The 72,089-nt window shown below is 45.5% G+C and overlaps 2 protein-coding genes and 1 pseudogene across 2 annotated transcripts; 1 reads left to right on the forward strand and 2 right to left on the reverse strand.

Moving 5' to 3' along the window:
• Positions 1–4,625: 4,625 nt before the first annotated feature.
• Positions 4,626–28,173, reverse strand: LOC142576282 (glutathione S-transferase 1-like). The gene is made up of 5 exons (XM_075686336.1): positions 27,907–28,173; positions 10,188–10,246; positions 9,571–9,712; positions 6,724–6,894; positions 4,626–5,190 (listed from the first exon to the last, which is right to left on the reverse strand). Exons 1-5 carry the CDS (start codon positions 28,045–28,047, stop codon positions 5,053–5,055), a joined length of 651 nt encoding a protein of 216 aa, XP_075542451.1. The 5' UTR covers positions 28,048–28,173; the 3' UTR covers positions 4,626–5,052.
• On the forward strand, positions 21,158–23,377 carry LOC142576281 (uncharacterized; annotated as a pseudogene).
• A 30,300-nt stretch (positions 28,174–58,473) lies between the features above and the next one.
• LOC142574177 (glutathione S-transferase 1-1-like) lies at positions 58,474–66,034 on the reverse strand. The gene is made up of 5 exons (XM_075683327.1): positions 65,859–66,034; positions 65,255–65,313; positions 61,734–61,875; positions 60,330–60,500; positions 58,474–58,633 (listed from the first exon to the last, which is right to left on the reverse strand). Exons 1-5 carry the CDS (start codon positions 65,997–65,999, stop codon positions 58,496–58,498), a joined length of 651 nt encoding a protein of 216 aa, XP_075539442.1. The 5' UTR covers positions 66,000–66,034; the 3' UTR covers positions 58,474–58,495.
• Between the last annotated feature and the right edge of the window lie 6,055 nt (positions 66,035–72,089).

The raw sequence follows: 72,089 nt of genomic DNA on the forward strand, positions 1-72,089 counted from the left end.
AGTCAGGAGCTGTGCCAGAAGAGCTGAGATTTTTCACAAGTATTTAGTTTTTTTTTCTTGGCGAATTGCTTACGACGTAGCCTTAGCGGTCAACTAAAATCTTATCAGCAAATTTTTCAATCATGCCTATGTACCTCTATTCGTTTGAGTTTTCTTGACCTTTTAATGAAACTATCCACATCAAGGAAAAAAAACGAGTATCAAAGTTATTCTCATCGAGCAACGCTGCGACACATGCTCTGGGAATGTGCTGGAAACAACGCTAATCAAACCAGCTCCGTTCGCGCCGCGTTCATAATCGCGTCCGTTGCCAGAGTGTGGGAAGGATCAAGCTCGCTTCTTCCCGATGCTACCCCGGATGCGGGAGCCGCCGGGGACCTTCTCCGTAGGCGTCGCCGCCGCTGGGAGGCGGCTGTCAAAAGTTCAGAGCTGGCAGACCAGCTCTGGGCTGTCCGGCAAGCCGAAGATGCCGCTCGAGTCCAAGGACTTCGAGCCGTCACCTGAGGCCACCACAGCAAGAACTGCCGGACTATTCTTTAATAAAGTTTCGTCTTCTTCTTCGAGATATTAAACGTTAACTTTTCATTTGTCTTCAGTGAAGAAGCCATTATAGAGTAGGTTGGAGATACAAATGTACAAACATACAGATAATGAACGAGAGGAAAGGAAACCGAGGGCGCGTTTTTTATTCCTCCATTTTCTTGTGCGTGATTGAAGACTGTGCGTTTTATCCCCGCCTTCTTTCATCGTGCGTGCCAGATTGAGCCATGATCGCCGGCTTCCTTCGCGTGATTTCTTTCGCTCGCACACATAGCGTACGACGCGCGGCGACGCTGTTATCGCCCTTCAACTTTATACAGAACATCACGGTGACGGCAACGCCGAGAGTGACGGAAATATGCGGCTGGAGCGTCCATGTAATTGCTATCGCATTAAATCATCTTCCAATAGCGTTCTTGCATTGAATTCGGTAACCGAAAAGGCACCGCCATGTTGCTACTCCTCGCAGAAGCACATGCGCAGACGGCGAGATGCGAGTGAGACGAGACACGTAATCAACGTGATACCGAGAAATCTTTTGTATGGTTGCGCCATCTAATTTAGGTGCCTGGAAATGCATTTGTTCACGCACCGTAACTTTTGCGTCGAACTTTTATAAATAGCCACCGGATAGTTTTCAAATATATATATGGAAATAACTTTATGCATTGTCCATTGGTATGTGCTGCGTGTAAGTGATTGTTCTTGCATCATGTTTTCATTATGATGTGTACTTTTGAAGTTAGTATTTTCCAGTGACATATCCTTACAATGTAGCTAGTGAAACATGGTTTAGTTTTCTTAAAAGGTGCTTTGAATGACATGCTGTTTGTCGTCGCAGAGGTGCTTCTTTTTGTTTGTGTGGGTACTGCCATTGTTCTCTATTGCATTCTCAGATACTGCGTGCGATGTCCTTCTTTTCATTTTTCTGTTCTTTGCTTTTTTTCACTTCTTTTCTTAATTTATGATTATTTGTTTTTGTTTTTTATGTGTATCGTCCACTTCTGCCTAAAGCCTGCCCATCAGACTAGACGTACCTTTGAAATATCTTAAGTATAATGAAAAATAAAATAAGTATATTGAGCGTTACAAAAAGGGAGGCAGCAACTTAGCGGCCCCTCCGCGGTTGCCAATTATTTCGCCCAGTTTTTCCTCTAGGGTCTGTATAGTAATTTTTTGCCAATGGCAAGATATAAAATGCAAATTAGTGCGCAGTGAATCCAGGAGCACACGCCAAGTGGCTCATACCCCATGGCAGATGCCTAGTCGTTCCAGTGCGCACATACCCAAAGGCCCTAGACGCACATTCCCAGTACTCCCAGGAGAACATACAAAGTGGCCTCAGTATGTATAGACCATGCCAACAAAACAAGAAAATACTTGTGAAAACTCTAAACTCTTCTGGCACAGCTCCTGACTGAGCGTCTCTGAAAAACCACACAGCTTTTCTTCTACACATTTCTTCACTAAAGGAAAAACAAAGAAGTTGTTTCGCACAAATAAATTCACCGACGAATACGATACTCTCAACTGCGAAATTTGAGTGCAGTTCCACGCATGTTTTTATTTCGCAGTATATTGGCTGGCGCGGAAAATCTGTCTTGTGCGTGATGTTGCAAACGCAGCGATGTGTGACGCAACTGAACTCGCTAGTCGGGAGATAACGACAGGCAGCGCGTGAGTGATGCGTCGGTGCTATTCAAAGCAGCCACTGTAGACAGACATCCGCTCATGCAGCTCTTTGTTTCCATAGATGGTATCGGGCGACGTGCTCACTGGACGTCATTGGTGAATAGTTAAGGTCGCGCTCCTGTGACGCCATCTCGTAGAGGTGGTCGACAGTACTGCGGGGCACTACGTGTTATTTTCACGCGGCCTTCCGCGTTCGCATGCATGTTTCGCTCTGCTCGTTCGCTGGGTTACGCCGAGGGACAAAGCCGACGCTCGCCACAGGAACGAGCACGTCTGAGCGGCGCTCTAAAGTGTACGTAGATTTCAGTTTACCTTTAGGTAGGCTCCTTCTTGGCGAAGTTCTGCTTCATCGCACTCAGCTCAGTCTGCAGGAGGTTTGAGAGCGAGCGGAAGAGCAGGCAGGGTGAGGATTGTAGAGGGCGATGGTCATAGCCATGGTGGTGACAAAGCATGTACACGCACCTTGTGCGGCTTTACCAGAGGTTAGGCTTCACCAAACCATATTGCAGGCTAGCATTTCTCGAGTGGGAGTGGAAATGACACAGGCCCACTGTTTGTGTCTGGCAGTAGCGGTAAAATTTTTCCATGCTGTCATGCACAGCCGACCAAAACAACCCCCGGCGCCGGAAATCATTCTGGATCTTTTCTAGAATGTCTTTTTCACGCTCGAAATGACATTTCAGCACCAACACTGCCAACTCGGGCTGTATTTCGCGGCAACGCCCGTGCATCGGGAGTCACATAACGCAAGAAGCCCCATCCCAGCACAAAGTTTCCAGGAAGTTTTGATGGCGAGCGGTCTCGTCGCGACATCTCGCGGAAGCCGCGGAATCTATCGATCGCATGGATTTTAATTCCGAAACTTTATGGGTATGAAGTTGTCAAAAACTTTTCATGTGAAAGATGCATCGACATTTCCAAAGTTGTGCTTTACATTTTCATTTTTGGAATTTTGTGGGTTTATTGTTGTCAACATTTGACAGCAAAGGTGCATTGACTTTTCTAAAGTCGTACATCTGACCTTGCAACGAGACAAGCTAAATCAACACAGTACCAAACAAGTTAACAAAGCACGCAGCGAGATCCGATGAGACGAAGCGTTGTGTTGGTTTGTTTGTGCCGTCATGCCACAGAAAAGAATTTACACATATTTTTCACCTATGCCACAGCATCCATGTCTAGGCATTAAAGCCACGAAAAAATAACTACGTTCTTATTTATTTTTCTACTTAGACTTTTATTCGAGAGGACACATTGAGCCTCTGCAATTTTCTTGTTCTCACTACCCGCGGGCTGCCGGAGTCAGCCAAAGCGCACGAGTTTTTCTCGTGTTGCCCTGACCACCGGGCGGTGCACTTCAGTGCGCGTTCGTTTTTCTCTGGCTGAGTGGATTCTCGCCTGGCAGAGCTTTGGACGCTTTCTGGCTAGCGGAAGAGAAAAAAGAAACATTGTTCGTGCTCCGGCATCACGGTGGGGGCTCAACAGATTGCAACGGATTGATTGAGTGCAATCTCTCCGGAAAGTCTTGTCTGGCCGGTGTAGGATACGAAACAGTATGCGTATACTCCTCTGTGGATCAATAGTCTCGCGATTTCTTCAATATTCCTTCGGCAGCCAGATTAGGTGCCCAAAGTACGCGTCGGATTGTAGCCAACATGCTTTTCCTTGCGTTTTCTTTTTATTTCAGTACCCGCGCCCCACCAAAGAAGAAAAAGACTGTAGTTTTGAAATCGAAGAAGCGGTTCAGTGATGACATGTTTACTTTGAAAGAACAGTCGCGTGTAATAGAAATTTTTGATGTCTACTTTAGATGATGAGGCGGATACTATTCCTGTGGTAAGACAAGCCTATCTGTGCCCAAATTCAGTGGCAAACGTTCAACCCAGGTGACACGTAGCGTTCAGTCAAGGATTTCTGTGATGCTCTCACGCAAAGATGGGAATAGTGCTGAAGTAGCAGTAGATATCTATCACGGTCACGGATTGGTCATCAAGGCGCCAACATGTAGAAGTCACCCGTAAGCGTCGAAATTACATCTCGCTGCTCCATGCGGATGCGTGATCTTCTTGCATCTACATGACTGCGCTCAATCTTTCAACGTGACTCGGTGTTTTGACGCGCTGGACTTGTATTGAAGACTCGGCAAAGAACATTGTGCTTGTGTGTGCTTTTCTTTCTACGTCCTTGTTCAGTCGCACTTAGTTTATCAAGGTAAGCAAGTTGCCTCGTCTTTCGCCGGGAGTAGTTTGTTCGTTTCACTGTCGGCCAACACAGCCAAGTGACGTTCCTGTCTAGAAAATAGCGAAAATGCTTCTCGCTGACTGAATCTGCAAGGTTTCCAGGATTCTCTGTGCCTGAAAAGCACACGCGCAAGCACGCACAATGGGAACAAATGCAAGGCAAGCCGCTGGTGTTATCGAATATATTTGATTGGCACGAGCAAACCCACATAGGCAGGATAGCACTCCTATCAAACAAAAGATATGACAGACAAAAGCTACAACAACAAGCACCAAGTAGAAAACATATGTGTAACGAAGTTTGAGAACGGTGCCATTGTGCCTAATTATGTCATTTTCACGGGCCAAGTAAATTTTATTCAAAGTTGTATGCCCTGTTTTATTCGTTTTTCCACGGTTGGATATTTCTTTGCGTTGTTCATGCACAGTAATCCAAGCCGCCTAGCTTAAGTTTTAATGGTTCCACAGATCCAGGCACTGTAGTGCTTTTCAGGCTCATTCATGAAAATGATGCGTGGCAGAGCAGAGCGAGAGCCCGTCTTGTCGTCGCTATAGGCGCTTCAGTGCCGCCACCACGCAGCTACATGACGTGAACCCAACGATTTCTCAAGATGGCGATCCCTGGCTGGTTGATCTCATCGAAGTATGGAAGCACTGCTTTGAGGCGGTTGTAGTAGGAGTTCAGTTTGGGATACTTGGCAGCCTCAAGGAAAGGTACCTGTAAATAACAGGGCACCAACGTCTAAACCTTTGAGATCATGCCTAGTGATGCAAAAGATAACACTTATTTCAATAGAAATCCTGCCATGTTCAGGCTACTATTTAGCGCGTTGCAAGAACGTCGATGCTCCCAATCACATTTTGGTACAGGAAGCGCGCGGCTGTTTTAAAAGAAAAAGTAGCGACAAAATTCCTATTCCAGCTCATTCGGCGCCTCCAAACCTAGAGCGCTATGTCTGCCTGCGGGTTGAACTTGTTCTGCATTTGAAGCAATGCTCCATCTACAACAAATGTTCGCCCCAAAATATGTCTTCCATAAGAACAAGTTGAAATCAATAACTGTTACACAATGTTACTTACACTATTCAGCCAATAAGGCCTGGACGTTGCTAAAACACGCACTGGAAACTGTGATTTTGATTGAGTAGTTTCACCAACAGTAACAATTCGAGCTTTTTATCGAAAATAGCCTACGTGCAATCCACATCTTAAGTTTGAGGTAAAGGGAGCGACTAAGTAAGGGCGTAGTGAGCAGTAGGGAAAGGCAGTGTGTAAACGCACACATGTCCCGTCGGATCATTTCAGCCTTGTGACTAATGGGAGCACCACTTTGTCAGATGGGGAGTTTTCTTCGTTTTCGTTACGTCGCATATAGATGGATGAAGTGGCGGCGGACATAAATTCCTTTATTTAACAATTGTGGATATCTAATGAGAGAATGGAATAGAAACATAATGAACTAGCTTTACTTTATGGCGCCCAAGCTGGTGCACCATCTCGTCTGTCATGCTACTGCAAGAAAGAGGATGACGGTAGATATTCGTACCGGTACGGGCGCTCAAATAAATTTAGAACCACTAAACTTTTGCTATTGTACATAATGACCGTAGTCATCGTTAAACGTATCGTACGTTGGCTCAATATGGAATAGAGCACTAGTGCCGGGAGTGTCACAAGCTGCCTTTCCCTCTTGCCTTCAGAGCACCTTTTCTTTTTTTTTGTATAACCATGCACAAAACGCCAAAAAGCGGGCATCAGCGAAAGTGTTGTGCTTCGAAACATTCCAGCTTCCCTCGGCATTCCTTGATGGTATTAATCTTCGAAGCGTTGCTATGACAATGACAATGGTTCTCACGGTCCTGCGCCGTGGAAGTAGCAATTTTGTTTATCGCATCTATTACTTGGAAAAGAAGTACAAAATGCATGCAGAGAAGACTGGGACGATCTACACCCGTGAGCAGAAGTATACAGACCATGCGTTGCGCAATAAAGCTCATTTTCTGCAATGTTAGTTAATGGAACTTAAAATTAGAGGATGGAGTCCAAGCTTGGTATTACAAATTTTCTAGTGGGCTCTTCAGTTTCCGTTTATGGATGTTAATTACGGAGAAATTCAGTTTTTTTCTGCGACACTTTGGTCCGTATACTTACGCTCACGGGTGTACATTCTTAGGTTATCTTACTCACCGCTCACTGACAGCACGGTGGTTTACAGCTCTCAGGCACACCCAACCAATAAACTGCTGCTTACCTCAAGGATACGGCTAAGGTAAGCCATGACGCAGAGGTCAGCGAGGCTAAGCCTGTCGCCCAGAACGTAGTTGCCGTCTGCCAACACCTGCTCGAAGCCTTTGATAACGTTCTCCTCAAACTCTTCCACGTCCTTGTCCGTGGGGATCTTCAATTCGTAGATTCGAGGCCGCTGCGGTGTAGCAGAGATAGCTGCTTCAGGGTGGCCATATTTGAAGTAACCTAATATAGGCGATTAAACACCCATATAAAGCGTTCGCATCCGGTGTCTTTGTCTCCCATGTTTTTTTTTCTATGGTACTGATAATACGTGGTTGACCACGAAGTGAGTCCTTATCTGTAATTCTGCCACCAAATACAAAGAAAAAGTATGGACTTAAATACATTGACTTTTTTTTAATTTCAGCTACTGAGACAGCTGGTCACCAGGTTTTATTGCTTTCAGAGCGCGGCTTTTCAGCGGCGTTTCCTCCAGCGAACAAGGGCGTGCCACGGCGTCATAGCTCGACGTAACCGAGCGAACGAGCTCAGCGAATGACGAAAGTGAACGCGTAGCGCAGCGGGCGATGAAAGACGCTAGGCGAAAAGCGGGGAAGAAGGGGCCTCGGAACCATGAAGCGGAAAGCGGAAGAGGGTATGGCCAAAGCTTGAGAAGAAAAGGGTAGTGTGGCGACCATCGCTACCAGATGTCGCCACAGTAGCGCGCGAAGTTTTGGGAGGTCTGTCGGCGTCGGCTGCTATGAATAGCACCCACGCGTAACCCACGCGCTCGCTCGCGCGATCTCAAGGTTAGCGAGGCCGCCGCGCCATTTGTAACGTGTCGCACGAGACAGATTGTCCGCGCCAGCCAACATACCGCGAAATGAAAGCCCGTATATAGAGCTGCGCTCACACTTCATATTGGGGGTATCGTAATTGTCGGTGAATTCCATGTTCAGTTCTTCCACACTTTATCGAAGCAACAGAACCATATTTCATACGTTCCAAATACATTTATTTCCGAGTAAAGGCAGGACGGCTACAGCAGCATGTTGATTACGAAGTGATATCAACAATGCCTATGAAAGCTGTACTTGGATGACGACGAAACAACCATGATGACGTTAACTAATTCTTCACTGAGTTTGTGTCAGAAAAAGGGATGTTATTAAAGAGCTACAGGACTATTTTTCAAAATTACGTAATTATATTTTTTCAATAAATGCTACATTTTATAGCATAATTGCTCGGATATCATTGAAAATATCGGTATGCGATAGAGTGCTTTTGTAAGATTGGAACTCGGCATTATTTTGTGTGTTCTTTGAAACGGAAGAAGTATAAGAATTCTTTGGACTATTCTAGCGTTCGTAATGATTGGCGAAGAACTTTGTGTATGTTTTTGCAGCTGAAATGCAAGTGTGAATGTCGGAGTTCCTGCAGTTGCCTCACATGGCTATAAGCACCAGCAATGTGTATTTCATACATGTATAATTTTGTATGTGAATTGAGGCGCGTAGAATACTCTGAGTGTTCGTTCATTTTCCCCGTAGAGAACGCACATTTTCTTCTCCATTCGAGAGCTACACGTGCTGTAGTCAGGCTAAGAGAAGCATCCTCAATGTAGTGCTGTCTTGCTTTTTCTTCCTTGCCCTTGTATTTGGATTAGAAAGTATTAAATATTATGGTATGGTGATGATGGTAATAATGATAAATATGACAGATTCAAGCCCGATAATATTCCTGCGGTGATGGCATTACGTCTCCATGAATGTACAACATGGGAACCACGATGATGATGTTGACGATGACAATAATCAATGGCACCTCCTTTCGAACGGGGCTGTGAAAATACTCGCGTAGCCTCCTTGATTGTGTTGGGTATGCTATAGTTGTTTTTCTTTCTAGCATTTTAGCTTACATCTCCTAAATCTTTCTTTTCTCCGTCAAAAGTTCTCCATCTACCTAGTACGGTTACCTATACCTGTAACGGCCCGGTATTAATCTATTCCGAGCATTTTTTTCACCAATACTGTAGACAGATCTTGCTTAAAACTCCGTTTTGGTCGGCGTTCTGTTTGTCTTCATATTATGCCGTATCTTGCCTCTCTCAATTCCTGACTAGCTGATTTTGCTGTCCACAATAAATACGAGCGCTCCAGGAAAGTTAACACTACCTATGGGTTTCACCGGTTGAATTGCTTCGCATTCCATTAGGGTGTGCTGAGTGGCCTCTGGATTTTTGCTGCAGAATTCAGATACTTCAACTTGTTGCGAATATTTACTCTGGTATGTTTTTGACCTTTTGCAATCGGACTGAACTTCAAGTATCATGGCACTACCTTTTCTGTAATCGTACATATTTTTTTCTAATTTATTTCTTCCGAATCTTGTACATATCCATGTGCATTTTTGTTTCCATTCTTTGCACCCAATCGTTCCCTCTCTTACTCTTCAACTGCAATCACGGATGGATAGATGGATGAATGTTATGAGCGTCCCCTTTGGAATGGTGTGGTGGGTTGCGCCACGAAGCTATTGCTTTTATACTGCCCAATGTCCTACCTATCTTAAAAAAGAAAGTGCGGTATTGAAAGCGTGATCTGCCGGATCATTAAACAGCTGTAGTTTCTTCTTTTTGTTTTTCTACACTAGGTGCTGTGGTGGCGTTGCGCATTCGGTGATACGCACTCTTGCAGAAGACCGGGTAATCAGCCGCCAGTAATAGATAAATAAATAAAAATAGCAGACGCTCATCATGAACAGCCGACCCAGCAAACCCACTTCCCAATTCTTACAAAGCCAGCGTTAGCCCTTGCTCTGGTTACATTCGGTTGAAGGACAGCATTCGTGTATTCATTGAACTCACCATGAATTTTAAGAAGTGCGGGTGAATAGTGCTCACGATCGTGGCAAGTGCTTGGTCGATGGTCGCACGAGCCTTGATATCGTTCGGGTAAAGTTCGGAATCAGGTGCGTTCTTCCTCAGCAAATAGTAGCAAATGGCCAAACTGCACAAAAAGAACGGTCACACATTCACCCTCAATGAAATGTGAACGTAGATGAGGTCGCGCTTGCAAAATATTATAGCTGGCCATGCAAGTATCTCGCTAAATACATACAGTCTACAATCAGCCCGGGCGTTCAGCATCCGCTCTTGTGAGAACGACTGTACGTGTCTTTCGCTCTGGACCCGGCGTAATTTGGTCAAACAGAATAGTCGATGTTACTGGGCGTTAAGGACGGCTTTCATGAAACCTGCATAGTTTGTAAGCTGCGCCACCAATGTTGGCTGCTCCGATCGATTTGCCAGTACACGCGGTTGTGTAAAACTAGCTACGTTGGAATGAAGCACAGTTATGGTTAAAAACATACCAGTGTACAGTCAACCACCGGTGTTTCATGCATGGACACCGCGAAACATCAACCTCCTGCTCCTAAATTCTGCGAAGGCGCCCAGAATGAAGATTATGTTGTTCAGCTTACCTTTCATATAAAATGAAGCCATCATCAGAAAGCGCAGGAAGCTTTTGGAACGGATTTATCTGTATCGAAAGAAAGGGATACATTTCAAAGTTATTCAATAACTACCTAGTCCACAAAAGAGAGATATATTCTCAAGTGAGCTATGCTCTTTTTTGAGCATATCAATCGCAAGCCCATATGCTTTTATCGTAAATGTTGTCACACATATTTTTTGGTCACTCATACGTGTCACATATTTTTCAACACGTTTTTCATGCGATAGCATTGGGAGTGTCAAAGTGGAAAAAAGTGTATGTGTGAGAATTGTGAGAAAAAGGTCGCGTGGTGGATGTAGACGAGAAATGGGAAAGCTTTTAAGAGCATCGCATGCGTATTGCGAAGCCTTATCACGCCTGCGTCCAGTTATTTGTCATCAGGTTTCATTTCCATTTATTTATCATTATTTTTTTTTCAAGGAAAATATGCACTTAATTTCGCCTAGGTTTTCCTTGGTGTCATTGTGTGTTGGGCTGCTTATGACATCACCATATATATACGTTGTCACGAAGACTGGCGAAGACAAAGACGTTGCAGTTGGGCTGAGTAACAGTCTGTCCTGAACCGGCATGCCCCGTGCAGTTTTCACTAGCCTTTTACTGTGGAATAAATACTCCCAGAACATGACCCTCAAACCAATGGACTCACCGATCGCCTTAACCGTACCTTGACCAACATGCTTTCCATGTACGTTTCTGATGATGACAAATGATTGGGACGTTGCGCTTCCGTTCGTATCATTTGCATACAACTCATCGTGTCATGACAATGCCGGCTTCTCACCCTTCTATCTTCTCTTTGGCCGCCATTTACCCCTAGACATCTCGCTCCCTTCTCATCTGGCGTCAACGTCCACGACTTCCTATGCGCAGAATGCTATCACACGTGTAGGTCGTCGCGCGCACAGTAGCCCGCCCTCGGCCCTCGTCATCGCAGCCCGCAGAGAAGTCCATTTACGATCGTCGACATCGAGATACTGCTTTGCCATCGGGCTCTCCCATCCACCTCTGGCTCCCATCTCGTCGCGTCGGCCTCTGTGCAAAGTTAATGTCGCGGTAGGTCGGGCCCTGCCTCGTGCTGCGCCAGTTGATTCCTGTCCCCTGTGACATAACTCCCATGGCGTCCGCGTCATCGACGGCCACACCCCGAAGTGACATCGTGCATGTGTCCCACCTCAAGCGTTACAACTGTGACAGCCAAGTTTGAACACAACCAGCACCGGGACCGTGCTTCCCCGGCTGGACATATTGCCACGAACAGTGGCGAAGACAAAGACGTTGTAATGGGGCTGGGTCAGAGTCTCTCTTCGGACTGAAAGCGCTGCTAAAACCTGTGTGAGCTGTGCAGACTTCACTAGCCAAGGGCGCGCCATTTACGGTCGCTGAAATACTCTCCATCACTATATATATATATATATATATATATATATATATATATATATATATATATATATATATATATATATATATAAGAAGAAAGGGGGTTAACCGAGGGTCCCGATTGTTGTTAACCATATTGTAAGAAGCCAAGGAAAACACCAAGGAAAACATAGTGGAAATTACTTTTACCTACTCAGTCAGTTCAAGGAAATGATGATTTAATGGAAATGAAATTGGATGAAACAACAACTTGCCGCAGGTGGGGAAGAATGTGGGGAAGAACCAAAGAGGGAGCAATGATGGCTCAGCTGAATGGGTGAACGATCGCGAGACACGTGATGGCGACGGCGCTTTCTAGCCCTCCGATGTTGTTCTTGCTCTGAGACACACAATGACGATTTGCCCTTCTAATACCGTTCTTATTCGTTACAATATATATATATATATGTGTGTGTGTGTGTGTGTGTGTGTGTGTGTCAGCTTTTAACTGCGTTTAAATATTAGGTCGGGCATCTCAAAGGCATTTGAGATACACCTCGCGCGTTTCTCACGCATTTAGCACCAAATCGTCAGTGAGCATATTTATTTATTTATCATGCGTTTTAAAACAGGTCTATTAAAAAGACATTGCGTAAATGGGGCAATATAGGGAAATAAAGTATGATGGTGTTAGTCATATTTTCCTTTATTTTCCACCGCGCATTTGTTACTGTTCCAAAGGTGTCTTTACAACACATATTGAAGTGAATTGAAAAGTGAGTGCTCAAACGCTTTCAAGGTAAGTTCAATCAGCTTGTGAAGCAGATGAAGCTTCTTGTGACACAAAACGAGAAGCAAAGCCTCGCTCAGATATTCAGTGGTTTCTGCAGTTCTCAGGGTTCTTCGGCACCATGAGCACAAGGTAAATGGGAAAAAATAAGCAATGAGAGGACAAAAAATGTTGAATCTCTGCGCAGCTTTCTGGTTTACTTAGTATTGCGCTATCAATAATAAATACACATGAGGCAAATTTTCGCCATCAGTGTACCCATTGCTATTGCCAAGATGTTTCGTGTGTATTTATGTACATGTGTATTATATGTTTATCTATTTCCGCATATACAACATATATGCTATACTACCGAACAGTCACAGTATCTAGGAGCTGTCTTACGTTCTTGGCTCAATAAATACAATTGCTAACACTAGGTCTAGCGCTCTTGATTGAATTATTCCTCAGAATTTTTAGAATGGCAGGCCACAATCAAATGCCATGAAACATAACACCAATAGCGTATGCGGTTTATCTTAAATCTGCGAACATTGAACAGATGCATGCTATTCGTGGACAGAGCAGCGGGGCCTATGTGACATCATTAGAGACCCTACTCGCGTTGAAAAAGCATTCAAGGGTGCCAGAAAGTTTGCCCAACCGGGGTAGGTGGTGCCCATGCTAAACTTTCCTATTCTAGTCAATGCTTCGCCCTTCGAGCCAATTGCCAATTTTTAATAATAATAATAATAATAATAATAATAATAATAATAATAATAATAATAATAATAATAATAATAATAATAATAATAATAATAATAATAATAATAATAATAATAATAATAATAATAATAATTGCAATGATAACAATATTGATGATAAACGAAACAATCAAATTTATTTCCGTGCACAGGAACAACCTAGTGTTCTTGATACTGGTGCACTTAAGAAATGGCATAACACAAATACAGCGACATATTTAAATAAGAAAAACAGGAACAAAACGCCTCTAACTACTATTACTACTACTACTACTACTACTACTACTAATAATAATAATAATAATAATAATAATAATAATAATAATGGTGTGTGCCTTCAAAAATCCAAAACAACACAAACATGCCTGTCTACACCTCACTTGGCTTGTAGGACCGTGCCTATGGATATGATACAAATGCTGAAGAAAATACACAAATTGATGAGACATTTAGAATAAAGAAATAAAATCAATGACAGAAAATTTAAAAAAGCAGCATAAAAGCCGGTTATTCTATTTAAACGATAACAATAATATAATAATAAGAAATATATTGCCATAGCAGTGATATACAGTTATCATCAGGCGTGTTTAGGCCGGGAGCGGCTTATCGGGCGTGCCCCTGCAAATTCGGCGATGCAATACATAAAGATTGGAGAGCATTCACATATGAAATAAAAGTAATGCTGTCATTAGACTGCGCGCGATATTACCTTTACCTGCGGAAATATAATACAATGTGTAACATGTGGTGCCGTCTAGGGACACAAAGCTTGACCAGACATACAAGTTAATATTGCGTCACCCAAGTGTATAACTTCGCTGATGGCATATATATACATATATATATATATATATATGTATGTGTGTGTGTGTGTGTGTGTGGGTGTAGTTGCACCCGCGAACAGGGATGCAATTACGCTACTGTGAAAATTTAGACCTCGAGCGAAGGAGAAAAATCTTAGATGATGCAATATTAGGTCTTTGTTTCTCTGGTTGAGCACGCCGCCACCAGGGGGTCAACCCCTGTCAAGATATTCACTTTTACGCTTCCCGCCCATGCGGCGAAACGCCATGTGCGTCAGTGCTTAGGGTAATATTTTGACAAGCTAAACCTCTTTAATAAAGCGTATTGCATTGTATAATTGTCTGGCTATTGATCTACATTTAAGATCATCATCGATTATTTCCACAAATTTATTCAATTTTTATACAATAGTAGTATTTCATTAGCGTTACAAAGCCTTATTTTTCCAAAGGCACGTGCGCAATACTGCCTGCTGCTCCCCATTGCAAAAACAGGATGTGTGTCATGCTTTTGCCAGGTGGCATTGCAGCTTTCATGCACGGAGGAATAACGGCCCTAAAGCTTGGTTCCAACTTGCCGGAATGTCACCGTGGTGAGCTAGAAATATCGCATGTTTAACCTTCGGGTTCATTCACGTTTGGCGATTCAAGCGACAACTGCGCGCTCGCAACATCTGCACTCTGTCGCCCGTCGGCGAGTTGAGTGCGCGTGTACTAGGCATAAGTATGTGCGATGTGTAGGTGTATATCAGGTGACGTAAATTAGAGGAGTGTGTGAATGCTTGAAAGTTCCGCAAAAAAAAAAGAAAACAGATGTAATATTGTCCTAGTCAAATCCTTTAGAAATCGAATAGTCATCATTAGCGAAGACGAATATTTTCCGTATAACTTGCGAATTGTGAACACAATTTTTTATTCGTACAATCCAGGACGTGCTAATGCACATTTACCGCGCGGTTCTGATTCTGATTGATTTGGCGACGGCCCTATCGAGAGGAGTCGTATATATTCTCGAAGCGACTGGTTCGGTTGTCATGTGGTCCGCGGGAGTCACCATGGCAGTGACAGTTGCCGAAGATCCTAAGGGTAAATGAATCTGAAAGGGACCCTTCGGCGAAACTATATATACGTGAAGACTGATAAAGTACTGCTGGAAAATTAGTATCGTTGATTTCGCTATAATATTGTTGCATGCATATTCCGTGCTTATTGTAAACGGTGCACGCGGGCACCCCCACTAAGGCGACGAACGCTCTCTGGCTCTCTAGCTGTCGGCTGAACTGGCCAGCGCTGCATCCTTTGTATCCTTATCCTTTGTAAATGTACTTTGTAAATAGTCTCCAGTTTTTTAACGTTCATTCGCGTAACATTATGGCGGAGGCGCTTCGACCTTAGCGCTTCACTGTCCTTAAATGATCACGTCACATGTATAGATCACCGCGAACTCGAGGCCAAAAGTCCTGCGCCGTTCAGTCTACGGCCACTTGACCCCACTGGTGATCAACCAGCCCAAACGATCTCTCTCGTTAAGGCAGTTGTGAGGCAAGAATTTGCAAATCTAGGTTTTCTTTGCTGCCTGCTGTCTCCCTACCTGGCACCCGACCGGTGCCGACTGCTATGCCTCACAGCAATCTGTATTCCCGTCGCAGATACCGTAACCCTACCCAGTGGAGCATTCCAGACGACAAGCCCATTTGCTTTCATTACCTCCGCATTAGCCACGTCGCTCGCCACTGCCGCACCTCCTGGACGTCGCCGTATTCGAACTCCTTTTCCCCGTCGCCTTGCCGTTAAGCCAACCTGCACCGCTACTGGCCTCACCGTATGCCTCCTACCTCTGACGTATCCGTAGCTGACAGTCGTCCTGCTCGCTCGCCGTCACCTCTGCGCCGTCGGTTCGCGTCGACCCAACCACACCGCTATTCGTCGGCGACCAATTATGGACCCTCTCATGAGGAAAACCAGACCATGCAGCTCCTGGAGCTGCATGGTCATGTTGCATTGTCTTGGTCGTGTCTAAATCCTTCATTGACGCTCCCAACGAACCAGAACTTACTTGATGCTAACGTTGATGGTGTCCCATTGACGATGTTAATAGACAGTGGAGCCCAGGTTTCCATTATGAGTTAATCACAATAGAGGCGTAAATATATCTATTGTCCGACGTAACGCGCGCGCGCGCGCGCTACGTTTCGTTGGCGAAAACAACTCCTTCTATAGTCCGACGCACTGCAGCGCCAACGTAACCGGCGGCTGCCAGCGCGCCCCGACTGGCTCGGCGCAAATTTGGCTCCTGCTCCATTCGCGCGCCGGCGCCGCCGACCGCGTCGACCCACAATGCATTGCGCGCGAAGAAAAAGGCGCCAACACAACTCTGCGAACGGCTTTTGTGGACGGCGCGCGACTTGGCGAACGTTCTGCGCATGCTCCGAAGACAGCAGCCGGCGGCACGCACGTTGAAGTTTAGAGGGTATGGCATCTCGGCTGGCGCAGAGCAACCGACGTAGCGTGACTGACCGCGAACGACGCTCGCCCGCACGCCGATAACGTCGGACTATAAACGGGACTTAAGTGTCCATTCCATAACCTCCGTCATCGACCGAATAAGGTCCTCACGCCTGACACTACACAAGTCGTACGCATGGCCGACGGCAGCACTGTTGACGTCACTGGAATGTGCACTTCCCGTATAAGTATCGCCTCCCACCATGTTCGTGTTCTTTTTACAGTGCTGACGAATTGTCCCCATGACCTCATTCTCGGACTCGACTTTCTTACGGCGCATTCTGCTTTGATCGACTATTCTGGTGGTACCCTTTGCCTCGAACTTACTCCACTCACGCACACTCGTACAGAACTGCCTAACAACTTCAGTACGACCACCTACGTCCGCCTGCAGCCTAAAGCCTTGACTTTTGTCAATTTGCTATCGTCTTTTCCCGTGCCCAGTGGTGATTACGTCACCACACCTGTTCCTGATGTCGTATTGACGCGAATATCACTGTGCCCCGCTTCGCCGTCACCGTCGCCGACAACCGGACATTCCTCCTCGTCGTCAATTTTGGCCTGACAAAGGAAGTTGTACCACTAAGCATGTCGGTTCGAGCGCTGCATGCTATTGGTGATAACCACGTCACGACGTTTTCCGTTGACGTCTGCTCAGATTCTTCATCATGTCCTCAGGATGCTATTTGACTTGACGCAACATTTCGCCCCATGATTGCTGCGGACCTATTTCCTGAACAAGCATCAGCTGTGTGTTGTCTTTTGGTTTCCTACCACGAAATCTTCAACCTCAACAATCACCAATTGGGCCATACTTCAATTGTTAATCATCACATAAATACTGGTGATGCCAGTACTATTCTTCGGAGGCCATATCAAGTTTCTCCTTCAGAGCCTAAGATTATTCAAGATGAAGTGAATAATATGCTTTCCAAAGGCATTGTTGAACCTTCGTCGAGCCATTGGGCGTCGCCCGTGGTGCTTGTTAAAAATCAAGATGGCACATTGTGTTTCTACTTAGATTATTGTCATCTAAACCACATTACCAAGAAAGACGTCTATCCCTTGCCTCGCATTGACGACGTCCTCGATTGTCGCCACAGTGCCAACTACATTTCATCAACAGACTTTCGGTCTGATTATTCGCAATTTCTGTGGAAGAGAAGGACCAAGACAAGGCCGCGTTTGTCACCCCTCATAGTCTATATCAATTCAAAGTTATGCCTTTCGGTCTATGCAACGCCCCAGCAACGTTCCAATGTATGATGGACTCTTTGCTTGAAGCGTTTATATGGTCAACATTCCTCTGCTACCGAGACGACGTTCTCGTATTTTCGCCTACCTTTGAGACACACTTTGAGCGCCTATCAACCGTTCTTCAAGTGTTCCGCGAGCTTGGGCTCAACTAAATACATCGAAGTGTCATTTCGTTCGTCGGCAGATTACAGTACTGGGCCACCTCGTCGAAACTTGCGGTGTTCAACCATACCCGGAGAAAATTCGTGCTGTCACGTATTTTCCTGAACCTCAGTCAGTCAAAGACGTCGGAAGTTTTGTAGGACTCTGCTCCTAGTTCCGACGCTTCGTTAAAGACTTCACAGTGATTGCCCGGCCTCTTACTGATCTTCTGAAGAAGGGCATGCCGTTTACGTGAGGCGCAACTAAAACTGCCACGTTTGCCTACCTCATGAACATTCTCACCACGCCAACTATACTGGCCCACTTTGACCCGTTCTTTCCTACAGAGGTGCCTACCGATGCCAGTGGTCACAGTATCGGAGCCGTCTTAACCCAGCACCAGCACGGTCAAGATCATGTTATCGCATACGCGAGCCGCCTCCTCACAGCAGCGGAGCGCAACTATTCGATTATAGATTGTGAATACCTGGCTCTCGTCAGGGCGGTTTCCAAATTCCGCCCGTACTTGTGTGGCACGCACTTCTCTGAACTCACGGACCACCACGCGCCCTGCTGGCTTTCCTCACTCAAAGATCCTACCGGCCGGCTTGGAAGCTCGGCCCCACGGCAGCAAGAATATTCCTATGCAGTCGTGTACACGTCGGGCAGATTACATCAAGACGCACATAGTTTATTACGCTGTCCAGTGAACGAATCACCTGCCGACCCTGACCCCGATACCGACGTTTGCGTTCTCTCCGTTTCTCAGTTGCTGTACGTTGCCGATGAGCAACGCCGTGATGCCACTTTGCGCGGCATGATTGAAGGCTTGGAATCTTCGCCTTCTGATTGTTTCCTTCACCTGATTGTTCTCCAGGATGGTGTATTATAGCGCCACAATGTACGCCCAGACTGTCCTGCCCTACTCCTCGTCATTCCTAAGCACCTCTGGTCAGATGTTCCCCAAAACTTCACAATTTACCAATGGCAGGCCACCTTGGCGTACCTACAACCGGATTCGCCAACGCTTCGTTTGGCCAGGCCTTGCCCGCTCCGTCCGGAAATACGTTGCGGCATGTGAAAAATGCCAGCGCTGAAAAATACCATCGACGCGCCCGGCCGGGTGCATTCAACCGCTCGACATTCCTTCGGAACCATTCTTTGGCGTTGGCTTGGACGTAATTGGCCCTTTCCCTCTATCCACATCTAGCAACAAGAGGGTCGCTGTGGCCACCGATTACACCACGCGCTACGCTACAACCAGAGCGCATCCAAAAAGTTGCGCGACAGATGTCGCCGATTTTCTTTTACGCCACGTGATTCTGCAGCATGGTGCTCCACACCAACTGCTCACAGGCTGTGGTCGGACATTTCTTTCTCAAGGCATCGCCGACATCCCGTAGTCCTGCTCAACCAAGCACAAGCTAACTACATCTTACCATGCACAGACTAATGGCCTCACGGAGCGTCTGAATCGCACTCTAACAGACATGCTTGCAAAGTACGTCTTGTCCGACCATACTGATTGCGAACTTATCCTGCCCTATGTCACTTTTGCATACAATTCTTCGCGTCCCGACACGGCCGTTTATTCCCCGTTCTTTCTGTTGCTCGGCCGAGAATGCACATTTTCACTGGACACATCCCTTTCATCCGCCGCAGCAGCGACCAGCGAGTATGCACTCAACGCTATCACCAGGGCAGCGCAAGCACGTCAAATCGCCCGCGCTCGCCTCCTGACCTCCCAAAAGAAGCAACGGCATTTGTACGATCGCCAACACAGAGACGTCCACTTTTTGCCAGGATTTTTGTGCTCCTGTGATCCCCGACTCGTCACGTTGGCCTCTCAGAAAAACTTCTGTCTCGATACACAGGCCCATATTGAGTGCTGCGTGCCGTGACTCCGGTACCTACGAAATCACCCCAGTCAGTACCAGTGCCTCATCTGCCCCGAATTCCACTGACGTTGTGCAAGCCGCACGCCTCAAACCCTATTACTCTCCTGTTATCACCAATATTTAGACCTTCCGGGACGGTGCATCTGCCGCCGGGGGCAATGATACATGCATATTGCGTGTTTCTGGTGAACGATGCACGCGGGCGCCCCGACGAAGACCACGAACGCTCTCTGGCTCTTGAGCCGTCGGCTGAACTGGCCAGCGCTGCAGTTATCCATTGTATATACACTTTGTAATAGTCTCCAGTCCTTAGTCCTTCGTCCGCATAACAATATACTGATTAACAGAAAATAATATGGAGGTCGAAGTTTATGTTCTAGAATTTCGCACGAAAACCACAACGCCAGTGCAGGGATGCGTAACGTGATCGATTCCAACACAATTTTCGTATCTGGACCGCTTTGAACTCAGCGAAAGTTCCCGCAACTTCCCATATACAATCCTAGGCTCCTTTAGAGCAGAATGTAGTCAATTTATTACCCATCAAGAAATAACTAGTATCTATCACCGCCGTCAAATTTCCTGAAGTTGTTAGGCTGGTGCGGAAACTCTAATGCGGCGACTTTAGTACTTGCGTGTTTTCTGGTTAGCACAAGGTAATGAAATTAAATATAGATATATTGTACGTAATGACGCGGTTGGGATGAGCGCGAAATGACGCAAGGTCACGAGAAGCACACTATCTGATTTTTCTGTCCTGGATATCTAGAAGGTTCTTCACCGCTGTCGCACAAGGATAATTGGGTATATTGAGCCCGGAGTATGGGTAAGGGACGATATAAACTGATTACTTGGGGTGCTATGCACTGTTCCACTGTTGGGTGCTATGCACCCAACAGTGGAACGAGGCCTGCAACGAAGCCGACGGACAGATGCACAAGGGCAAGACGTGGAACATGCTGCGGCACCTCCTCGACGAAACCAAGACCAAGGGCCACCAACACAACAACCTGGCCAGAATCCTACACAAGGCAATCTGTGAACACGGGGAGGACGAGGTCAAGGGGCGCTTGGACGCCAAGTACCTACCGACCACCCCCACGGAAAGACACCCGGATTACCAAGGCAACGAGAACGAGACGCTAGATCGAGACATCCAGACATGGGAAGTCAGAGTTGCCCTGCAGGATCTCAATGGCAGATCCGCCGCGGGTCCCGATCGAGTGACCAACAGAGCGCTCAAGAACCTCAACGAAGCGGCCATCGAAACGCTCACGAACTTCTTCAACAAGTGCTGGCAAGAAGGAAGGCTGCCCAAGCAATGGAAAGCAGCCAAGACGATCCTCATCCCCAAGCCTGGCAAGCCGCCCAACATAGAGAAGCTCAGGCCGATCTCGCTCACTTCGTGCGTGGGAAAGGTCCTCGAGCACGTTCTCATGAAGAGGTGGCAGCGTTACCTGGAAGAATCGGAGCTTTACCCAAATTCCATCATCGGGTTTCGAAAGAAGCTCGGGACGCAAGACGCCATGATCTTACTGAAGAACGAGATCATCGACGATACGACGGGCACCAAGGACAACAGAGCCATACTCGGGCTGGACTTGCAGAGCGCCTTCGATAAAGTGAGGCACTCGGCTCTCCTGGCCCAAGTATCCAGACTAAACATAGGCAGAAGGACATACCAGTACATCAAAGACTTCCTGACGGAACGGACCACCGAAATCTGCGCGGGAGACCTGCAGCTCGAAGAGAAGAAATTGGGCAGCGTCGGAACTCCGCAGGGCTCGGTGATCTCCCCGCTTCTCTTCAACCTCGTGATGATCGGGGTGGCCAACCGGCTAGAAAGAGTAGCGGGAGTCCGGCACACCATCTACGCCGACGACGTTACGCTATGGGTACCGGGAGGAAGCGACGGACACATCGAGACAACGCTGCAAGAAGCGGTCAACGCCATCGAGGAGCAGCTGGGCGGGTCTGGACTCGTTTGCTCTCCGGCCAAGTCAGAACTGCTGGTGATTCCACCGACACGAGCGGGCAGGAAAAGAAAGAACATGGAAGTCAAGTACGAGCGACCACAGATCACGGTCAAGACATCGGGAGGACAAGTGATACCGGAGGTCGAGAAGATTAGAGTGCTCGGGCTGCTCATCCAGCGAAATCGAGTCAACGGTGAAACGGTCAACAAGCTCGCAGGCAAAGCGGCCGCGGCAATGAGACTCATCAAGAGGGTGTCCAACAGAAGAGCGGGGATGAAGGAGGAGAGCCTGACTAGGCTCGTTCAATCCTTCGCAGTTAGCCACATAACGTGCGTGGCCGCCTTCCACAACTGGAGGCCGAGCGAACGTAACAAGATAGACGCCACCATGCGCAAGGCGTATAAGGTGGCACTCGGCCTCTTCGGAAGCACGAGCACCGAAAAATTCATGGCGCTGGGAGTCCACAATACGCTGGACGAAATAGCCGAAGCACAGAGAACGGCGCAACTCGAGCGTCTCTCTGAAACAAGAACCGGAAGAAAGATACTGTGGGACCTTGGCCTCGAGCCGAGGGAAGGCGAGCAGCAGAAAGACGTGCTTATACCGGATAGCATCAACAGAAAGCTCAGGGTCTGCCCGATCCCGAGGAACGTGAACCCCGAGCACAACAAGGAGCGGAGGTTGGCGAGGGCCAGGGCTCTTGTGGACCTCCACGCCAGAGAAGAAGGCGCCATCTACGTGGACGCGGCGGAGTATCGAGGGAGCAGCGACGCATACGCGGTGGTGGCTGTCGAGGCATCGACGGGTGCAACGAAGACCGCGGCGAGCGTCCGGACTCGAGAGGCACACCGGGCGGAGGAGGTGGCCATCGCCTTGGCCGTCTCCGACCCCGGATGCACTACAGTGTTGTGTGACTCTAGAACGGCAGTGAAGAACTACGCCAAGGGTAGGGTATGCAGTGAGGCTGCGCGCATACTGCGCAAGGCCGAAGACATCGGACGCAAAAGCGCTGTGGTGATCAAGTGGTTTCCGGCCCACATGGGCAGTGACGTGTCGGAACGCGGGAACGTGAACCACAACGAGACGGCCAACTCGGCCGCGTGAGGACTAACCAACCGCGCGGCTGCAAGCACGGCCGACTCGGAGTGTTGGTCACGGTGCAGTGCCAAGGACAAGATGACCACCTTCAACGAAATAGTGAAGTGGTACAGACTTAACAGACAGACTATGCCGCCACCTCACCCGGGGCTTACCCGGGAGGAGGCAGTGTTATACAGGCAATTACAGACGGGGTCCCTGCTCACCCCGGTGCTAGCTAAGCACGTGTGTCCGAACGTGTACGCGAGTGGCGTGTGTCGACTGTGCGCTAAGGAGAGAGCCACCGCGGCTCACATCCTTTGGGACTGTAGTAGAAATCCACGAGAAGCCAGTGAGAAGACGACGATCCCGCCGCGGCTAGAGGCTGCAACGAGGACCTATGACCAAGATACACAACTAAAGGCCGTCCAGCAGGTCTCGGCAGCTCTAGAGAGGCAGCGACCTCGCGAAACCGAGGAGAAGGGGGGAGCACCCCTAGGAAGGGGATGGCGGCCCTCTCGGATCCGCGGAAGTAGCGAGGAACCAAGACCTCGAGGAGCACAATGCACGAGACTGACGTAGTGGCCGCGTCGCGGTAAAAGCTTGTCCTCCCTGAGTGGAGGGAGCCTAACCGACTCTGCAGGCATATTTACTAAAGTTGTTCTCTCTCTCTCTCTCTCTCATTACTTGGGGAAAGCAAAATACCCTAGAGATATTAGTTTACCTCACACAACCATTTGTTATTACTGTCATGGTTCATTGTGAAATGTTTTTGAGCCTTCCGCTTTCTATAAGCAACTACGTTGCCTTTCTTTCTTTCTCGTTTCATCTATTTGGCTTCCAGACTCCTGTTTCCCACCTGCCAGGCCCTCGAAGGACAGCAGCAGTATTGAAATAAATAAATAATTCAACACAGAAAGCGCGGGCGCTTTGAAACAGTAAACCAGCGCGAAGCTCGTGGAAAGTGTAGGAGCAAGCCGTTGGCTCAGGCTGTAGGCGGTCATTACGTGTCCGTTATATGCTGGCACGCCGAGTCACAGTGGCTTCATTCCATTTCTGATTGTTTAGAGTGAAACCTTAGAAAAGATGAGGAGGCTGTTATGATCGACCTGTCAAGTGCGACCTATTCAGGCGTGCCTTGCCATGACGAGATGATTTGTCTCATCCCAGGAAATGCTGTTATGGTCAGCCCTCACAATTGTGGGAAAGATTCAAGAGGGCGTTCCTATGTCGAGATAATTGCCGTCTTCCCCGAAAAAGCGTCACCCCTTTACGCCCTGAGCAGACACAAATGAGGAGATATGAAAGGGAAGAACTCGTCAACTTCTCAACCAGGCAATCGCACTGACACTTCCGCAGGTGACCCAGGTTTTCCAAGAAGACATCGGCTACCACAAGAACGCAAGGCGTGATTTAAGGTCGTCTTGGCCTCCGCGTTAGGCAGGACCGCTCGATACTCGGATATAGGGAAAACCATGTACTAATGAAGTGAACACATTATGTCCAATTTTTTTTTCATCAACACAATGCCTGCCTTCGTCGTCGTTTCCTGATTCTTGTGGTGAAAACCCACCTCAATCAGCCTAGATTGTATCAGCGCTGTAAAAGCATATTTAATGCAGCGTTTCAGCGCCTTTACTAGAGAGGCTGAGAAGACCCGGTATTTCAGTGGATATGACTTTCTAGTACTAAGCATTATGTCTGGGTTCATCTCGCACCGCTGCGGCCGCATTACTATGTGCGCGTTCTCAAAATGTCCTGTATATTGAATTCATAACACGCCGAGGGATACAACGGAGACAAAAAAAAATACTTCGAAAATGCCCTCTGTTAGGGTGCTTCTCATAGCCCCAGTATTCAATTTGCAATTACAAACTCTATGCAACCAGGCTAAGTTTTCGGAGAGCTGGTGCGTGATCAACTCAGGCAAACGCCAGTAAAATAAACACATAGTAAAGCAGTCCTCCTGCGCACTCCTTTTTTCTTGCGTATTCATTTCTTCTATTGGTTTTCATCTTGTTCGAACTTCACGAATTTACAAGTCAATAACTCGATGCTTCAATCTTATTTATTGTCTTACTCACTAGCTTACATTACATAAACCGCTGCTCTCAATTTCAGTGTGTACGCAACGCTTTATGTGCTGATAAATTTAGTCCATGTGTCTTACATAGCATGTTTATGGATAAGGAATGAGCATTTTATTCAGCCCACTGTTTTAAGTTACATGGTGAAAGAAAAAAGTTATTTATTTGATTCTCAACGCAGCGTACAATGGGAAATTTGGGCCGCGAAAAGCAAGGAACAACTGTACACAACAATACCGGTGAGCACACTCATCAGCCGTCAAAATTTGATAGATAGATTGAGGGCATGCGATATGTATACAAGAATAATAACATGTGTTTGTGTAAATTATATAGGTTGTGTTGAATCGAGCGTACGTAAGTGTGAAGAGAGTAACAGGACGAGTATCACGTCGAAGACGATCGTATAATAGGAAAAGCATGATTTCTACTACTGCGTAATTTGCACGCAAGTTTTAGGGGTGCTAATGACGTGGCCACTTTCCCATTGATCCCGCATTTTCTTCTTTAGGAAAGCAAGGTGATATAACAACCTACCTACCCATCGCAAAGTGCCAAGAATAGGGCAAGAAATGCTTCGCCAGAAAAAAAAAAGCCTCTTGGATGGCATTTTAGGAATTGGTGATAAAAACTGCAGCAAGGAAGGCGGGGGGGTGGGAAGGTAGTTCCGATCAGAGTTGGTTTTAGGGATTAAAGAGTCATTATACAGGTTAGTTCAACAAGAGGGGTCATAAAAGTTAAATTTCCATTCGATACTCGATGAAATATGAGAGAAGAAATTGACACCCACCCTTGTGTAACTTGAAGCCTTTCTGAGGCACCTTATCTCTGTTTTCAAACTTTATACGACAGCGTGCTATTCCATCTGTCAGCCCCTTTCTTGTTTTTGAAGCTACAAAGGAATCCCACACGGCTTTCTCAGAAACAAAACTTTGTAGTTGAAGAAAAATTTGGCCTCTTCCGGGATTCTTCTTCAGTTACGATGCTTCATTTCTGAGAAAGACATGTGGGTTTGCTTTGTAGCTTGGTGCTACATACGGGTGGATGCCAATTTTTTTCTTTCATGAAACTTCCACCTTGTATAGTTCCGCTGAACTGATTTGCCATATTCGGTGAATTGTACTGCTTGAATTGAAAAACAAAAATTGTTTCGCAACGCTTCATTCTGGAGATATAATTTGTGAAAGCGGAAGTTATGAATACAGTTGGACGAGAAAATAGACAAGGGAGGTTTAGCGTGTTTTTCATTGAGGAGAGAAAAGTGTGACAGCAATAACCCAAGTGTATAAACCGGGCAGCGTGATTCTGCAAAAATTTGAGGGCTGTGAAGAGCGTAGATTGGCTCCGGTCACTTAATGGGAATGCACATTCCAGCTTAGAGAGAAGTAGAATTTTGTAGGGAGAGAATCTCAAGGAGAAATTAGTTTTTCAGAAAATGCGGAACATGTAGCCAAATTTTCGGTTAGCATTCCTTGAAACAGTAACATTAATGCGAAGGTGTTTGCAAGTGCAAACACCTTCGCAGGGTGTAGGGGAGCTCCAATAAGATAACACGTGAAGCTTGTGTTAAGGTACCTGGTTATTCTCACACTCTTATACTTCATAATGTTTAGTTGCATAAGCCATAAGGATGAGGTCATGCGAGTCTGAATTCTGTATATTTAGGAAAGCTACTTGGTTTGATAATTTATTGTAATTCACGCCATCACTGACAAAATGCTTATCGGATCAAAAGGTAAGCGAACACTGCCCGGAACGTGAGAAAAACAAGAAGAAACAAGAATTACCAAACTACGAACCTTGGTGGTATACTCCGGACGCAACAACAAAGGGGCAAGCAGAAGAATAATTGTTTGCAGTTACATATTGTGTTCGAATACACACACAGCATTTATGCCAGATAAATGTGTTAAACTGGAGATTAAGTTTAGTAAGCGTAAAAAGAAGTAAGCCATAGGTTGCAAAGAGGAATGGTTTGAGTTATGAAAATAGCAATAGAATAATTTGCATGTGCGTGCGGCAACGGGCTTTTCATCAAATGGCCCCGCCGGATGTTGACGCTCCACTCGAAACAACTATGGTTCCTATGGTATTTTACAGGTGCGCTACGAGGTTCTGTGTCAGCGATTAAAAAGGAGGCCACAGCTGCCTTTTTTGTGAATAACGCGAACACTCAATAAGATAAAGACGTACTGCACTGAAGTGTTGTCATATCGGGGCCACCGTTGAGCATGTATTTTTTTTTTTACTTGCGTGAAGCATATTTCCGAAAACTCGCTTCAGTTTAAAGGAATTCCGCTTACTTCGAGGAAATACTCGCTAGCTCACGCTGCAACTAAGTGACCTCAGTAGGCCTGATCAGTAAGCGAATCATCTCGACGGCATCATCGCCATGTTTTACGAACTTCGAGTTCATGGCATAAGCCATTATACGCGAAAAAAGGACAGCTGTTTCAATGTGAAAGTTGCATGAAGCATGAAAATGTGTCCCGGTTTTGTATTTCAGAGAAATCTAGCCATTTCGACATTACTGATGCACTAGCTCTAGTTACAATGTGCTGTTCTTGAAATAACAAAGGTCAGCATTGGAAACGCCGACGCAACCTGACCATCTTGTACATCCATTGAATCAATGTAATAACATTTAGGCATTCACTTCAGGTGTCTCCTAACAAGTGAAGAAGCGTTTTTCATGTGCAGAAGTAGACAGAAACACTATCGAGCCTAATAAGGTGTCACTATCGGCAACAACATCCGCACTTGTAAAGACATACATGTAGGGGCAGAACGCCTACTTGAACATTTTGCAACCTGCCGTGGTTGCTCACTGGCTGTGGTGTTGGGCTGCTGAGAACGCGGTCGTGGGATCGAATTTCGATGGGGACGAAATGCGAAAACACCCGTGTACTTAGATTTCGGTGCACGTTAAAACCCCAGGTGGTCGAAATTTCCGGAGCCCTCCACTACGGCATGCCTCATAATGAGAAAGTGGTTTTGGCACGTAAAACCCCATAATTTAATTTATTGAACTTTTTGCAGACCCACCTTTCGGTACTCAAGAGTCCGGTGCTCGTTCTTGAAAGTATTCACATTCCTCAGCTCCAGGTCCACGCCAATGTGCTTTGCTAGCATGCGGACCATGCCGCACGGCGGGCTACCGTAAATGTTGTACAGGATGTAAGGCATTGTAGTAATAAGACAGCGTTCTGCGAACGGTTCTGCAGTGGTAAGAGTCCGTTAAGATCACGCCGCGGTTGTGGGTGCTGTTTACCCCTCCATCCTACTAGTGAATATTTACGTGCTTCAGAGATGTTTTGGCTAGTTGCAGCAAGCCAGGACTTGGCACTTGGTGAGGCCACTTTCTTTTATGTTCACGCGAGAGAGCTGGCAAGGCCTCAAGGAGATTACGTCCATCTGGCAATTTGGGGTGTTTCGTGGTGGATAGCTTGTGTGTAGTAGGCCATGGCTGCACGGCATCACGCTATAGTATGTTGAGCGTCCGCAAAACGTCGTCAAGGGCCACTCTTGCACCGCTGTTGGAAGGCTGCGCTCGCTGACCGAGATGCATAGTGCGACAGAGTCGGCCTTGCACGGCATGAATGACCACATAAAGCGTATCTGATAAGAGCAGAAACGCAAACAGCCTCGCAGTCTGCAAATCACGGCGTGGAGTTTGCGGCGCTGGGGCACATTCCAGCCGCACTTGTCGACGGAGCTTAGTTTCAGAACCTTGATATGTTTTGTTACTTAAGGGCTGCTTTGTGTAGTGCGCATAGGCAGTAAAGTTGCTGCCCTCCCCCGAAACCCCATGCAACTTGTAGCAATTTACCCGAATCTTGTTTCACCACGGCCAGTTTGGCGCCACTTACTGTAATGACATTTCTTCTTTTTTAATTGGTATAATTATTATTTCTTCCAGCCCTGAATCATGAGCGAGTGGTGTGGAGGACAAAAAATGTTGTTGCTTTGGATAATTTTTGCTTATAAATAGTGGCATTCATAAGTAAAATAATGCCCCATAATAGGACCTTCGAAGCGGACCCTTCATTGCTACAAAATACTGATCACTGCGCACCAGCTTTTGAAGTACTAACAAGGCGTATTCGTGTCGTAATTATGACGTCTGTTGTTACTGTTCTATGCCCTCTTTATCTGCCTCTGTATTATGCCCTCTTTATTTGCGCATACGAAGATACCGGTACTACACACCCCCTGGAAGCATCGCAGATCGCTTTGAAGATGAGGCACGCATGGGCGTGCGCTTTGGTCACGTCGGAGATCGCTTTCAAGATACAGCGTGCGCACGGCTTCGCCGTAAGCTGCAGCCACCGAATAAGATGTCCCCCCTCCGCGTCGTTCGCCTCACCCCTGTGCCTCACGCGCGACAGAAGATGCGCGCTTTCGGCCCGCCTTCCTCTCTCGCACACGCAAGAATGAGCCGAGTTCGGCCTCTCACCTTCGTACGCTTTCGTTCGCCCATAAGCATACGGCGCGCTGCGACGATTTTATCGCGCTTAGACTTTATACAGAACCTTACGACAACGGCATTTGCAACGGTGATGCTGATGGCGAAATAGCATGTGAGGTGTCTATAGAGTTGCTATCGCGGTAAAATATGTCGTAATTTCGCCCGAAACGCTAAGCATTCATTGTTATAGCAAATAAGTGGACTGCAATGCGAAGTAAGGATAGCAGTTTTATCAGCCATATCAACTTGTAAACATAGGCATACAAAGTGGATTAATAAGCATGGTGTCGCGCATGCACTAGCTAACATGAACACATCTGATTCAATGAGCGCAGAAACTCGCTGTCAAAAGACTATAGGGAGGAAACGCGGCAGAACTAGCGAGAAAATTGACCTTCGTGCAGCCGCTAGCTTCAGCGCGAAATACGCCGAGAAAAAGACAGCGTAGCTCGGACCCTGTACCCATCGTTGGTGTTTTTCAAGATACAGCGGCCTGGATTTTCCCGCGCCGTCCCCCGAGCCGCGTGAACACGTCCCTCCTTCCCTAAAATCTCCCCAGGGCGTCGTGCGCGACGAAAGGCGGCGCGCTTACTTCCAGCTTTCCACCGCTGCATGCGCAAGATTGAGCCGCGAGCACGGGTTCACCTTCGCACGCTTTCACTCGCAAATACAGCACACGGAGGTCGGCGACAATTTTTCGCCTTTGGACTTCGCGCGGAACCTTACGGCGACGCCGACGGCATAAATGCACCTGGAGTGTCCATATACTTTCTATCCCAATAAAACACCAATGGTTCACGGCCGCACGCGTTGCATTTTACGCGACAGTGCAAGAGGCGGTTGGGTGGAAGTGACTAACGAATGCATGTAGAGTTCTCAATGCGGAAACCTTGGCTAGCTGAAAGCTAGACACTCGTGACATTTTTAGTCCGTAGCGAAAAAAGAAACACTTTTAGAAGATATAAAGACAAGTCAGATATGAGCACCGGTCGCCCACTAATTTTATTTAATGCGATTTGCAGCGACAGGTAACAAGCGAACAAAGAGACGGTTTCGATGATTGCCACCTACGATAGAAACGTTCTTTCCTGGTGGAAGCGATTGCGATGAAATCAATAGACAAGTTAGTGACGACTAATTAACTTTTTGAGAAATTAATGGCTTAATTTACATTTTCCTGTGCAGTGCTTCGCCAGGAAACATGCGCTGTCAAATAACGGTGTGCATCGGCGTCTTCTACAGTGGTCTCCAATATTGCATCACAGTAACAGATGTCATTGCACAGCTTCATTTGAGAGATTTCCTGTGTTGTGTAGGCGCAGATTTCAAATATCTAGATTAACTTTTAAAATATTGGCGCTGGACATGCCCAAAATGTAGAGTAGACGCTGTACTGAAGGGCCGTGAGGCTGCCCTGCATGATTTCATTATCGACGACTAAAATACGGATGGGTGTACTGACAAGGACAATTATTTGCTCCGCCGTGCACTACCCAATTTATCATTGAAATTTCAGTGAAGCTTGATTTATTCCAGTCGATTATCATCACTTCATATCCATAAAACTGATAGGCCACAATCACACGCTTGCTTCTCTCGTGCCAAAGTTTCCCTTTGAAATGTCTGGCGCTTGTATCGCGTGCCAATTTCTGGAATTGCTCTCTCACAACAGCGAGCGCTTAGAGCCCCTTCGTTATGCGGCCCAGCCTTCGGAATCGGCCTGTGCATTTCGTCAGAAGGACGTCTACAAAGAGTGAGGATCGCCTATAATGTTATCCATATGAAGTCAAATTTCTTGAACGCGATGTAATATTTGCAAGACTATCGCTTACATTATCTTTGTCACAGGACATCTGCCTTATCACTACCCAACAGTGCATTGTGGACACAGCTTATTTGTCTTACCTCTCGTAGACAGAAAAACCTGCATCGTTAATCACAGGGACTGTGCGAAATGGATGAATCTGGAAAGAATTATGATATTGTGTATGACAGGCAGAATTTTCTTCAAAGGCATGCGCCGGCGCTGCTGCAACATTTGAAATTATTTTCACTCCACTTCAACAAAGTTCCGTAAAGACGGAAAGCCTCTGGTGTTGGTATTCTTAAATGACCCGCACAAGAAATCATGAATGAACTAACCCAGACATTTCTTCCAAGAAAAATTCAAGGCATGAAAAACGCAGGAAAACCGCAGCAATAAAAAGTACATGTTCTAGAAGAATATATAAATAGTATTACTCACAAACAACACCGGTAGCACTACTTCATTCATAATGCAGATACTGCACGCCACTGTAAAATCTGGCACACTGAAGCCTTAGAGTCATTTTGTCTACTAAAGGGAAGCATAAATTATGTTTATTACATCAACAGCAGTGATATCATTGATAGCAATGTAATAATAATTGTAACAGTCAATGTGATGTAATCGTTCTAGCAATCGGTCGGTCAGAGCTAAAGAAATATAAGAAATCATGGCTTTCATAGACCATGCGTTTAAATTTCACCTCAATTAAAGCAACACAGTCCGTATTAGTCAGAATGTAAAATAGAAAAATGGGTAAGGGTGAAAATATGCGGCAAGGACTTTTTTGTTTGCCTTAGATTGTTAGTTGAAAATATAGGAGTAGTATTTGAATTAGGCAAAATTCTGATTACAGAACTGGTTCCTCATTGGTTCGTCATTGTGGTTCATTGTTCATCATCAACTCGTTCATCATTGTGACTGACCTTAAAATATTCGTCGGTCAAATGCTCCTTGTTGGCGAAGTTCGCGTCCTTGAGCTTCAGCGCAACGCCTATGTGCTTGGCGAGTGACCGCACAAACATGCAGGGTGGGCTGCGGTCTAAATTGTACAAAGTGAGAGTCATGACGAAAATAAAGTCTCTGCGCTACGGCTCTTTCTACAACAAACCGACAAAGAATGATGCGAGGTAACCGTGACGAAGGATATTTATAGAGCACAATAGCAGAGTTGGAGCTGCAGCTGTGGGCTTGAATATTTCAAAGCATTCAAAACTGCGCGCCTCCGTACACAACCAATGACAGCGGGGCATGACTTTACCGAGGGGTCTGTGCCTTTAATGAAAGAATGAAAAAGACAGTATTCTGTAGCGCTGCAAATCCTGGAGACACGAATATCATACCGCAAAAATAATCCCCCCCTCCTTCATTTGTAGCCATGCACTGAAAAAAGGCAATGGACTTTCACGCAAGTAGAGTAAACAGGAAGCAATTACCTCGAGTCATACAAAAATGCGAAGTGTTCGCCATTTCATGAGCACTTCGCCGCTCATATTCCGGTTTGGCAGCTATTCATATTGCTATTTGAAAATAGATATTGAGTGAAAGTTAATAGCTGCCTCAACTTTGCCGGGTTGGTAAACTTGAGGCAGCTGTTAATTAATGACGCCTCATCATTACATCGTCATTTAAGCAAGTAATAACCTAGGTTCTAATTCTCACTATTCTGTAGGCATGGATGTTAGCGCCAAAACGAACTATAGCATTACAAGTTGCTAAGTTCATACACTACTCAACATTTCCTTCGTTAAGCAATGCAGTCAATGCTGTTGCTAATTTTCAATTTGGAAGACCCTCATTACATCTCCTTTAATGTGGAATGTGTTCTCGTTCTGCAGCATCGCTTGTGAAAGACAGCTTTATTTAATATTGCAGGATATTATGATGGCTTTTTTCTGAGAGGTCGGTCGTGAAGAAGGTCCCCGATACTCTGTGAATCACGTGGTTGGGGCTGATCACGAACTGCATATCATTAGAGGATTCACAATACTAATGACGTCTCTTCAGTCAGACAAAAAAATCTAGGACACGGAGGCGAACCAACCAAACCTTTTAAAGCCAACTAACGTGCCCCACAGGAATTATTCAAAATGATGGAAAATGAGATTCCCACATCATGCACATTGTCCAGAAAAACTTTACTGAACCTATGGGTGGCTATAACCAGTTACCAACAAAACCGTTTTAATTGTGAAAGTCACGTCCACTCATTTTGCCAAGTCTGAAAATCAATCAAGGTGAAATAAGTATAACTCTAATTGTTACACTCCTGTCATCTTTCTCGCCTGTGCCACCATTCCGTGACGGTATACGAATATTTTGTCGCTATCACAACATCCTTGTTGGATGCGTTTGCACTGATCCACGTTGCAGTAAGGAAGATTAAATCGACGTCACTTAAACCAGGAACGTACTCCACTAGATCGAATTGATTCATCGCAATGCATGCTTTAGCGAAATCGAGAGGAAGATAGCAGGAAACGGCAAGTTTACTTCTAAAGATGGCGTCTCCCACGACAGAGTAGTCGACAGCACTGCCGCTTGATTTCTATGGGCGCGAACGAGTGTTAGTATCAGTCCCAAGTGCATTATAACTTTACTGATGTATTCAGTATTTATGGCCATGTAAGGCTGTCCTAGAAATAGTTCACGCAAGGCGCCGCTTGCTCGATCCTAGACATGGACTTTCTTGTTGGAAGCGCACTGATGCTAAACTCTTCTGTCTCTCTTTCTTTTCGCTCCTTGTAGGTGGTTGGGCAAATTATAGTTACGTTATGATGTCTGAACACGTCGAAAGTGCCTTAAATAACTTTTACACGATCAGTTATACCATCACCATCTATACGATCAGTTCAAAAATTTTTTAAAACGCAGCGCATTTTTAATCAATTAACAAAACCCATCATGCCGTTGGAAGCTTAAGTGGCACTTACGTGGTACCGTTAACAACTTAAGAACCTGCCGGACAGCCCGGCGAGGTGTTCGAACGCTATAGAGTGTTCGTGTCACCGATAGCTGCCCCATTATGAATTCCAATTGTTCGCTCATATTGGAAACGCAGAGTGACACGTCCATCCCTGTTTTCCCGTCATATTCTGGATTAACTATCCTTTGAGAGTGCGTCTATATTGTGTGCTTACGCGTCATTGGTTTCTAGTACAACGGGACCGCCATAGCGGGTTTAGAAGAAGCGATGGATTCCCTTTTTCACGTCCGTAGCCACACTGCACTTGGAGCGTTTCTTTACCTGGTCGCTTTAAAATGTATCCTAACCAAATACTTGTTGTGCTCTCGAGAAACCATGGGCCTATTACGTTAAGGATGCCGATGAAAGTTGGCTGATGCAGGAAATGGCGTATTCGGAACTATACCTATCCAGGCGAGAATGCAATGAAACCTCGGCGGAATGTATAGCACGGAAAGGGGCAGTTTTCGGAGACTGTGTCAACAACCACGTTAACTTGGTTGGCCGATTCGTACAAAAGCGGTGCACATGTATCGTCACAAGAGCTTTAACGTGGTTGGCAACGCGAATCGACCCGGCAGGTATTGCATTGCTGAGAATCATCGCCATGCTACAGAGTAACTCCGATGTACCACGTCGGCGTCCATTATTTGGCTCCCACTTTTCGTTTAGTGCCAGTGCCTCGCCGAGATGACGTCGGGCCGCGCCGGCAGATGGTGTCTGCTGCCGAGATTGAGTGCGCTGGCTGTAAAACGCGGCGCGAGTGTAAAGTAATTTTGTCTATAGCCTGGGAATAACTCTACTAGTTTGTAGCTTCGGTTACCATAGCGCTGGTATCCATCCAGCACTGAAACAAACCAGGTGGCAATTTCAAACACCGCAGCGAACTCTCCGGTTTGACCCAACTAGAACGGCAGGTACACTTCCGTAAAACTCAATGAATGGACGGAAAATGCAAGAGGCTGAAATTTATGTATACTGTGGGACTTGTCGCCCCTAAAGAGCTCAGTGGGTTATGGGGGACGCCGCAGTGGATGGCTGTACATCAATCTTCATAACCTAGGCTTCTTTACCGCGACCACAGCGCACAGTGCACGGGCATGTTTCGATGCCGCCTCCAACAGAATGTGGCTGCCCCGGCCGAAGACCGAGCCGGCGACTGTCGAGGCTGCCACATTCCGTAACGTTCAATGGGTAACATTCAATGGATAACTCGAAGCACGTGGCACAAAATATTGCTGCAAGACAAAGTGGTCGCGAAGAAAATTTTTATTTGTGATCTAAGATTGGGTGGTATTCAACTATGTCATTCCCTCCATACCTGCTGAGGTAAACACAGAATGGTAGGACGGTTATAAACGAAAGCCGGCTCTAAAGCTTTCTTTTTTCTAAGTCATGGATGGGTCGGGTGAGGAAAGGTAGAAGGCCACGAGATTGATGGTTTTTTTGTGCATATTTGCAACCATGAACACTCTTGCTTCGTGATGTCAGAAAAGACCCAGAAAGCTAAAGTATCAGCTAGAACAAAGCAGTTACTATGCGAGGACGACTTCTTAGATTTCGATTACATGCGTTCTCCGAAAGCGTTCGCAGCGCGTACGAAAGAAGCGATAACGGAGAAGTAAGTCTTGCGGGGAAGTACGATGGATAATTTTTCTTCCTCCTCCAATAATCAGTGCGCAGCCATAGTGCAATCGAACAGTCTACTCTTCTCACTTTGGTGAGATTGAGCGCATCTTGGATTCCATGTTTGATGATTACGCGAACCTCACTGATAAAAACGGAGAGTGGCACCGAAGATCTACGCTGCTGATCTCGTTATCGAGCTATATCAGTGATTCTGCTATCTACAGGCGAATGTGAAATGTTAAGCATGATTGTTCAACTTATCTGTTAAGAAAGGCGAGTTGAAGAACAGGAATTGAAAGAGCCATTGACTCTTTCAACACTTGCTTTTGAGCGTTTCGTTACAGATACGACTTCAGCCAGACTGACACCTACGGTAAACGACTTTCCGAAGAGATCCAAAAAAAATGGTCCCTTCCTTCAATGTTTGCGAACAAGACCTTATAATATTTATTACACTGACTTAATTTAAATTCTTTGAAATAAAGAAGACAATACACAAAGCCTATTTTAAACAATTAGATTTTGTGAAAGTGCATCAGTAACCGCATTGTGTTATTTCGTAGGAAGCGCTGGCATTGCATCGCTATTTGGTTTGATTTCCCCCTTGTATTCTCTTCTCTTCGTGTGCCAACTACCCTGCGCTTTTTTGTGTGCTTATTACAAATAGAGCGTAACTGTACTCCTCAACGATTATTCTTTATAATTCCCTACCTTGCTGAGAGTCAATGCTTATCATACATCTGTTTGTAACGAGCCTCAGACAACACTCAAGCTACTCACCAGTAGTATAAAATTTGTAAACAGGGATAAGGTGCCTCCGAAAGGCTGGCCAACGTTTCGATAGGAGGACCTATCTTCGTCAAAGGCGGCCTCGTCATCCTCGGCATGTTAGTTTTATACGGTTAGTTCAGTGACGTCTCGTGCGGGTGTTGTCGCTCGCGGCTGGTTTTAAAGGGAGAGACTTCAGAGGAAACGAGCGCTGTCGTCCGACGTCTGTGAGCTTCGTTCTCAACACGGGGGACAAGAGCGGAAAAGTAGCAGCGTGGGGCGAAAAGAAAAGAAAAAAAGGCTGAGAGAAAAAAAGAAAGAAAGGGAGAAGCTAGGGCGACACCAAGACAAAAAGAGAGGAAGAGAGAGAGAGAACAAGAAAGAGGAAAAAATTTTAAGAAAGGCGGGGGCCTGGGGGCGCGTTGGGGATGCGGGAGGTTTGGAAGCATTTAGGGGTATCGTTGGCGGATGTTCTTGTGGCATTAGAAGAGACGGCCAGTGCGCGAGTAACACACAAAAAAAACATGAGTTGGTAGAGTGACTTGAGTAGCACAGTAGCAATACGTCGAGTAATTTTTAAGTAGTTAAGATGGTGACGAGGAGTCTGCGGTGCAATGTATGCGGTGACTGAAAGGCAGCGGCATGGTCTTTCAAGGGGCATTGCCCCAGTCGCTCAGCGTAGGTGTCGTTACGGCGGCATCCAGAAAGAGCGATACCCTGGGTTGAGGCGCCGAGGAAGGCATATTGACTTGCGAATGTGATAGTGAGGGGGTTTGAAAAAATATATACAGAAAAACGAAGGGAAAAGAGGGGCGACCGAAACAGGAATAACAAGCAGGAGAGTGACGTCCGCAGAAGCGGGCGGGAGCAAGTGTACACGGGATAAGGGGTTCGTACAGTTGATATAGGCGTAAAAACCTGAAAGAGTATACCAAATCGAGTAGTAGACAGGAAACAAATTTTCCAGATGGAAGAGTAGGTGAGGTTAAGAATTAAGGTTAGCTGGTGGCATAATGTGTATGTGTCTTGGTTGATGATATCAGAATTTCAGACTTAAGTTACCGCTTTTAAAGATTCTAAGCTGCCACGTGCCAAATTAATTCCCGTCGGGTGTAGGTAACTTGCATATGAGGTATGATTCCGTATACCTCCTTTCGCGAGGGGAACGGAAATTTGTTTGTAGTATATAGAGCCTTCCTTTGTCAAATATATGACAATGTTCATTAAAGTGGCTGGCTATTGCTTTGGGTAAATTGTGTTTTGTGTCCGCGCGGTGACCGTTGAGTCTTCTATGAATTTGTTGCCCAGTTTCACCTATGTATTCTTTGCTACGAGCGGCGCATTCTAGACAATAGACTACGTTGCTTGATGTGCAGGTGAAAGCCGAAGTTACCTTGTGTGCGTAATTCGACGCTGTACTTTTTACTGTAGTAGCAGATTGAATATGTTTGCATGTAGAGGACCTGAGGCGGCCACAGGGATCGGTTCCCAACTTTCTCTTTGTCTTTAGTTTGGCGGGTACAAGAACATCTTTAAATTTAATGTTGCGTCTGTAGGCTACTCTGGGAGGGTCGGGAAACATGTTATTAAGTTTCTGGTTGCTGGTGAGAATTGGGTAGTATTTACTGAGGATGTTATTCACGTTTGGGAGTGCGTTTGAGAATTTAGTAGTAAGAAGAAGCGTTGGTTGTTCTTGTGATCCTCGGGTGGGGTTGAGGACCTCGGCTCAATCAAGTATGGTTGCAGCGGTGTAGGCTGTTTGAAGGTCACTGTTTGGGTGGTTCCTGTCTGATGAGGTTTCTTTAAGGTGATCTAGTTTCTCCATGTAGTCTTGGTTTTCAACGCAAATGCGACGTAGTCATATGGCTTGGCCTTTCCAGATGCCCCGTTTGCAATGTGTGGGATGGTGGCTAGTATAGTCTAGGTACTGTTGTTTGTTGAAAGGTTTCCTATACAATGCTGTGTTTAGCTCCCCATTGTCAATGTGTATTGTTGCGTGCAGAAAGTTGATGCACTCGGTTGAGGATTCCGATGTGAATTTTATTGTTCGGTGAACAGAGTTTAGAAATGCTACATATCTATCTAGACTGTATTGACCATCTCCCCATATTATGAGTATGTCGTCTATGTATCTTAGGTATGTGTGGGCCTTGGCAGCGCGCTAGGAAATCTGTTTCTAGAATCCCCATAAATATGTTCGCGTAGGTTGGTGCAAAAGGCGTACCCATGCTAGTACCATGTATCCGTAGGTAGCAACTCTCCTCAAATTCGAAGCAGGTATGTGTTAGAACTAATTCAAGCAGAGACAAGTAGACTCCAGTAGAGTGTTGTGCATTGTGTTTAGACAGCGTTCGCTTTATCGAAGATAAACCATCAGGGACTGCATTTGGTGTACAGTGCCGTTACGTCTAGTGTTGCGAGAATTGTGTTGTGGGATAGTGTGCCTTTAGTAATAATGTCCTCTATAATTTGCAGCAGGCGGGGCGTATCTTGTACAAATGACGGAAGTGCTTTCGGCAAGTCACCAAGGTAGTAGTTAAGGAATGTGGAGATGCTCTCTGTTCGTGTGTTGTTGTTTGATACTATCGGACTGCCTAGGATAATAGCAGTGTATAGTTCAGCGGATGGAATTTTATGAATTTTCGGAAGGAGGTCAAAACACCCGGCAGTTTTGTTGTTTTAAGAAATTTGTATTCTAGCGGTGTTATCAGGTCATCAGCCAAAAGTAATTTCAGCCTGTTGGCAATTGTCAGTGTGTAGGATAATGTCGGATCGTTATCTAGTTCTCGGTAATGTTCTGGGTTGTTTAGTTGTCTGTAAGCCTCGTGCTTGTATTTGTCTACTGGCAAAATAACTATACTTCCATCTTCATCTGCTTCCTTAATAACAATGTCATTCCGGACACTAAGATTTGAAATGATGTGACTCTCCGACGCAGTTATGTTTTTTGGTCACTTAGATGTTTTGGATTGGCTTATATTTTCTTTAGTGACAGTTTTAAGGTATATGTCAAGTTCTATGGCTTGTTCTGGTTCGGGAGACCAATTGGATTGGGCTCTAAGTGGTGTCGTCCCGGACTCTGGTGTGTCTGCAAAGAAGTGTCGGATACGCATTCGCCGGGAGAATTCTGAGAGGTCCTTGTGAAGCTCGAATTCATTTATTGTGTTGTTCGTGGGACAAAAGTTTAGGCCCTTGCTGAGTACGTCTATTTCTTTTTTACTTAGTGTTTTTGAAATGTCTATAAGACTGGAGTGGTTTAGTTTTGTGGAGGTAACCTTCACGTCTGGTGCTTCTAAACTCGAGGGCCCTCTTGTCGGCATGTGGTGGCTGTTTGGCTGAAAGGTTGTTTTTTGATTAAAGTTTGCTTTTTTCCTTTGTTTTTGAACCAATTTTCTAGACTGTTTTTCGTCGTAATGTTCTAAATCCCTCTTCTCATCTGGTGTCAGGGTCATGTTCTGAAGTCTGTGGCTAAAAGTTCCGATTTGTTCTTCGCAGGGTTCCTTGAGGATATTCAAAAGTGAAAGAGAGGCATTGTGCAATGTTGTTTGCCAGTTTGCACGGTGGTTCTAGAGTGTTCCTAGAGCTGGTACAGCCTTGAGTGTTAGACCTTTAGGGATTATATTTTTCTCTGTGTAGATTGTGCAGATTTTCAGATGGGAGGTGTAGCTCACATGTCTTTTGGTAAGTTTTCTAGCCTGTAGGAATTCGATGCTTCGTGGCAGTGAAAAGTAATTGGCTTGCGATGTCTGTCATTTACTTGTCTTTTTGTGGGAAGATTTAGGTGGGGTGTTTTTCTCTTCGGCCAGTTTATTATCGCATGCCTGGCTTAATTCGAACTCGGTTTCTGTTGGACTTTGCTTGTGTGCTGGCAGGCGTGTGGGGGTCTGTGCGTAGACTTCGGCGGTGGGTTTTTTGTTGTATGTTGCAGTTGTGTCTGTTTGCACTGTGGTTGATCTCATTTTTCGTGCAGTGTGTGCTTTGTGGTTCTTTTCACATTCCGCTGTCTGTGTCCAAACTGTTCTTGAGGTGACTGTTGGACTTGTGCAGTGGCTTGCTTCATATTCCACAGTCTGTGTTCCCTGTGTTCTCGAGGTGACTGTCGCAGTTGTGTCGTTCGCGGTGTCACTCACCACTAGGAGGACTTGTTGGGCTTGTCGGCCTTTGCTCAACGACATATTGTAGTGTCAACGCGCAGTCACAAAGAAGACAGACGTGTGTCTGTATGTCTTCTCTGTGATTGTGCCTTCGCACCACAATATACCGTCAAGCGTACTCAGTAGAAGATTGAGAGTGTTTCTTGGGTCATTTCGTTTGTTGAATGGGAAAAGTTATTGGAACTATTTGAAAGAGCATATTGATGACAGGGTGTGTGGACTTACAGCGGAAATGTGCACTAAGCTTTTCAATACGAACAGGAACGAAGAAGGCTGCCTGAAATTATTCTCCCGTCAGCAGAACCATTACCGCGATTGATATGGGCAGAATATTTTACACATTTTGAACAATAGGCAAAATACTCGATGACCGGAGAGTTCTTTCGGCCTGAGTGATTAAGCAGTTCTTTCTTCTTCCGGGTAACACATACTGATATTAAAATTTACATTTATTTGAGGCCAGCCTAAGACCAGAAAATTACATTCGTAATGGCATAAGAAACAGGATTATTTTGTTTGAACTCGATTATTTGTGTTGCTCTCCAAGAGAAAATATATGGTATGTGCTTCAGATGTGTTTTAAATTGAGCTTGTTCACTCGACCCTTCTGGCTTTTATGTAGGCGAATGTTTGGGAAAAGCGCCATGAACAGGACAAGGATACAAAGCGTGGACGCAGATTAACAACTTTTACTTGAAAACACATATTTTACTTTTGATTCATGGCGGCAGCTGTCCTAGCATGCTACACGAAAAGTGTTTCAGCTTTCTGCGCAGTGACATAAAATTAAGATACTAAGGAAATACCTAAAGGATGCGTTCAAAAATTTCCATGCATACAATCCAACTGTAGGCCTTCTAGCGCCTACGTGTATTTCGTAACTACAGATAGAAAAAAAACCAGCACTAACAGCCTTTACACGGCTTCACCGAAACTTTATCGTAAAATAGGCTCACAATTAAAATTAGTATGCTGTGGCGCCAAAATCAACGTAACATTATGAAATTATAGACGGAACACAATGCTCTGTCACGTGTACAAACGGCCGAGTCATTTAAGAACATCAACTCAGATTAAGCGATGGCTCCCTAACACACGTAGGACCTCTCCTGTGAATTTTGAGTGATTGGAAAACTTTGTGCGTTCGTTGATCTTTATACAACTTAAATATCATTCAACACCGAATACTTGGGAATAAGCGCAGAAAGCAGCCGGATTGGCTATGTTGTCAGCCTGTGCTCGTACCCGAAAACTGTTGTCCGGCATCGGCTCGTTTGTACAACATAGTAGCGGCTGGTCCCTATAAATCAAAATAAACGGAATGCGCCTGCGTTGCGTTGCTCGACTGGGCAGTACTAAACCAATGCTTCTCTTGTCATCTCTGGAAATACTTAAATATTTGTATACAGGAATGACTGAGGTGTGTACATCACAAAAACAATTAGCCTATTTGGAGATATAGTTGCCACGGATACCATTCTGCATTGCTGATCAGCCGCTGCAATGATATTCTACCGTGCCAGGGGCAGTTGCATTGTGGTCCTGTTTAATCTTTTACTAACAGCCAAAAATTTTTCATTGTTCTTCGTAACGTTGGATGTATCCTTTCATAATTACAAAGAACGCTTTGATATTGTACGGAACTCAATCAAGTACATATTTGAATAGGTGTGTCCCTCTCCTTATATCCAAATCTACGGTCCCTAATTAAACGGATACTTAACCACCATGTCTACCAGCCACAAGAAAATGATTCCTGGCGCGTAACATTTTTATTTACTTCCTCGAGAGAACTCATTTTCCTTGTGATGCTTCATTCAGGTATTGTTACTGACTGCATCAAATTACCAAATATAAGTACAGTTCCTACGCGCTCAATTTGCGTTTGGAAACTGTTCCATGGGTCAATTTTATCCACGATCATCGGAAAATGGGAATGACATTGTTTGTGGAAGATGGTGTCTCTGATGTGCACATGCATAAGAAAAGCCGCAGTCTGGGTCTTTATTCGCGACGTACAATTAAACATAAATCTGCTCTATAAATGAACTTTCAGTTCGATGCTCCTTACAAATAGCTTAGACGAATGAACACAAGCAACATCCAAGAGCCACATCCGCCGGGCTTTGAGGTCAAGCACTTAGGTACGTTTATTGCGTTTTCTATAGTGCGTTTATATTCCTGTTCCAACATCTGCTGTCTACTATACGAAAGAACTGCACAATAACCATACCGAAACGCATCACCCGATGTCCCGGCGGATGTGGCTGTCGTACACTAGTGACGAAGCACTGCATGGCGCCAGTTTGTCGTTGCCACATGCATTTGGGGAAAATGACCTTTGCCGCATCAAAGTAAGTGCTGCAGACAAATAAAGAAGTGTGACGTGGTATCGAACGTGCGTCACCCAGCACATAACGCTGTAGGCTGTGTATTTAGAAGGACTTCTTGCTTGATGTCAACTTCATACGTTCAGTCGTACGTCCGACGTACTTTTAGAACGTTTGTACAATTAGGTGAATGAGCACAAAGTGCAGGAAGGTGTCATTTTTTGTCTTTTATAACCGTAAGGCCACACCTTTCTGGTAAAATACAATTTTAGGGGTATTTTCAGACAGTAAAAAAGGAATCTGACGCAAACTTACAGTCGGGTCGACAACAGCCGGAAGGTTACAACGAACGGAACGAAAACTGAAGCACTGAGTAAACTGTAGCCTACAAGCGTAGTACACCTCTGCTGGAAGGTGAAGCATAAGAAGCAGTCAAATCGCACAGTTGCAATTAAAGTGTATAGAATGAATTTTGATTCTGCGCAGGAAATTCTGAAACGTCGCAACTATTTAAAGAAAGAACATTCTAAGTGTTGGTGGTGGCACAATGTTTCATAACGATAACAAAACTGGACAACGCTATATTCCATCTAGGCGAAGTTGCGAACTTGTGGCAACGCGTCTTGGAAACCGGCCTATCGGTTTATGTGGCGTTCAAGACAAGCTTCACAAAGGTGCTCGGGCGTCATGCAGTTTGCAAGCTTCTGCGTCATGCAACGTTTTCAAGAGCAAGCGCAACCGAGCAGTGAATCTTCACAAGGTCTATCGAGGATGTCATGGATTTCTGCAAGCGTTTCGCTGCGATCATGGCGGAAAACGACAAGATCAGGCATACTTTATAGGGGGTTGACGACGATGCCTTTCAGATGCTGCTGGTAATAAATCCGAGCCCTGTGTCTGAACTAGTGGCCCTTTGCCATTGGTATGATGACTCGTGCAAGAAGCGGCTCACCACGGGCTATTAAAACTGTCCCGCTCAATTAGTTCCGCAGTATCCCCGTGTGCAAGACCCATGGTGCCCACCAGACAACTGGTCGATACCACCTACCACTCGCATGTGGCAACCAACTTTCTACTACTCACCAAGAGGATTTCAATTCCGTGCACCATCGGATCCGCCTTTCGATTCTATGAGCATATCAGACGAATCCGTTTTTGCCAGTGGTCGACTACCTTCCCATCGCTACCGCTCGATTTCGCCCATGATGCGTGGGCCTGCCACTCGTCCTCAGCAAAACAAACCACCGCTATCCGGGAGGCAATAACTGCGTGTCCTGCGAAATCCTAAAGGCCTATTATTTCCTCTCGTAACGTGATTGATGTGATCTTAGAAGGAGCATACACAGTATCACTTGTAGAGTAAGGCGTCGCAAATTCGTTAATCCATGCCCGCCTCTTACGCAGACTCGCAAATGGAATGACGTCGCTTTCAGGTCTTTCGCTGTGCACAGCTAGTATGCAGCACATTTAGCTATTAAGAGTCTGCACAGCCCAAGACGTCATTTGAGAGGTCATTTACAATATTGAATTTCTAGTTCTTGCCTCTCGTTCTCATGACATCATCTTGGGACGACATTTGCTTTCTAGCCATCATGCAGTCACTGACTGCGCCTGCGAGGAGATGGGGTTCCTTCCTCTTTGTGACACAGCATTTGAAGAGCCGGCTCCTGCTGAACTTTTCGTGGCAGAACACATCTACATACTTCGGTAGTCGTCTGGGATCGTCCCTTTCTCTTGCGACTTCCTGTCGGTAGTGTGCTTGCGACTTCATGGTAGTGTGCTTTTTATGCGGTCTGACGTCTTCGCCCGTTGACGAAAGGCTCCTCTGTCATTCGCTTCGCTTGATTTCCGCGCTTGTGCCACTTCCATGTGTGTTTGTAACCCAATCCCGCTCCTGTTTCACTTGTTACGCCATGAGTGCCTCAGTCGGGCTGAGCCGGTGTACTTCTGAACGCGCACGGAATACGACTTTCTGCTTCAATCGCCGACGTACTCCCTGAGCCTTCGAGTTCTTCACCGCACTACTTGACGCATTCATAGACCGTAACCTTAATCCCACGCAGCACGACGAGCTTTCCATCTTCTCCATCAATTCAGATCATCTGATTTCCACAGTACTTATATGGGTCGAGGGACAGCTGTCCCCAAACCACTGGTTGTCGTGCTACTTCGCGGCAGTGACCTTGCCGGGTTTCGCTAACGTAAAGGTGTGTTATTGAAGAGTAGGTCACCGAAATGCTAACTGGCGGCGTTATTGTTTCATGTTTCAATATACGCCGACGACATTAGCATCAGGGCCTCTGCGGTGACTCGCCCTGAAGTACAAGCGAGGCTTCAGCGGGCTGCAGACATGACGGCGTCTTATCTCCGAGAACAAGGTTTCAGTGTATCTACTCAAAAGTGCGCATTGGTATGCTTCACGCGCAGGCATATGTCACTGTATCCTGTTTGAATCAATAGTCAAGCTGTAGCCCATGTTAAGACGCATCGCATTGTGGGTGTCATTACTTACCGCAACCTCTAGTGGATCCCTCACTGCGTCTATCTGAAGAAGTTCCCATTGCTCAGGGCTTCAAACTACTCTGCGGAAAAAATTGGGTTACACCAGTTAATTCTATGACGCAGCTGTACAGGCTACTGTTTTTCGGATTCCTACGTTACAGTCTACAAGTGTTTGTCAAATACACGCACGACCAAATTTCGCGCTTCGGAGAGCATACAAGGTCAAGCCTTACGGACGTGTTTAGGGCTGCCTCGGTGCACCTCAACAGCAGAAACAATTGCCACCTAGGGAGATCATATAATGCAGACACCTGTACGTGTCGACTCTCAGAGCACACATTCGCCATCTGTCAAGGATCCCCAACCATCATTTGGCCTCACTACCAACCGAGACACCTCAAGCGACCTTTTGAAGAGTGATTACCGCTCATAAATAGTGCATACCGTCATGTTTTACACCGGCGCCCAAGCCTTCATCTCGCCTGTGGTGCCTGCGACAGGCTGAAGTGAATTTTGCTATTACTGGAATTACAAAAAAGGAGCAATCATCCATCGCCGGCTCTGAAGCAACTTACGCTCACATTACTGCACCAAACTTATCTGAACCACATACATGTATATACCAATGGTTCGACCTCACCTACCAGCTCAACTGCCGCATTGGTCGTTCCAGCTAAGCTGGTTACAGTTAGATTCAAATTGTCACACATGACATCTACGTCGTCAGAATTTGCAGCTCTCCATGCCGCTATGACCTACGTCACCGAAGAGCCAACAGAGAAATGGCTCGTATTTTGTGATTCTAAGGCAGCTCTTCACAGTATCAAGTCTGCATTACCTCACAGAACTTATGAGCCAATTTTATCTGACATCGGGAAAGTGCACCAACATACTCTGGAAATTAAAGTGAAATTCAGACATCCACCAGTTCGTAGCAATTGCTACGAAGGAAACACATACGGGTTCCTCGAAAGAGAGACTCACTGGTGAAGAAAAATTCGTCCTTGTCGGGAACTCGAACAGGGGGCCACCGCCTTGGTGGGGCAGCCACTGTACCATCTGCCCTAACCATGCGGCTACTAGATGGCAGGGCGAAGTCGAATTTGTCAACAACTCGAGGCAAAGGCAACAGTTTGATGTAATAGTTCTGCGGAAGCCCGCAAGGTGGAGAGAAGTAATTAAAGGGAAAATCAGACATCGCCTAGTTCGTAGCAATTTCTACAAAGGAAACACATACGGGTGCCTCGAAAGAAAGCCTCACAGGTGAATAAACATTCGTCCTGATCCGGGACCACCGCCTTTTCTGGGCAGCCGCTCTACCATCTGACCTAACCAGGTGGCTACTAGATGGCATGGCGAAGTTGAATTTGTCAACAACTCGAGGCAAAGGCAGCAGTTTGACGTAATAGTTCTGCGGAAGCCCGCAAGATGCAGAGAAGTAATTAAAGGGGAAATCAGACATCCACCAGTTTGTAGCAATTGCGACAAAGGAAACCCATACGGGTTCCTCGAAAGAAAAGCCTCACAAGTGAAGAAAAATTCGTCCTGGTCTGGGACTCGAACCCGGGACCGCCACGTCTCCGGGGCAGCCGCTCTGCCATCTGAGCTCACCAGGCGGCTAGCAGATGGCAGGGTGAAGTCGAATTTTTCAACACCTCGAGGCAAAGGTGTTGCCTCGAGGTGTTGCAAAGGACGGCGAGGCAACACCTCACCGTCCCACGAGTGCCACATTTACGTTGTACCGGTTGTGCCGTCTTCGACCAGTGCTCACTCTGCGCTTTCTTTATCTGCCCCTTCCGACAACTTTAGAAAGATGATTGCACCGGACATCTCAAACCGACAAGCCTCAGAGCTCTGTGGCCGCCTCGAGTTGTACTCCGACATTTTCTACCTGAACCCTTTTGGTCAAACTACGTACTTGAAGCATCGAATAAATACCGAAAGGCAGCACCTGTTTGCCAACACCTTTACCGGGTGTCTCCCTCTGAGCGACAAGTTATCGAGAGCGAGGTTGACAAAATGCTTGAAAAAGGGAATATTGAACACTATTCCAGCCCATGGGCTTCCCCTTTTGTTCTCGTCAAAAAAGAAGCATAAAAGCTTTGACTATCTTCACCTAAACAAGATCACCAAGAAAAACGTATATGCACTTCCGCGCATTGAGGATGCTCTGGATTGTCTCACAAGGTGCCACTCCTTTTTGATCGATAAACCATCGCTTTAGATATTGGGACCGGACAAATGAAGACACACAGGGACCAACAGCGTTGTGTGTGTCCCTGTGTGTCTTCTTTTGTCCCGTTTTTTAATCGGACTACCATACACCCCTTGAATATGCATTACCAACAAGCCCATATTGCAAACCTCATGGTCTTTATCAGTTCACGGTAATGCTTTTTGGGTTTTGCAATGTCCCGGTGGCCTTTCAATGGATGACGGACATGCTCTTGCGTGGCTTGCCATGGTCCATATGTTCGTGCTACTTGGATGACATCATCTTATTCACTTCAAATTTTGCGACCCATCTTGAAAGATTTTCATCTGTTCTTTCTGTTTTTCGCACCACTGGCTTGCAGCTCAACTCGTCCAAGTGCCACTTCGGTCATCGCCAAATGACCATGCTTGGACATCTCGTCGATTCGTCAGGCATTCGCCTCGACACAGCTAAAGCTCATGCTGGGCAGAATTTCCCCGTAGGAACTTGTGCCAAAGATGTTTGAAGCTTTCTTGGCCTTTGCACTTACTTTCGCAGGTGTGTGGAAAATTTTGCCCAAATTGCCCGTGCCCTGACTCACTTCCTCAAGAAAGACGTCGCTTTCTGCTCGGCCTCTGAAAAAGCGTCTGATTCCTCGCAGCTCATCACGCTGCTCACCACACCCACTGTTCTAGCCCATTTTGACGCCTCTGCTGCGACTGAAATGCGCACTGATGTCAGTGGCTACTGAATCGGCGCAATTTTAGCTCAACCCCAATGTGGGCACACCCGCGTTATCACCTACGCCAACCGCCTCCTCGGTCTAGGCGAGCAAAATTACTCGATTACCGAGTGCTAGTGTCTGGCCCTTATTTGGGCGGTGGGCAAGTTCCGACCCTACATATATGGACGACCATTTACAGTTTCAACCGATCACCATGCCTTGGTTGGCTTTCTTCCCTAAAAGATCTCACTGGACACCTCGGTTTCTGGGCTCTACGGCTGCAGGAATACACCCACACACTGTCGTCTACAAGTCGGGTCATCCACATCAGGACGCCAACTGCCTGTCTTGTCCTCCCATCGATGCACCGGATGGGTTTGTGGATGTCGCACCAATCTGCTTTCTTTCGCTCTCTGCCTTGAAATACATTGGTGGTGAACAATGACGGGATGAATCGTTACGACACTTTATCGAAAGCCTGCCCTCCGATCCTTCTGAAGATCCCTTCACATGTTCGTGCTACAAAATGGCATCCTGTATCGCCACAACATGCACCCCGACAGGCCCGAGCTCCTAACCGTCATGTCGTCGCATCTTCGACAGCTTGTACTCCAGAAACTGCACGACGTGCCACCGTTCGACACCTTGGCGTGACTCGGACTGATGACCGAATTCGGCCGACGATTTTTCTTGCCCAATCTCAACCGCTCCGTCCGGCGCCATGTTGCCGCGTGTGAATGGTGTCAACGCCTGAAAAGATCAGCTGTGCATCCTGCTGGTCTGCTGCAGCCATTGGATGTACTGACCGACCATTTTTTTCACGTTGGCCTTGATCTTCTGGGACCATTCCCAGTATAGGCTGACGAAAATAGGTGGATTGCTGTCCCTACGGGCTATACAACCCACTATACCGTTACTAGAGCCCTACCGACCAGTTGTGCTACAGACGTCATTGACTTCTTGCTTCACGACGTTATCTTACACTATGATGAACCTCAACAACATCTCACCGATCGCGGCAGATACTTTCTTGCCAAACTCATAGACGACTTACTTCGGTCATGTGCTACTAAACACAAGCTTACTGCCCCTTACCATCCTCAAACTAACGGTCTTATTAAACGCCTGAACCACCCATTAACTGAAGTGCTAACAATGTGTTTCCTACGATCACCGCGACTGGGACATTGCTCTACCGTTTGTCACGTTCGCTTAGAATTCCTCGCGCCACGACATAGCTCATCCTTTGATCTCCTCTTCGGCCGTGAGCCTACTTTGCCTTTCGAGACTCTTCTTTCGACCATACTAGACTCCCTGACGAAGTACACTCGGGATGCCATAGCCCCAGCGACAAAGCACACCAGATTGCCCGCACTCATCTTTCTCCTTCACAGACACGCCAGAAGTGCCGTTACGACCAGCGTCATCAGCACGTGGAGTAGGAACAAGGTGCTCTTGTGCTAGTTTGTTCTCCAATACGGCGTGCTGAACTTTCCGAGAAACTCCTGTCGTGATACTACAGTCCTTACCGCGTCCTTCGCCAGGTGACTTTTGTCACATATTAAGTGGCTTCACTGGATGTCACCGTGCCTTTACCTTTCTCTGACATCATCCAAGCTAGCCGTGTCCAACCGTGCCTTTCTCAGAGCGATGAGCCGCACCAGTAAGGTGCTTTTACCGACGGGTGTGATGTCCCAGTCTGTAATGTGGGAAAAAGAGGACGCTGATGGTGGCCTTGAAGACTACGAAGAAGAGTTTAGGTTTGTGTCGCTGTTCTATGCTGGTTAGCTCGGCTATTAAAAGCCATCTGCGAAGAGCCGTGCTCTTCTTCCTCCCCGTAAAAATATTTATAAACATTCATGAGTTATCACACTCTATTTATTTGTTTATTTATCAAAATACCCACAGCGCCCGTAGGCATTACAGCGGGGGAGAGAAGGAAACAAAGAACCAATAAATAAAGCAGGCAAAACAAATCATATACCCGGAATGCTTTCATACTCGCACATACACACCAAAACACAAAAACACTATCTTACTTCAGTGGACGTATAGAGTTTGAAAAAACATCATTTGATAGAATCATTGCGACATCGCATGGTAGCTTGTTCCATTGGCTTATGGTTCTGGAGAAAAATGACATTTTAAACGCTTCAGTTTTGCAGGCTATTTCTTTAACCTTATTTTCATGGTCCAGCCGTTGAGAAACGTAATCAGGCTTGGAAAAATATTTCCCGTGATTTATACCTGTTCGAGAGTGGAATATGTTACGAAAGAGTTTCAGTCTGAGATATTTTCTGCGTTGCTGCAGTGGCCCCCAACTGAGGCTTTCTTTTGCTCTTGAAACCCTGAAATTCCTAGTGTAATTTGAATAAACGAAACGAACGGCTATGCTTTGAATTCTTTGTAAACTGTTCACGTCACGTGCAGTCCACGGATCCCACACTGCACACGCATAATCCAGAACAGATCGGATATTTGATTTGTACAATGATACCTTTGTCTCCAGTGGCAACTTTTTTGCATTTCTGCGCAGGAAACCTAGAATGCGGCATGCTTTAGATGTGATGTGATCAATGTGACGGCTCGAAGAAAGAACAGGTGTGAAATAAACGCTGAGATGTTTGTGCTCCTGAACCGATATTATCATGGTTGAATTTAAAGAGTAACAGAAGTCATGAGGGGTTCTTTCTCTCGAGAAACGCATATGAATGGTTTTTTTTTTCATGCTAAAGTGCATGTGCCACTTCATTCATTTACCTTGTACAGGTCGTTTTGTAAAACATTGCAGTCATGGGTAGTATGAATAGTCCTGTATAAAACACAATCATCGGCAAATAGCCTGATTTTCGATGAAATACCGGAGCAAATATCATTTATATAGGTAAGAAATAAAAGTGGTCCTATGAGTGATCCTTGGGGCACTCCAGAGGACACATCAACTTCACGGGATCTTTTGCCATTAAGCACAACTTTTTGCTTTCTTAAATTTAAGTATTCTTTTATCCAGCTAACAACCGTAGTGTTAATATTACATATTTCCAATTTTTCTGTAAGCAAAGAGTTAGGGACAAACATCGAACACCTTCTTAAAATCTAGAAACAAACAGTCAACAGAAAAACCCTTATCCAAAGCGCCTGCTAAATCATGCGTCAGCTCAAGCAACTGTGTTGTACAGGAAAATCCACTGCGAAATACATGCTGCTGGGGGCTGAGCAAAGAGTGCACGTTCATGTGGCTCATAACATTACTGTAAAGCACATGCTGAAGTATCTTACATGCAACGCTAGTAAGCGAGATAGGCCGGTAATTCAAAACACTACTTCGCGGTCCACCTTTATGCACAGGGACGACATTGGCAAGTTTCCAGTCATCTGGTAAAGGTATTTCTTGTAAAGATTTAGTAAAGATTACACACAGGTATTTGGACACCTCCCGTGGGCACAAAGAAAGCAGTGCTGGTGACAAAGCATCAGGCCCAGTTGCTTTATACGCATTCAATGTTCTGAGAGCTGCCTCTATTCCTCGTTGGTCGATCACGATATCGTCCATGGGCTCACCCACAACTTGGGTGGATCGCGCCACAGTGTTTTGAGTGTCAAAACGAGCAGCATACGCAGAACTGAAAAACGAGATAAAGCACTCGGCTTTTTCAATGTCGTTATGGATGTTAGCACCGTCGCTATCAAGAGCAGGTATTGATAATACATCTTTACTGTTCATTTTAAAGAATTGCTACAGTTCTTTTGGTCTTTTCTGTATACGCAGGTGGAACGTGCTAAAGTATTTATCTTTGGCTGCCTGCGTAGCTACCTTCATCTCTTCAGTTTTGTTTTTCAGTTTATCTTTAGGCTTCAACGAAGGGTTTTTCTTATAAGCAGCGTAAACGTGAGCTCTCTGCCTGGCCTTGCATTTCACGTGTCGAGAACACCACGGCTTACTTTTCTTACGCCGCGCAGTCATAACCCATGATGGGACATATCTTTCACGCATCTCGAGCAACTTGTTCTTATATACTTCCCATAATTCTTCCATATTCATGAATTCAGCTTGTGTCTCAAATACATCATAGTAGGAATCTTGAGGCAGGGTCATTTCACTGACACGTGCTTTTTGATAGCTATATATAAGCCGTGGATCACTGTTAGCAGCTCTCACATACTACAAATTCATATCGCACAATACAGCTTGGCGTATTATAAGCAGCCAACGGTCGCTTATGCTCGGCAGCACTACTGTAGAACACACCGCCTCTGGCGTGTTAGTGAAAAATAAATCTAAAACATTTTTTGCTCGTGTGGGCTCTAGAACTAGTTGTGTTAGCTCGAAGAGGCGACATATCTTCAACATTTCTTTCCTTGACTGGCTGCAAGCGCTGGAACTGGGATCTGCCAGAGACGAATTGATTTCTGGAGGATTAAAATCACCGCCTATAACTAGATAATCAGTGCTCATTGTTTCCATGGCGGCGGTAAGCTCACCTAGAATATTAACTTTGCTTCCTGGTGGGCGACAGAACGAACATACTGATAACGACCTGCCGTTCTTCAATCCAATCTCTACCCACAACATTTCACTTTGACTGCATTCAATATCAATTTCCCGGGAGCACATTGTCTCATCCACTAAAATAAAAACTCCGCCCCCGAAACGATTTCGGTCCTTACGGTAACAAACAAAGCCCCTGGGAAATACTTTATTATCGTCAACGTCAGCATCGAGCCAGGATTCAGATCCAAGAACGACAGTTGGTCTAGACATATCAACGAGGCTAGAAAATTCATCACCCTTATTTCTTATGCTTCTGCAATTCACAATAAGAAAAGAAAGCACCGACCCATCCGCTTTCAGTGGCTGTCAGTCTGCATGCACAACTTCGTCCAGGGATTCATTATAGACGTATTTTACCTTTTTTATGTAAACAGTAGTGAATTTGAAGTTTACTTCGTCAGTCTCCACTTGATTCGCGTTAGCATAATCCCACAATTGTTTCCGCTTTTTGCCCTTTAATTTCCTCGCGCTTGATAACACTGCCTGCTTTTCCTTGAACGAAAGAAACTTGACCATTATTGGCCGCTTTTTATTAGGATTATGCCTTCCAAGACGATGTGCTCTCTCTATTGATACGTTTTCACATTGAAGCTTCGACTGACAAATTTCCAAGATACATTCCTCAGCATTTTCATACGTTTCGTGTTCATCATCTTTCACACCATAAAAAATTAAATTGCACCTCCTACTGCGGTTTTCAAGGTCATCAACCTTAACTACAAGCGCCTTTAGCTCAGCTTGCTGCACTTCGCAAATATGTTTGCATCCCTTTACGACACTGTGCAGTTCCTCAAGTTTAGTAAGCGTTGTTTCTAATTTAGTCATGCGTTCGTTTAGGTCCAATATGGCAGAGTTACTTTCGGCTTGGTGTTTTTCCATAGCACCAAGGCTTCCCTTAATTTCCTTTTGTCCGTCTAAAAGACGGTTAAGAACTGTATCGTCAGGGCCATGGTTCATCTCGACATCACTACATACAACTAACAACAAAAAGTAATATGCGAAGCGGCGTAGCAACTTGAACCGATAACGCCTACAAAACACAGGTCGAAAGCGACAGGCATGTGCTCTTACACTCGCAAAAAGCACTGGGGGTGGTACCTGCAGAATTACAATAGAATAAGCATCGCACGTTGCATTCTGACTGACCTGAACAAAGAACAGCATTCGCGTGAGCGGCGCAGCCATAGCCGTACCGGTACCACGCCCCAGAGGCAGAATGATGTTCCGCTGTATTAGTAGGCTGTCTAGGCGGTAAGCGACGTTACAAGGTTCGTTGACTGGTATCGGACAAAGTCCAAGAGTAGCGGTGGTGTCCGTTCCGTCAGAGATGTTGGTTCTCTTGGCCGCTTCCCAAGAAGAACAGACGAGCGAAGATTCTTCGGCCGATGACGCAGGTTTCAAGGATATGCCTTGCCAACTTCTTGAAAAGCCCGGGCACGAAAGTGAAGTGCGTAGCACTTGCACAAAGAAGAGCATTCACGTGAGTGCCGCCGCCATAGCCGTACCGGTACCACGCCCCCTATGAACGTGGATAACCGGCGAAGCTGTTTAGCAAACGACACAGAGTTGACACAGAAATTTAACAAAGGTACGAACACATGTAACGACTTCATCGGTGGTCACCGTAGCCATAGGTATGCACAAACATTCTCGTATCACCTCCGTTATTGTTAAATTAATTCCATAATATTATACGTATAGTGAGCCCTCCCGACGAGTAACATGCCTACGACGAGCAATGGCAAGAACAAAGACCAGAATTCAATTGTTGCCACCGATGAAGATTGTGCACAAAACGCCAAGCGCATGCGCGACGTCGCTCTTCGTAGGCGCGTTGCTCCTAGGGAGACCGAGCTATACGCGGTCTCCCCATTACATCGACAGAAGAGAAGTGAAATTCAAAATTGAGAACCGCAACTTGCCTTTGTGGTCTTTTATATGAATTCGCCTGGACGATGGCTGCGCCACCCCCGACGAGTCAGAGAAAAGTAGACATGCGTGACGGTTGAACGGCACCACCACCGCCGCCGCAGAGCGGAGGCAACGGAAGCTAAATACGCAAGCACTTGGAGTGCCGACAAAGAAAGGGCGATGTGAACGTAGACGTTGCAGACGCTGGTCGGCCTTTCCGGCTGCGTGACATGGCGTGTGATGGCGAACGCGAGGTGGTCTCCAAGCGTTTTGGCCGGCCGGTGGCGCATCAGGACGTGAAGAACTACCTCAGCGGGTCTACCTAGGGGGACTTCAGACTGCCTGCGTCGCAGCTTTGCTCGATATGGACTGCGGTACCGAAAGCCTCAAGCCACCAGGATGTTCTCTGGGAAGCTTTTCTGCGGTGACGCAACTAACCACCGCAATGCCTAGTTTTCCGAGCGTTCGCCATAAATCTACAAACTGATGTAACCTCCCTTGATTTTAAAAAGCTTGAGATCTTGATTCGCACTGTAAATCATTCGGTAAACTAAGGTAGATTGGTTTGTCATTCTATTGTAATAAACTTGACTTCCACTTATTTAAAAGAACGCAGCAGAATTAGCTTCCAATAATGGTCGCTCGTGTAATTTGTCTGTTAGTTTCGTGGTACGACCTCTTTATGGGCTGATACATCTCATATTTCGCTTTACATCATTGATATTCTTATTTTATAGAAGAGACTGTAACAACTAGATTATTAGGAAGTGACTGTATTTTTATGATCAAATTATTTGTCGAGAGGAGGAAGAAATCTTGAACGCTAACCTTAGCTACATCTACTCGTGCTATAAAAAGTAGCACACGAGGCCTAATAAAAAAATAAGTTCACATGCAGATTACCAAGAAATAAGCGGAATCTTTCCTAATGTATCGCTACTCATCGTCTTTCTGAATATCTTGAAGATATGTATTTGTGTGTAACAAAGAATAACAACCTAAGTTCGAACTCTCACATATCGAACATATGTGATGCCCGATTTCGAAAGCTTTGCATTCTTCGACATAAACTAAATCAAGTGCCCTCTGAAACTAAACTCCACGCATACTGAGGACTAAAGTCAAGCGTGCGACAGAAATACGTCTTGTCAGGAAAACGTTTGCTCAGAATAAAATACAGACCTCGAGCATGTGGAAAAAATGTAAACATCATGTTTCGAAACGCCATCTTTCCTTCTTGTGACATCAACGGTGAGTGCATATTAATATCTCCATTCACAGAAAACTCCTTACTCCTATATACTCTATACCCCGAAAATAGAATACCCTTTCGCCGACTTGAATCATCACACTAAACACAATAATATCGCTTTCGTATTGGTTTAACAAATAGCAGGTATGTGTATTTTTCACGGGTACCGTAAAACCAACACCCCTACAATTCTCGCCTGAATGCATGGCAACCAGACCTATGCAGCTACGGAGGAAAGTCCTGAGGCTTAAACTTTCTCTTCTCCTAAAAAATATCAAATTTTCACAGCATCCTGATCCCTATGTCCATCCATTCACATCACTGCTAACTAGAAATCATCATTGCAAATATTCAACTCTCTATAATTCAAAAACTCACGTTTTGAAATTTCCTTTCTTACCGGCACTGTAGATGAATGCAGCACTGATTCTACCACTGTCATTGCTAAGCGGTACTGATTATTTCGAAGGGACTGATTACTTATTTCACAGTTTAAGAATTACCTCCTGATTGTTAGTTTTCTAAATACTTGTATATTTTCTACATTTCTTGTTTAGTAATCTTGGTCCTTCTTCATGAGCACACACCGCCTGCTGTATCTCGTAAGTAACAAAATAAATCAATAATTGGTTTTCGTGTCATTCATGAAAACCGTGAAGGAAATTTCCCAACGCCTCAATTGGGAATTGCAAATGACCATGTCCACGCAAGTTTTGCACAACAATGAAAAAGCCTAAGCTCGACGCGCTCAATGCCAAGCGGTATGTTTTGCATTTCTGAGCACGTACACATGTACTCGGAATTTTGCTTGCCGCGCGAGACCCCCAGTGTCTCCGTATGGGTACTATGATGAATTACATAAAGAAACTTCACGTTCGCAGATTCCTGTAGTGTGCGCTGTGCGGAAAAATATTTCCAATGCCCATTAAAGCAGCCGTAATCTCCCCTGGGTAGAGCTGAGTTCTCCTCAGCCGCACCAGCAAAGGCTTATTTCTAGCTTTTGGCCACGCAGTGGCTGTACCTAAGAGCACTTCGCCTGTTTCCTTCAGAACGGAATTGCCTATAAGCGAGATTTCATTGGGCTGCATCCGCATACTTCATTTTTTTTTCCTTTTTTTGCATATGCCGGACTTTTCCAAAAACCCTACCGTATCTGGCATGGGTTTCTCGCGCTTAGTGCACAGGCCATGGCCTTTGGGTGAAAGGCCAGGTGTAGCGGATAGGCAGGGCAACGAGGTGCAGGAGGCACTCGGCGTAAATGTAGGAAGTGTTCCTAAATGGACTCAGCCATGGTACGAGGAGCACAACGTATGTGTCTGATAAGGTTTTCATCTTTGTATTACTGTTACCACAACTCAGTTCCATTTTTTAGTAGCACAACAGTTACAAATTTTCATTTCTAATTTCTCGCTAATATTATATTCTCGCTGCCTTTATTGTCTTCCCCATAAGCATATACGCCTTCATAATTATGTAATGTAAGAGCTGCAAATTTATGTGCTCATTCTAGGGCTCTCTATTAGGTGTTTACGCACCAGCAGGTATTCACTTTCATCCAAACAGCAGTAGCCACTCCATTCTATTCGCATGAAAGTGGCCTAGCACATCTATGCGATGCTTTGCTTTCAGCATAAACGTGGGATTAAGCAGGCTAAAAGTGAGAAATGGTGATTCTCGTGGCCGAATCGAATAGGAAAAGAATATTGCCAGAATCTAATCGAATATTGAATAGTTTTTGAATAATTAAAAGCCGTTATTAGAATTATTATAAAACGACGTTCATATCCCAGTATTATAGTTTCCAATTTTCTGTGATTACATGGCACGTTATAAAGCGTTGTTTATATTAAGACGCCAATGGAGCCATAGGCGCAAATTAGTAGTTGACTCGCAAGCACAGGGTTCTTCATAGTGGGCGAATGATCACTGCACAACCTGTAAAGTATGGCTACCTGAGTGATGTCACCTGATCCACTGCATAAGTCCTGAGGTTTTATAGCTGTGCTACTGCGCATGCAAGGGCGAAAGTTTACGGCACCAGTGCTTCAATTTCATGTGGCATGGTGGAGCTGACGTTTCGAACTATTCGAAAGATATACGCATTTGCAAACAGTGCATAGTCGATTAGATCACCGAATCAAATAAGACGTTTTGTGGTTTACTATTCAAGGTTGTTGAGTAACCGTGCACCCCTACTAAAGGTATAAGGATATAAATAAAAAAAGCACGGGTAGAGGCACACACGAGCACAAATAACACATTTAGACCCGTATCACGTATAATGACCTCTGCGAACAACTTGAAAACAACATATGTTTTATAAACAAGAAAAGTACTCCTACAACATGCGTCTGGATTTTTTATTATCGCTTCTAAAGCTACTTTAGGTTATCGAACATCTGCTTGAAGCTATTTATGGCTGGCCCGTAAATTTCCTCAAAGTGAGGCTGCTCGCGCTTGACACGGTCGTAGTAGCTTGTCAGCTTGGGAAACTTGGAATGGTCCACGAACTTGTTCTGAAATGCACAATAATTGGACAGTGGTTAAGTTCTCAGGTCAAGTGTGCAGTAGACGAATGCTTGAATTTGATATAGGCAGCTCGCAGGCACTGGCAGCAATCTCGGTTTCATGAGAGCTGCTGCCAGACAATGCAGCGGTAAGTACAGTGCAACACAAACCCATGCAGACAGACATGACAGAACTCTTTCGCGTATGGTGGGCATCGCCCATAATTCAGCTGTCCCCCAATTGGCCGAATAGCGTCACTTGCTAAACAGGGCGATGCAGTCGTTGCGCTGGTTACAAGGCACCAGTCACAATGACAACAACATACGTCTACTACAAGCGAGGCACAGTATGATACCATGAAGAATTAGGCTTATGGAATTATCCTGAGAAAGCCAAGGCGGTTCCAAACAATTGATGCTAAGAATACACAATGAAACTGCTGCACCCCTTACCTCCCTTGAAGTGGAAGATCATGCGCATCGTCTACCTTTATATCGGTCAACCAGTCGCGTAATAAGCGTACTAATGTGCACAGCAAACTTATAATGCACTTCCCATGGAAGCCGTCAATTTGCCATAGGCTCAGAGAAAGTTCGTGAAGCAAGTTTTGGGGAGTAGCGTAGACTTATTTTCATGCGGCAAAACCGCGCCGTCGCGGACTTTCTGGCTAGAAAGCTTACAGGCTAATACCGCGCATAGTACAAGCTCTAGTCTTTGATTGTCACTCCTAACTGACAACTCAGCTAACAAATTCCTACATCATGTTTCTATACCTCTCATATGAAATGAAAAATATTTATAAGATCTGTGACACGAGAAAAAAAATTCGAACAACATGCTACCGCATGTGTATGGAACTATCTATAAAAGTACATTATAACAAGGCATCTTGCTGTTTATGTGCTCTAGGCTTGAAGTCGGCTTCGATACAATTGACCTCATTGAGCGTTCTGCCTTGGTATTTGCTCAAATTACTTGCATGAAGAAAGTTCTACGCCGATTTTGCTGTCTTTTGATCTTAACGTTCTACAAAGAAGGTGACGCCGAACTGCTGCAAAACTATCGAGAGCACCCCCTGAACTGCAACCCAACCTTATTCTTATTTTTTGGCTGCTTCCGCCGTTGTCGACCAAATAGTTGGCTTTGGTTGTTCGGTTTCGCCCGTAAGCGTACGGGAAGCGGCGGCTGTGGCGGTTGTGTTTCGCTGGGGGCGAAGTGCAATAAAACCTGTGTGACGTGTATTAGGTGCAGGTTGAAGAACTTCGGGTGGTCGAAAATAAGCCGATGTCGCCCACCACAGCGTCCCTCAAAATCAAGCCGTGGTTTAATTAGCACGTAAAACAGCAGAATTTGTTTCTTATTCCTAAATTTAATTGTTGGATAGTCTAAGCCAAAATTCCTAATAGTTTTGCTATATTTCCTCATGTCGGGTAAATAATAGATGTTGTCAACGCGAAACATCCCGAGGACATGTGACACAATAACTTTAGCGCAAGAAATGCATTTCTAAAGTGCACGGCTCGACGGACAATATTAAAAACTTCTGTATTTGAGGCACTTTAAAATTTGTGCAGCCGTCGCGATAACGTCCAGAAATTTTCGCTTTGCGAACGCCTGACAGGCTAAGATAGGCTGGTGACTGGCCATGTTTACGAATCTGAGGGAAATGTTGACTCAGGTGGTGCAAGCAGGAAGAGCCATTACCTCAAGGGGCACAATTATGCGTGCTGTCAAGGCCATGTCGGCGAGGGTGAAGGTGTCGCCGACCGCGAACTTGCCCTCACCGATGAGGTGTTCTAGCCCTCGAAGCACATTCTGTTCAAAGGCCGTAATCTCCTGAGTCGTTGGCTTGGTCTTTTGATAGACTCGAGGACCCTGGACGAAACAAATGTACACATATTTCACTTTATTGACAACAAATGATCATGTAGGCGAATCAACACAATGCCAACTGCTCCTTATTCCATGATCAGGAAAGGTTGTAACTCGCATTCACCTGATAGAGTGTGTAAGTGCGACTGAATGAAGACGTAGAAAGAAACAGATACACCAAGACAGACCTACTTTGAACAATAAAATTTATTTTGGTACGCATCGGTAAATATATAACCTACGAGCGGAAGTGGGTACATATTTACATTGAAGCATAAGACAATATTTACAAACGCTGTTATGCGAACGCCACACGCATGCTTATGGCGGTCATTTTCAGCTGGGATAGGGATTCCTCAAGTTATGAACCAACATGAATGCAAATATTCAGTTAAGTCCAGTGTTTCTTGCTTGCCCGCACGTTTTCAGCCGTGACTCAAAAGTGGTTGCGTGCCGTCGATATACTTATGCAGGATGCTCTGGGATGATTAATCTGACAACGCCTTTTCCTTGTGGCTCTCAAAACTCGCCAACTCAATTCCAAGGAGAAAATTGCTTAACTCTTGCAAATAACCAACATTGCTTTAAACTACTTGCCCTATTAAGCTCACCGAGGACAGACAATTCCGCGCTTAATCACAGAGCCCCCTGTAACGCCCTCACTTAGCGAATATTCACTTAGCCCGTAGGTAACATCTACAACCCAAGCTTTTGCGCACGTCGATCCTCAGCCCTTTCGTATTTAAACGGCGTGCGTAATTTACTTCTCAATGAAACAGTTAGAACATGCCCATACCACGTTTGAGAGCTGCTAGTCGTACTAGCAGCTCGCGGATCCGTAAACGTGTTGCCTAGCGTGTCGTAATAGTATACGTACGATGCATTTCACAGACAAAATATTTGACCTCTCTTAATAGCTTCTCAAGACGATCATACCGAAGATATATGAACACCTTATAGTTATCAAGAGAATGCAAGTCATAACTGGGTAAACCACCATGCTTGTATGGTTGCTTTGGAGTCGGGCTGCTGTACCCGAGCTTGCGGAATCAAATCCTGATCTCGATGGCCGCATTTAGATGGTGGCGAAATGTAAAAGCACCCTTCAGTATGCTTTGGGTGCGCGTTAAAAATGCCCAGGTGGCCAAAATTATTCCGTTGTCGCCTAATACGGGGTGCCTCATAATCATATCGTAGTTTCCGAATACAAAAGCGAAAAAAACATAGGGTACTTACGATGAACACTCCCGATTCACTGTGGATTGTAGTGACAAGTGATGAAAGAATCTGGTCGATGTGGGTGCGAGTCTTGATGCAAGCCGGGTAGAGCTCCGAATCGGGGGCGTACTTGCGGAGCAAGTAGTAGGCAATGGCATTGCTGTGAAAGTAAGTGCATACGGTGTGTCTGTATGCGTGTTTCCATTTCGCAATTGTATATCGCCATCTTCAGGTAGCTATTTCCTAATAAATTATTGAAATTTGCAACTTAGGGCACATGTCGCCAGGATCAAATTGAATATGAACAATAAAGTGGCTTGCGCCTCGTTAGAAATAGTTATCGCCAAAATATGCTAAAATGCATTCATTCGAGAGTTAAGGTCATCCCTAATTCCTTGACGCACACTTTAGGAGGCTGTTAGCTCACTTCAAAGAGGGATATTCCTAAAATGTTGCTTCTCTTACTATTACTGCTAAGCAAATTTGACACCAGTACTCCTAGGCTTCAATTTGGAAAATTCGAAATGTGTTCCATCATGAACAAAGCAATAGTTCTGTCAGAAAATGCTTCACGATGAATTTCCACTGTAATGCGATTAGCATTCGAGAAACGCAGCGACACGCTTTATTTTCGCCGCCGAAAGGCGTCATGTATGAGACGACTATGCTGTCTCGCTACACACTCGCGAACGCCGAGCACGCCGTGAACACACTCGGGCACGCCGTGTCATTTAGTGGGAATGCCATGAAGTCCATGCATGGAGGCACATATACGAATGTATAGTAAGGAAAAAAAAAATATGTGTGTATAGATGACTCGCTTTTGACCCATACATACATACGTAGCGACACAAGCTGGCGTGTGAGAGGTTGAGGCCAATATCTACCCAGTCACTCAATTTGGCCAGGTTCAATAAAAACAGTTAAAAGTGGGTTTAAATAAATTGGTAGATACCGAGAAGTGCGTAACGTATCATAAGGACAATAAGTTTATTTTCCCGCATGTACATTGTAATTAGTCACGGAAGGATGTCTCGGTTGTTTCATACGTGTCCCTCCGAGAGAGGGAAGAACACTATTTTTAACAAACGACTTGATAAAATTCTATTCTAAAGAAAAGCAGGCTGTATGAAGCAGGCACAACGCAAATCCGGCATACGGCTCAGAAAACCAACCAGACTGTGCAAACGGTGAAGATGCTTGAATCCTACATGGTTTATCCTTGCATATGAGTTAAACTTCATTTTTTTATGTCATCAGCGATGTACAATCTTAATGAGCTTCTCTGTTCTTACCGAGGTCTTCAGCTCGTATTAATGATGGTGCAAACGTTGGGGTGCGTCAGGGGCATGTAAAACGGTTTCCAGAGAGAGCTTGCCGCACTACTTACCAGCCCGATTAGGTCACACGGCCACGCAACCAAGCCAGGCTTAGAAAAATATTCCGCGAAACTTCGAAAATGGGAATAAACCAGTGACATTGGCTTCGCAAAAAAAGATTAACGTGGAATGTAGACATCCTTTCCTTTATCTTTGAGCTTATTTCTGCCGAAAACTTTACCTGAACCAACACCGGCATGTGTCACTGTGAACTAGCCGTGCGTATCACGACTTCGGAGCTCACTCAGATCACATGAGGGCAAGAAGCGTCTTAAAATTAGGTCACCGCTACTTCAAGCCCAAGTCATGCACCGTCCCCTACATGCAAAAGCCAAATTACAAATACGGCTCATGCGTTTTCAAATAATTTCCTTAATTGTTTGCCTTCTCCTTAAGTATGAAACATCGGCTTGTAAACCTTTGTGTTCGAAATGCAACAGTGGGAATTAGAGAAGTACCAAATTCTCATTGCAGATAATCATTGAGAACCCAGTGATTTTCTAGTTGGCTCAAATCACACGCTTTATATTTTGGGTAGTGTGCAAGGAACTATGCCCCATTTTTTATATCAACGAAAAGCCAGTTTCACGCTTGTGCATTGTGCATGTAGTTGCTGACTTAAGCACACGTAGTCACAAATATGGCCATGGGCACGATAAAACGTGAAGCAGAATATACGCACCCTCCACAATACACATGAACCGAGCATCACGTTTTTCACTTTTCTCATATCAACTTACGCGCACTTTTATTGCGATAGCAATTATGTGGACAGTCCACGCGCCGTCGGCGTCGCCGTGTGGTTCCGCGTAAAGTCGAAGGGCGACAAAATCTTCGCATCTGGGCGTATGCTGTTATGTCATAGTGAACGCGTGTGAGGATGAGCCGGTGACCGTGGCTAACTCTCGGGAACGCAGCGGCGGAAATTGGGGAAGAAGCACACCGCCTTCAGTCGCCCGCTAGGCTTCGAGGGGAGCGTCGGTATGGGGTCACGTTCCACACCAAACAGCTCGGCCGGCAACTCGCGCCCGGCCAGGCCACTCGACCTTGAAAGCCATGTGCAACTGGTACAGAGTCTGCGCCGCACTGTGTTTTCGTGACGTCGTCCGCGTTCATGGGAGCGGCCGCACGAAGCTCCATTTACTCGCTGCTGCTACCACGTTTTCTGACTGGAGCGTTTTGACATCGAGTTTCTGTGGTAATCGAGTGAGATGTGTTCGTGTTTCCTTATTCGCGCATGACACCATGTTTTTACTTTAGCTAGTATTCCTTTTTACAAGCTTTTACGCCCGGTAAAACTACTATCCTTACTTCGTATGGCTGTCCACTAATTTACTATCGCTAGTTTGCTTTGCCTTTCGTGCGAAAATACAACTTTTTCTTGATATTTTCTCCTCGTAATACTTCCAGCGCCCATGCTTCTGCAGCCTTGTTAATCATGCATGGCACTCATGCGACAATACTTTCTTTGCGTGCGTTAAAGCGCGCACAATATATTCAGACGTAACCGTACTGATTGGTGGACACCCGAAATAAACATCAGATACAGTTTGCTAAGCGAGATTTCTGACAAACGGATAGATTCTGCAGCTTTCTTTCTTTAATTTACTTGTTCGTCCTCAATAAAAGATGATTTCACTGTTATTTATTTGTTTTGCATAATTGGGTAATTTTTGTTCGAAAGAACGCCATCTTTCACAATCTAGAGGGTGCGGACATCGAGCTACTGTGCAGACATGAATTTAACACCTTCATGGCACAATCTATTCTTGCGAGGTGGTAAGCTCTCTTATTCTCAAACTGAATTCTTAGCCATTGTGCCAGGCCTTCCTATAAGTTTAGAGAAACACACCTTTATTATACCGTTCTGTTTCGAGGTGGTGAAAAATGAGCGCTGGGATCTGAGCGTAGGCAGCAATGTACCCCGATGCTGCTTCGCCACAGAAAAAAAAAATCGAATCTGTTGCTGTGAAAATACCTTAGGGGATGAAAGGTAATAACGGCAGATAGGGAAAGTAAATCATATCACGTTTCTAGGGAACGAGAACGTAGATACTCAAACATCACATCAATCTCGAGTAGTATAGATTTGTTAAAGTCCCTCGGCCTCCAAATTGTGCACAATTCAGCATAGTCTCAACATAGTGTCGGAAGCCTTACCTTTCATAGACAATGAAACCATCATCGTCAATCGCAGGAACCTTGTGGAATGGATTGATCTGGAATACCGAGTGAGAAAATAGGTTTGTCGCAGCCCAGTTTACCAATACCACTGCCCTAATTAAATACATGCTCTATAAACACTGCAAGGAAAGCTACAAATAGTTACAATGATAGCACATAATTCCGAAGGTGGAGACTCCATTCGAACCATGCGGGCACCGAAGGATCCCCCATCAGTACCTACTACTACAAACTGTGAAGAACCACTATAAAACAAGAGCGAGAACGTCAATACACTGAAAACAATAGTACCCAAAGCGGTAGCATTATTTCAGCAGTTGCTTACCCAAAGGGAAAAGCAAATCAGGTACATCAGGTCCAAAATATGCGCGCCTAGGTTGTAGTTTACTGTAAATAATCTGATCCACTGCAGCGTGAAATGGCGAAATGGAGAACCAGACTATATTGTATTAGATTACAAACGAGAATTTCAGGTGTAGCAATTTAGGCAGGGAAAACACTGTTCGCGGGAACCAGTCATATAACATAACGCACAAATATCTAATATCTCACAACTTATATTTATCTCGCTGTGACACACCTTGAGGTATTCCTCGCTAAACTGTTCCTTGTTGATGTAGTCCAAATTCTTGAGCTTCACATCTATGTCCAAATGCTTTGCGAGTGTGCGTACAAAGTTGCAGGGCGGACTGCCAATTATATTATACAGAGTGATGGTCATGACTCAAACCAAGTGTACGTGCCACCTTCCTTCCACCGCAGACCTACAGCGAATGATACGAAATAGTTTCGAGAAGCGCATTTAAAAACCTCAGTCCCAAGGCTGCAGCAGGCGTAACACCTGACGGGTCCTGGTAATAAAGGCCTTGAAAACAACAGACGTATGCAGCACACTGCGAAAAATAGCAAAGAGGGCGTTTGCTGGTAACAGCGCTTTCAAAATGTCGACGTGCTTGTGGTGGACACATGGCAATCGCGCAGTATGAGAGGTTTGTTTAGAGGCATTAGGTTAGACGCATTGAATATTTAAAAGCAATGAAAAAAACAACAGAAAAACAAGCAATATATATAGCTGCCTATGGTGCCCACATGACAAGTGCCAAGCATAAATTGCTCGTTTATAGGCAGGCCGCGAAACCGGGAATATGCTTATGCGCCAGCAGAGGATGTGTAAATCACTGAACTCAAGCCACACAAGATAACAGCTTCTTCAGCTTTACAGGGCAGATGATGAAGCTTGCTTATTTAGGGTGGTATTTATTTATTTATTTATTTATTTATTTAATTATTTATTCAGTTACTCATTAATCGAAATATCTCACACGTATGAAGATCGGGCGTTTTGGAAGGGGAGCTTCAATATTCTAGATGGCATAGACCACAAATAATTATACAAATTATAAGAACACCTTGCAAGCAATTAAACAATGAAAAGTCAATGCTACGCCAGGCTGAAAATGCTCCGAGTAAAAAAAGAGACAAAGCAATGCGGAGAAAAAGCAAAGCAGACAAGTTAGTTGAAGTAAGAAATGCGTGTTTAGGCGTGTCTACAGGAGTACATACCTCGAACACGTGTTTTTCGTTGCGTTAGCATTACTCTACCAGCCATATATTCAATACAAGCGTCTTACACAATTGCGGAGATATTGGTGAAGGCTCAGCTGTTCTTTACACATCTTTATAAGAGTGCCATGAGTAACGCCTCTGCAGGCAAATGGAGCCTTCCAGCGCATCTGGCCGGATTCAGCTGCCACGCTGATCTGTGCAACCAGCTGCAGCGGCGCTTGGCTGTGGGAGAAAACCTTTTTCCAATGCTCCACAGGTCATTTGTTGCAGTCTTTTTTGTTGTATTATTATTTGTGTACGAGCGTGTATATTGTCCTGGAGAAAATACTAGGCTCGACATCATTACGTCAGGACAGCCCTATCAAGCAATTACTTGGGCTTAACAGGGCATTTATGATGCAATACAAATTCCAACAAAATGTACTGCGATAGCGTAGAAGGAAAAAAGTGCACGCAATCGCTGAAAGCGACGTTGCCTCCAGAGCAAGATAGCAAATTACATTTCTTTCCGCAAATGTGTTAACGTTTTCGTATACGGAGGACTCATCTTAAACAGCACTCGAAGACAAACAAAGAAATGTTTTATTTCTGAGGAGTTTGGATTAAATTAACGACCGAAAGATAAATTAAAGGGGCCAATTCTTTTTATTTCTGTGATTAAAAAACATGTACCGTATCCTGCTCCACTTTGAATATTGAATCGATTCGTTTTAGAAGAGCAGGTTTTCATCTGCGACAAGTTTTTTGTTTTAGAATTCTGTGCAGCCCTCACTTTTAATTTATCGCTGCCGAATTTTAACCGCATGTACTCCTTCTGCTCCTAAACAGTAAATCACACTGAAGCGTTAAGTAACGTGGTATTGTCAGCAGAAATATGGTCTTAAAAAGCAAGGTCTGCGATATTATCATACATGCTGTTCTTTGAGGGTATCTTCTGGCATTTATGGGGCGCTTAAGAAGCAGTAGCGCTAATCTGACTGTAAAGTTCTTCCTTCTCGATAGTGCTGTATTCCTTCTCAGTGGTACTTCCTGCCTATCGAAGCCCTCATAGTGCCAACACTGTTGGAACTTCTACGCCTTCATTCACGTCTACTTGCCTAAGACTACTTGGTGAATTAAGTTCTTTATATTATTGAGCTTCACCATTCAAAATGGTTGAACTTTCCAAAAAGGCGCCTTCATTTCAAGGACACTTTGAAATATTGTGCCTACGAGAGCCAACCATACTTGAGGCTCTCATTTCGTTTATCTTGCCTTTACGTTTAAGCGACATCTGTTCATGCAGAGTCCTCAGTGCATGTTACAAGCTAGTGCTTGCAGGCATGCGAGGAATAAATCCTGATGATAAGCGTTAGGGAGCAACGTGATTCTATAATCCGCAATTAATCCCTTTTTTCACAAAATAACTACAGGCTAAATTTTCGGTGTCAATGCTTTGCCTAAGGAGTTGTTCATAGTACGAGAGCAAGGGGACTTTCTTGGAATATAGATACATTTGTATGAATTACGCTTATTACGCTTGCAGAATACGTATTCTGAAAGCGCAATCTCCTTCCATAACCCAAGATCGAACGTCTTCCCCCATCTTCCCGAATGAAACACATTCAGGTTGATTTAACCTTGACGGTTATAGAACACAAATGGCGTTCTTATATTTCTTGGAAACCATAAAGGACATTATCCGATGCCTCTATAAGGAACTACACTCAACTGTGCCTATGTAAGTGTTGTCCAAACAAGACTAGAAGCAGGAGTTTGAAGCGCTGAACGTCAAGCGTTACGCTTCGTACTTCTCAGTGCAAGCTCCTTCACTTGAAATTCTAGTTGAGGCGCGAGATCAACAGCGTATCGTTATGGCCACTATGGCCATATTAGTAAAAAATTGACCGATTATTACCATAATCCCTAATGCGAAATTTGAGCGCAGCTCTATACGGGTTTTCAGATTGCGATATACTGGCTGGCACAGACAATCTCCCTTGTGCGGCACGTTACAAACGGAGGGAAATGGGGCGCGTCTGCCTAGCTAATGGGTACATTGCGAGAGGCAGTGCGTGGATGATGCATGGGTGCGATTCACAACAGCTGCAGCAGACACACCTCCACTCATGCAGCGCTTTGTTTCTGTAGAGACGACGCTTGCTACTCTGGTGTCATATCGCAGTCATTTTCGCTGCACGGCCCGCCTTTCGTGGCACTAGGCTTTTCTTCTCCCGCTTTTCTTCCACCAACGACGACAGCAGCCCTTCGTCGCGGAGAAGTCATGCCACCAGTGTCAGTGGGGGCCACACCCAAGAGAGCGTCACATCGAGCCTAACTCGTAGCCGCTCGCCATCGCCCTTTGAAGGAGCAGTTATCCCCGTGACACACGCTGGCACTGCTGACTGCCCTCACCAGTCGACGCCGCGGATAGGCGTAGTCCTCCCCACCTCACAGCACTCTACAGCGGCCCTCCCTCCACCCCCCCCCCCACCTTCCTATGCGCAGATGAGATCGCCCACGCGGCTGCGGATGCCTAGGCCACCCGAAATTCTGCGCTTAAGCACCGTTTCCCCTCCGTACTTTTTCAACTTTCCGCCTCGTAGTTCCACTGCAACCTCCTCCTGCGTTATCGCGTTTCTTTCATTTGCTGCTGCGCTGCGCCTTCACTTTTATCCTTCGCAGCGCGCATTCGCTCAGAGCATTTCACCAGTTCGCTTCAGAAAGCAGCAGGCTCTGAGGTGTAGTCTTCCCTCAGTACCAGGCAGTTGAGAAAGTTCTCTCTATTATAGTTCATGTAGTGGAGAATATGCATGCTATGGTGTAGGCACTGCCATCACTTCGGTGCGATACCCGACCTCGAGCTGCTTACGCGCAGAGCGAGGACTGTTCATACACATCCACTTGCGGATCCTTAGGTGAGCATTAATAAAGCTCTCTTTCATTTGTTGGAATTGCTTAGGTAACTTCGAAAACTGTACCTCTGAAGCCGGACGCTACCTGCTGCTGCAACCACGGCTGACGAAACCACACAGGAAGCTATAATACAGCCTCCAAGGGTCATCGTACCTGATATGTGGCGCCAGCGCGATTCTGCAGTCTTTAGCGACACCAATGATCATGATGTGGAGGATTGGTTCTAGTACGAAAGGGCAAGCCAACACAACAAGTGGGAGGACGCTACCAAGTTCCACAACTTGCTGTCCTACATAACCGGTGTCGTGAACCACTGGTTTCGAGGCCTCAAAAACGATTTCACAACATGGATTGCATTGAAGACCTGTTGCTTACCTGGGCTTACCTGGGCGCGCTTACCTGGGCGCGCGCAAAATGACGGTGAAGCTTTCACAAGTTAAATCGAAGATGCCATTGACCTGAGTACGCGCCTGAATGCGTCAATCGCATAACAGCACAAGATACGGCACGTTCTGATAGGCATTGATGAGCACGCCTTTGAAATGTTGTTAGCGAAGCGTCCGCATGCCATTGCCGAAGTTATAAATGTTTGCCAAAAGCTTTGTCGAGCTACGAAAACAACGCATCTTAGCTCGGCGCCAATCAATCATGGAAGATTCCCTATCAGCGTTGATTATTGCCGAAGACCAGACAAGACTGCTGACGCAAATAAAAGAATTCGTGCGCGAGGAGGTCACGCGACAGCTCTCCATTTTGCCGACCATGAAAAAGCCTGCTGACTATTTTGTTCCATTGAACCGACAGATTATTCAAGAGCAAGCGACCGGAAGCTCTTCCACCTCAGTGTCAGCCTGTTCCCATGGCCGTACTTCTCGAGTGTGCTGAAGCCACTGGACGGCACCTCTGAGAACATATAAGTACTTACTTCTTCCCCCGCTGACGTTATTGAAGTCGTTATGAATGGCGCTCAACGCTCCCGGGAGTGCATGTTTACTAAGTACGTTCGAATAGTAATCATTTGCAATGCTATAGTAAATAAATTTATCAAAGCATATTGTACTAAATATTATGCTACCCGCCGTGGTTGCTTAGTGGTTATGGTGTCCGGCTGTCGAGCACGTGGTAGCGAAATCAAATCCCGGCCACGGCAGCCGCATTTCGTTGGGGGCGAAAACACCAGTGTGCTTAGATTTAGGTGCGTGTTAGATAACCCAAGGTGGTCTAAATTTCCGGAGTCCTCCGCTATGGCGTGGCTCGTAATCAGATCGTCGTCACGGCGCGTAAAATACAATAATAATTTTTATTAATTTTATGCTAAGCTTTAGAAAAAAGGGCATCTGTAGAAAGCACAGTTATTCGAGCAGCTTCGTTCGTTATCGCGAATACCGTGGCTTCTGAACCAATCAGTACTGTATGCAACATTCACGTGAATCAAGGGGCAGAAGTGGGGCATTTGAACTGCATAGAGGTCACGTAGTCGACATCGCCATGTTGATATGCTACCAAGCGAATGTCGTAGAATATATAGGTTGCCCTTAAATAGCGCCGAGACGTAGAAACTATGCAGCAGTAATGCGAACTATGCTGGATTGCGTGCTAGAATGATCAGATTACTCGTGTTTGTCGGACCGTGATGCATTTGTAAACTAACAATATGAAGGTGAAGGCTGAATTTCTTTGTCAACTCCCATGGTAAGTATATTAGCAGTCTAAAAACCTAATGCAAACTTCTGGTAAATTCAGTGTGTTTTCCTTCCCGACAGGTGCCCTACAAAACTAGGGAAATTTCAGTGAAAGTGTCGCACAGGATTAGCTTATTATATGCTGTTAAATAATTGCCTACGTTGCCCAAAATGTTTCAAAGAACATGGCAACACTCTGCAGTGTGGCACACCTATATCGAGTTCGGGCCTTCAAGCCCATCATCGCTTGCTTCATCAAATCGAATTTACTCATTTCACTCCTTTTCGCCGTATAAATACCGATAGCCAGCTTTAGTTATTTCATTTCACTCGTTTTTGATCTTCGAATTGACGCACTTGCCGCCGAGAAATAGGTAGCATTCCTGAAGGCATGACGCGCGCACATGTAATATGCTTACACAGTAGCATATAGTTCCGGGCGTGACTGGTGCGGTTAGCTGGCTTTACTTCAGAGCGCAGCTCTTAGACGGCCGTTCGTGTCTTGCGAATCGACGTCCATCGGCGTAGCCGAACCAGTGGCCACAGCGAAAGATGAAAGAGCGAATGCGGGGCGCAGTGGGGAAGGAAAATCGGCAATAGCAAAGAGAACGCGAGGAGGAAAGCGGAGGAGGACAGTATGGCGAAAACTTGCGAAGAAAAGACGGCGC

Source organism: Dermacentor variabilis, chromosome 3 (genome assembly GCF_050947875.1).
Source record: "Dermacentor variabilis isolate Ectoservices chromosome 3, ASM5094787v1, whole genome shotgun sequence".
NCBI lineage: Eukaryota > Metazoa > Arthropoda > Arachnida > Ixodida > Ixodidae > Dermacentor > Dermacentor variabilis.

Coding starts and splice junctions, on each gene's coding strand:
- LOC142576282 (XM_075686336.1), bottom strand. CDS start 28,047: ATGCCTTACATCCTGTACAACATTTACGGTAGCCCGCCGTGCGGCATG. Junction 10,247..27,906: donor GGACTCTTGAGTACCGAAAG/GTGGGTCTGCAA, acceptor CTTTCGATACAG/ATAAATCCGTTCCAAAAGCT. Junction 9,713..10,187: donor GGCTTCATTTTATATGAAAG/GTAAGCTGAACA, acceptor CTTTTTGTGCAG/TTTGGCCATTTGCTACTATT.
- LOC142574177 (XM_075683327.1), bottom strand. CDS start 65,999: ATGACCATCACTCTGTATAATATAATTGGCAGTCCGCCCTGCAACTTT. Junction 60,501..61,733: donor GTGAATCGGGAGTGTTCATC/GTAAGTACCCTA, acceptor TGTTTCGTCCAG/GGTCCTCGAGTCTATCAAAA. Junction 58,634..60,329: donor GCATAATTGTGCCCCTTGAG/GTAATGGCTCTT, acceptor TGTGCATTTCAG/AACAAGTTCGTGGACCATTC.